Source organism: Lygodium microphyllum, chromosome 11, assembly GCF_053477565.2.
Source record: "Lygodium microphyllum isolate KBCC chromosome 11, Lygodium_microphyllum_v1.1.10, whole genome shotgun sequence".
Lineage (NCBI taxonomy): Eukaryota > Viridiplantae > Streptophyta > Polypodiopsida > Schizaeales > Lygodiaceae > Lygodium > Lygodium microphyllum.
The window spans coordinates 12319291-12391379 of record NC_141145.1 but is presented as its reverse complement, the minus strand read 5'-3'; positions in this window follow the sequence as shown (position 1 = coordinate 12391379).

Genomic DNA, 72089 nt, shown 5'->3' with positions numbered 1-72089 from the left:
ACTATCGATCGATGCCGGTGATGGCTTTAGGAAGAGAAAGAGGTAGAGGCTTTGGAGGGCCAAGCCAAGATCCAGTCATATGCTTGACTTGTGGCCACCCAGGCCACATTTCATCACACTGCCCAGAACGAGAACAAGCTAACAAGGACAAAGCGGATCTAGGATGCACAGAGTGTGGAATCACACATCTGTTTCCTGACTGTCCTAGGCGGAAGCCATCAACCAGCTCTACCAACATGCCATCGATGCCTTTGGGGCTTTTTGGAGTGGAAACCTTTGACAGTGAGGATACACCTATCCCACTACATGTTAGGACATGAGCTTAAACAAAATAGGCAGGCATCTCTTTGCCAGGGCCAAGTAACTTTGACGCAACCTTAATAGGAAAGAAAAGCCGGAGGAGACGGAAAAAGAGAACCGATGCAAAGATAACTCTTAAAACCGAGGAAGCAACTACGTTAGTAACGGGAAAGAGGGTCACAGACGCAAAGGCGGAGACCTCAGCTCCTAAGACAGCCGAGCTAGGGAGTGCCAAGGTAGGGGAATATCCCCATCCCAAACGGTAGCTTGAGGCTATAGCTAAGGTCAAGGAGTGGGTCAAGGTTGCCCAAAAGCACCTCAAGGATGCTGAACCCATATTAGAATATCCTATTGACGATTTCTCCAGCGTGAGCACACCAGTCTCACCTTCAAAACCACAAGCTGCAAGCATACCTTCACCACTGGGGGCAACTCAGCAAGGCCAAGGGGAAACTTGCCAGGGCAGACAGAACGCATGGCCTAGAAATGCTAGCCTCAAGGGAAGACAAGAGCCCAGTAGCCTCCTCACAACCTTGTTGTCTACTCCAGTAACTCTAAGCTTGGAAGACCTACCTAGGCAGAATCATTCCTTATGGCAAGAGTTAAAAGACTTGATGGAGGGACACACAAGACTTGCGGGTGCTGATCCGCAAGATCATGATGCGGTGACACAAATCCCAAGTCTAACTCTACACTCAACTCCTAAGTCTTTGCACATCAATGCTTTTTGGGAAGGCACTGAAATGCATGCAGTTTTACTCATCCTAGCCTTAGGAGACATGACGCGAAAAGGAATTGTAGACACAGGCGTAGGTGTTAGTGTACTAAACCATGCAGTCTTAGAGGCATGGGGAAACCCTCCTATAGAGACTGCCAGGTTTAACGTCTTAAAGAATTCGCCAGTAAAGATTGCCGGTGTGTAGTTTTCCGTAAACTTCATTTTCATGAAGGGAGTTGTTAACCCTCAAACGAACGAAGGTGGAAAATTCGAAAAAGCTAAAGCACAAGACAAAGACAAAGGCCAAGGCAAAGAGAAACGGAAGACAAAGACGCACAAGGAGAAGAGTCCTAAATAAGGGACAAAGGCACACAAGGAAGAGCGCAAGTCAAAACTTTTGTAAAAGAGCGCAAGCGCATCATGGTTTAATTCAAAGAGCGTCGGGCTCTCACCCTGCAATTTGTAAATGTAGATGGGCGGTGGAAAGGAATCTAGGAAGATAGAAAGATAATGGGAAAAAGGGCCTAGGCTATGGTCGGCCATGTAAAAAAGAGGAAAAGGGGATGACCGCCCAAAAGGGATTTAGGGTTTTGTATATAAAGTTGAAAAGTGAATGAGAAGCTCATTCCTGTGTGTGGCCAAAAGTAGCTCTCCTCTTCTTCTTCTTCTTCTTCTTCTTGCTTGCTTGAGCTTGTGCTTGAGAGAGGGAGTGTGAGAGTGTGAGGGAGTGAGTGTGTGAGGGTGAGGGACCGAGGAGGAGAAGCTCTCCATCTTCTCCTCTCTTCTTCTCTTCTCTTCTCTTCTCTTATCTTTCTCGTGGCAATGGAGCTTGGAGCGTGGAGCTTGAGGATGGAGCTTGCTTGAAGCTTGCACTTGGATCGTGGAGCTACCGGAGTGTGCAAGAGAGGAGGTAACTCGAACGGCACAGAGGTAAGCTCACTACACCCTAGATATGGATGGCGCATTGGTTATGTGAGAGGTAGCCATTAGTGCTCGGCTTGGAACGCTTGAAACAATAAGTGGTCTGTGGGTCTTGGTGGTTGAGTGAAAGCTCCCACCTTTTGCTTTCGTTTGCCGGGACCAACGGATTCAAGCCTTGAGCACTTGCGCACTTGAATTGAGCATCAAAGTAAGGGTTTCCCTGAACCGATGCTTGAGATAGGTAGGAAATGAGAGGGTTGAAGATGGTATTCGATCTCCTTGGTAAGTAGGTTTTTTGCTTTTTTGAGATTTGTGTGTGAAATGGAGTAGTGTAGGAATTTACCTTGTGATTTGTATGTATTAGAGTAGGAGAAAACAAGGAAAAACAAAAGAGACAAGCACCAGGGTTTACTGTTGCAAAACAGGGCAAAAATTATGCAAGAATTGGTAAAACGCTTGCTAGTGATGCCTAAGATCAGCATGTGAGTGATTGGGGGCACCAACACCATGCCTGGGAAGGGGTATAAGAGCCAAGAGGCCAAGGGAGAGCTCATTTGTGACTGTTCAGTTTGAGGGAGAGAGAGAGAGAGAGAGGGAGCCATTGCACGATCTGCCCCAATCTAGCCATTGACGAGCCTACCGTGCTAACCAGGTACAGAAAACCCTTTCCCTATCATCCTAGATAGGACCTGGAGGTTTGTGCTTGGAATGGTTGAGTAAATCACAAGAATCGAGCAAGATCGGCATCACGCTGTTCCCATCGCGCCGCATTCGGCCCATCCGAGTGGTTGCTTCTGGGCCAAGTCCCAGAATCGGCCCTCGGCCCCTTACCATTCGGCCACTCGGCCCGAAACCCTAGTCGGCCCTCGGACTGTCCGAGTCAACCCACTCGGCCATCCGAGTCAAGCTCTTCGCCACGTGGCACATTTGGCCCTCGGCCAGGCTCATCTGAGTTATCATGTCCAAACCTGTCATTCGGCCCGTCCGAATAAAAATTGCCCGAGTCAGATCTGGAGATTTGGCCCTTGACCCCGAGCCATTCGGCCCGTCCGAGTGACCCACTCGGACCCTGCAATTTGGACCAATTGGTCCAAGTGCAATTTTCTAACAAATCTGTTAGAAATTTGACCCGACCTGGCAACTATGCAGTGGCGTAACTTTTCAAAATCCTTTGGGTGCTCATAACTTGATTCTGGCACACGTAATTGGAAAAAACCGTAGCGACAGCCGCTTAGCAGCCAGAGGTAGGCAATTGCGAGACACAGAGACTTAGACGCAAACCGTTGCGTTGCAAAACTTGATTGGCCAAAAACGAACACTGCAACATATTAGAAAGCTGCTGAACCCACCAAGACGACCAGAAAATTGACCAACAAACCTATCAGGCCAAAACGACACGAGAGTGCATAAGACTCTTAGAAATTAGTTGCCGCACTCACCCTGAATTTTCACACTTGAAGTATACTTAAGGAAACTGAAAGCTTGATTGAGCACAAGCGCATAGGAAAGGACACACACATTGAGTGGCCATAAATTGAGAATTGTATTCGATGAAGGAACTCACTCAGATAAACCACTCAAGGATCCCCGCACCTCCCCCGAGTAGGTTGGGGAGAAAACGCGCGCCTTGACAGGTCCTCTAAAACAGGCCCTAGTGTAGTAATGGCTCTACACAAGCATGGATTCTCACTTGCAAAAGAGCAACCAAAAACCCGTACCCGAATAGAGACAAACAGAGACCCTATAACCTCAATGGGCCCATCTAGCCAACAAGGGCAAAAAGGCCACATTGCAAAAACACATACGTGTTGTATTCGGACTGCATCTAGTCAAAGCAGAAAGCAACAACATCAAGCTACAATAGCGAGAATGACTAGATATGACAGTCCTGATGAGAGATGTACCTTGAGTAGCACTGCACAGAAGACCCAAGACATTGGTGGAGAATCCACGTCTGGTCGTGCATGTGGGGACTCAAGGGCATGTGTCAGAAGGCTTAAATTTACAAGCCAAGACTCGGAAGAAGAAGACATAGTACCACCTGCTTATCTTAGGGTCAAGCTCACTGCGAAAAGAGAGCATACTATCGATGCTCTAATTGATAAAGGAGCATATTTTAATATCTTGACCTATGAATCATGGACCCTATGATGGGACCTCGAACGGGCCGGCACTAGCTCATGCACTAGCCACGGACCTCTATCATGCGCTCAACAACCCCACAACCTCGCGGCCAGGAGCGTTGATGACACATACATTATACATTGCCTTCCTAAACATCTTGCGTTTGTATCATATTTCGTAGTCCAACTCTAACCCAATTAACACTCCTCAGAGGGAGTCCTAGCACATTGCCAAATAGCACGAAATACAAATATAGGAGGTCCTCCCACGGCTGACTGCCGCTACCTCACTGCGACTCTCCTACATCTTGGGGATTGGCCCCTCAATGCGTCGCTAAACATATATAACACTTCGGACATAGTCCTCTCAAGGTACCAATTGATCGTATCCAGGAATGTACCATATCTCACTTTACTTTCCCCTTAGACCCAATGCCTAGCCTACAACTTGGACAACCTTACTCACTCAATGTTGGTCACAATCTAGAGAATACATGTGCTATGCATCTAGGAGGTGTTGTCTGATACCTTTTATCATTTTATGCTTCATGCAAATTTTGAATGTCCATGTGCCAAAACAAAGAAAAATTAGCATTGTGCACATGTGGAAAACATTTCTTTCAATGATTTTGACTATCGCTCGTATGCGGCGTTGCATGAACCTAGCACTGAGAAACCCTCGTGCTACTAGGTTCTTAATTTTTTAATTATCGACCAACCTAAATGGTATGCATAAAAACTAGAAAACTTTTCATCATTTCATTCAGCATTTAAACACCTTTTATACACTCTACCCCCTCACCCATTTAGGTTGTGCATTATTGATCAGTTTAGGGTTCATTTCCATGTTTTTTATTGTATGAAAAGCAATAAAAACTCACTAAAACATAAAGGTAGGGCTGAACTAAGGCTAATCCTCATACTTCAGACCCCCCATACATACATGAACATGGTTCTTATTTTTCCTTAATTTTCGGCACTCAAAATTCATTTTTTCCTTTTTTTTTTCATTTTTCCTATTTTTCTTGTATTTTTTGCAATATTAAATAACTGAAAATACAAAATGAGTTGTGGGTTGTGGACCTTAGGTTCATTTGCAGCAAAAACACAAATTTAGTTGGTGTATCTTACTATATTTTCCATTTATATATCAAAAACACAAATTCGGAGTGGTGACCTTTGGAGTATCTTGCCCGGTTTCTTGGCCATTTCCCCGTCCGGACTCCGAATTGAGCTCTGAAAAATCCTGGGCGTCCGGCTCGGCATCTTGCATTGGCCAATAGCTCTTGACAACCTATACGACAATTTGAAGAATTATGAAAAATCAAGAAGTGTTGCTCGGGTGCCTTTAAAGCACTTTGACTCTTAAAATCGTCCTAGATCGAGCCGCCATCTTCGACGTTTAATATTTTTCCCTTGATATTCATAATTTTTAGCTATTTTTAAGCGCTTTTGGGCATCAAAATTCCGCTCTCATTGGCGACCACGGGATAGGGCGACTCAGCCCGTCGAATCCCACAATATATCTGCACAAAACAACCAAAGGAAGCATCAAGCTGATACAAAATAGATACATACTAAACACATCACAATGCTTACTCTACCCCCTGATAGAACCAAGGCATGACATCCACAAGGAGTAGGCCTAGCATAATCTAATAAAGATCCGAAGCTAGTCACTAACCAACCGCTCCAACACGGCCAAACTAAAAAGAACTATCAAAGAGGTTGCCCTAAGTGGTGGTCTGAACTACCTACCTAACTAAGGACAACACAACTAGGAGCTCCTATTAGGGGAGGACTCCTATAGCCTGATCAAGAAGTATTTTCTTATAACACATGTCTTCTTTTAGGGTTTTTTTTTTTAAATTTGCATACTTGAGCATGTAAAAAGGAGGGAGCTGAGCATAGTGACCCAAGGAGAACATGGCATCGGCCTCAGGTCCTGTCTCGGTACCCAAGAACCTACTAAGCCCTCGCAAGGCGACACTTAATCCTTTTCTAACACTCACTTTTATTTTCGCTCCAACCTTCCTTAATTTCTTCTTTTCCAGCAAGATGCCACCCCTAGGAAGACAAGGCATCGGCCCCGAGTCTGACTCGTTCCCAGGAACCTACCAGGCCCCTACAAGGCGATGATCAACTGCTTATAAATTCTGCTTTCTTTTCTTCTCTATTTTTATAGGGGTTAGAATCCCTTTTTACACACCTTCATATATTTTTATTTTCCTTAAGATATTCAGGGTTTTTTTTTCTTTATCATCTTTATTTTTCTTCTTCGGCAGGCTTCTCTAACTACCTCACAACTAACAAGAACTCCTAGAACGGCTGCCTAGCAGGCTAGTAGAATAGGGTCACTAGAACTCCCTTCTAAAACAGGTCTTTTGATGTTTGACAATGTCTTTACAGGAGGCAATGACTACTCAATCCTCCCTCAAACATACTGAACCTAAACCTCGGGACTTCATGCCTTTGATGCTGGTCCCCAACAAGAAACGAAAAACCCCTTGACAAGTACACAAACACATATAGCATGAAAACCACAGTACTTATAAAGGAGAGATATCACCTGGATAGGGCCACAGAAAGCTTCCACGCAACAAAAGGCTCCTTCCAAGCTCTTCTTCGAACCTGTCTAGCACAAAACTAAAACAAGAAACCATTAACCGCACCTATACTAAACAGACAACTGGCCCTCTTGGCCTAATGAAATAAAGCACTTCACTAAAAAACTTAATCGGTCCTCTTGGCCTAAAAAAATAAAACAGTAAAACCTTGCAAAACGGCCCCTCTTGGCCTAACGAGATCAAACAAAATAGCACCTACACATCCTTCCCTGGAATAGCACAGATATACAATAATAGACTCCCTTCCAAGGAGGAAAAGCAGGCTCGTAGCCCTAAACTAAATGCATCAGGTTATGACCAATCCCTCCTGCATAGATAGCAAGAGGCGTACGTATAACATGTTGTCTAATTAACCTATGGGTCCAAGATAATAACGGTAGATTGGTCTCGGCTACTTTTTGCATCACCCATATCAACCATCATCTGCCATATATTGCATGCTCTGATAACATTCCCCACAAGCGACCGGGTCCTGTTTCATCATTGATAACAATATCCAAATTAGGTCCACAATTGAAGAAAATGTCTTCTTCATAAGCAAGATTTTCCAATGAATCCGCAAACTAATTCCAGTAACGTGGAATCAGCTGAAGCGACACTCTCTCAAACTCTTCAAGTAGGGTCATAGCAGCTCGATGATACATACAAAGAATGGGATTCCGCACTGTGTATGTCCCATCTAGCTGATTTAGGATCAACTGGGAATCCCCTTTTACTAAGAACCGACGAATACCACCTTGTTTGGCAATATGTAGTCCCATAATCAAGGCTTTATACTCCGCCATATTGTTAGTAAATCCTACCCCGAGATAAGCAGCTAACTTCATCGTAACTCTACGTCGGGGATCTCAGACTACTCCAACACTCCCTTTTTTATTAGGGCCCCTGGACGCTCCGTCAAAATATAATGTATATGTCCACAATGGTTTTACACAGTTGGCCATCACAAACTCCTCTATTCGTAATTATGGTAATCAAAGTTTAGCATGTTAAGAGGATGAATTGATGGCTCCATCCCACCTTCTTCATTGAACTCAACAGGGATACTTGTCAACAGTCGTAAGCAGTGAAAGTAGAAGACTTTAATCTCCCACACAAAGGTTTCGTCTTCTTGCTCAATCACTTTGTATCCTTTGCTCCACCAGATAAGTTTCCCGTGATGGTATCTCTACTCCAGATATGGGTGCTCCAAATAAGGGATTAACTGACCCATCAACCAACTTTAAGCTCTTTCGCAGGTCTCAAATCATCCCCAGCATGGACTTGCAATGCATTTTCTTTGTATTAGCATACTTAGAAATAATAAGGTTTAATCTTATTAAGATTAACCTTATTTTTAAACTCTACTCCCTGTAGATCAGCTAATAGGGCCGTAGACCTATTTTTCCCGAGCCTCACAATCTTGTAGGGGCCATCCCATTTAGGTTCCAGCTTCCCTGGAAATAGCTCCCTATGCGCATCATAATAGAGGACTAATTGCCATTTTTTAAAGGTATATTTCTTCGCCCTAAGGTCATGCAATTGCTTCATTCGACGTTTAGCTACCTCCTGGTGTAATAAGCTCTGCAACTTCAACTCATCTAGGTGGGCTATAGTCGTGAAACGTTCAAAAAGGGAATCCTTATCTCCCGAGGAATGGTTAATTGCAAACCATATGATCGGAAATTCGATTTCAAGGGGTAACACGCACTCTTCCCCATAAACCAATTTGAATGGAATATGGCTGGTAGCTCGCTTGAACGTGGTATTATACGCCCATACTGCCACATACAACTTCCTGTCCTAGTCTCGTTTCTTTTCAGAGACTATCTTAGACAAGATCCCCACAAGCTGTTTATTAGTACTTTCCACCTGCCCATTTGCTTGCGGATTATAAGGATTCAATTTATTATGCTTGATTTTCCAAGCCTCAGTCAAGCTTTTAATCACCTTATTCAGGAAATGGGTTCCACGGTCCGACATTAATTCCCTCAATGGACCAAAGCGGCAAATAATCTGCTCTAATAGGAAACTTGCAGTCTCTTTTGCATTGTCTTGCCTCGTCGCCCGCGCTTCTGACCATTTTGTAAAATAATCAGTGGCTACTATAATGTACCTCTTTTGGGTAGTAGACGATGGGGTAATGGGACCCACAAAATCAATGCCCCACTTCTCAAATGGAAGGATAGTCATGATAGGTGTAAGTGGGCGTTTCCTACTCTCTCTATTGTCATGTCTTTGACAGGTATCACATCTCTTTACATAAAAGAATCTTGGAAGATGGACAGCCACCAATATCCGGCTCTTAAAGCTTTCTACGTCGTCAATCGTCCAACAAAGTGTCCTCCACATGCAGAGTCATGACACTCCTCCAAGATAAAAGAAACCTTGTCAGACATCACACATCGGCGGTAGATATCATCAACACCCTGTCGATTTAGTGTCCCTGCAATTAAAGGAAACTTCAGTGCCTGTTATTTGATTTTCCTCTTTTCAACGTTTGAAAAACCAGCTCCCATCTCTCCTGTTGATAGATAGTGTGTAATAGCAGCATACCAAGATGGGATAGAAGCTGTATCAATTTTAAACATTTCCTCAATATCACTTCCTTAAGCCAAAGTCTCTTTCGGCTGCCCAAAATCCACAAGGCATTCCACAATACCCTGCAACCTTGGTGGGTTACTCTTAATCTCATAATCAAACTCCTGCAAAGTGATTAACCACTTTGCCAAACAATCAGGCGGCTGCAGCTTGCTCATAAGCAATCTAAGTCCTTCCGCCTTCGTATAGAACATTACCTTTTCATAGAGGATGTAGTGTCTGAATTTCTTAGTCCCAAAGACCATCGCAAGACACAACTTCTCCATGTAGGTATAATTGATCTCTGAAATGCCCAATTTTCGACTAGCAAAAGATATCGGATGATACCACTTTTCTTCCCAAATTTGGGCTAAACAGCAACTGATACTATGTATGGTGGCTGCTGAAAATATATAGAACACCTCGCCTCTTTTAGGTGCTTTTAAAATGGGTGCTTTTACTAGCTCATGTTTTACATCCTCAAAAGCTACCTTACAAGGGCCGCTCCACTTAAATGAATAGCTAAAGGATAATAAATTTGTTAATGGTAACGTTCTTTCTGCCAAGGCATTTATAAACCTCCGATAGTACCCTATCGACGATAGAAAGCTATGAACCTCTTTTGGAGTGTGTGGTGGACTCATAGCAACTATGACCTTGATCTTTTCAGGGTCAGTTGCTATCCCTATTGAACTGACCACATGGCCTAGCAATAGCCCATAAGGTACGCCAAAGGCACACTTCCATGGGTTAAGAGCAATACAAAATTGTCTGCAACGCTCAAAGCACTTTCTCAAAATAATCAACATTCTTTCCCTTACAGTGGCTACCCCCAGGTCATCAATAAATACTTTCAACTCATCTGGGGAGATGTCACCAAAGGTCTTGTCTGCTGTTCGTTGCCACGATCCAAGTGCATTGCATAAACCAAAGGCCATCACATGGTACGCAAAAGTACTAAAGTCAATAATAAAAGTTGTTTTCAACTTGTCCTCTTCTGCAATTGCCATCTGGTTATATCCTACAAAGTAATCCATGAATGAATATATTTCCCTACCCTCTAATTGATCCAAAATCTGGTCAATGAATGGCAACGGGTAGTAATCTTTAACTGTCTGCTTATTCAGCTCTCTAAAATCCACACATAATCGGATCTGCTTGTTCTTCTTCTTCCTGATAACAACAGGTGAACACCATTCTGTGTGTTGTATAGGGAAGATCAAACCAGCTTTCCTTAACTTCGGTAACTCCTCAAACAGCCTGTCGCTCAATTCAAAAGGCATACGCCTTACCTTCTGATGCACAGAACGACTGCCTTCTTTTACAGGGATAGTATGAATAGCCAGGCTGGGAGGAATACCTCTCAGCTCATCATAACTCTAAGCAAAGATATCGCGGAATTCTTGAATCAAGGACACATAGTCCTCCCTTTCTGCTGAACTAAGCATGGAACCTAATTTAATTGGCCACGAATCATTTAGCATGCCAAGGTCCAACTCAATCACATCCGCGTCTCTTATCCTATCTTGCGGCTCTATCGGCTCATTTAGAGTTATCTGATAGATATCCTCCGTAGTGGACCCCTCCTTAGATTCATCACTGGATGATGTCTCACTACCAGATGGATCGTCTGTTGTCTCTAATTCAGTAGCAGATAAAGGAGCTCTCTCACTTTGAGGAGACTCAGGATAAGCATCGACTATTACTTGATTAGCACCTTGACCTAGAACCACTCGATCGGCGAGTATATCGACTTGACAGTCTGTTCATAAGATCCAAGGCCTACCTAGCAAAACTCGATAGCTAGGGCGTCCTACGAATCTTATCACCCTAAAGTCCAAGAAACATTCTACACTTGTAGCTATAACAAGGGCCTTAGTAACACAACCTTCTGGTTGTCTTAAATTCTCATCAGCCATTCTCAGAAGGGTGGAGCTGTCTTTCTAGATGCCTAGACCCAACCTCTCCATCAATTCTAAAATCATGATATTGATAGGGGATCCAGTGTCTACAATGGCATGTTCCACTAATATTCCATCTACATAAGCTGGAACCCGAGGGCAATTCTTTTTAGCATGGTCAAACCAATCTTCCCCTACTCGTGCTATGCCCAAGGGTTATACAATATACCCGATATGCAAGATCTTCTTAAATTCCTTGCGTACTCCTGGAGATAATTTGATCAATTGCAAGAGGTTCAAATCTGGTTTAACTTCACAAAGAGAAGTCGCTAAATCGAAGTCATGATAAGTAGCCATAGCTCTCTTTTCTCGCCAAACCATCCTCTCTTTTAGTCTTTGGACCGGTTTTAGTGCTTCTTTCTTGGCTCTTGCCTTCTCTCTTGGCACTTTGTCCTCCTTCTGAGGGTCGCCTTTCTTGTCAACCGGCTTTAGCGGTCCCCCTTCTATGCTAGGACTCTCGACTTGCGTCCCCTTATCCCCTTGTTTAGGGTTTGCCTCAACCGGTTTTGTATTATCTTTGTCAACCCCTTTAGCCTTTTGGCCTCTTGTTAGAGCTTTAAGTTAGAGGTTTCACCATCATGGACTTATACAGCCTCAATAAGGCTGACTTCGTTGCCTTGTGGCAACTCTTCTATATTTGTTTTTCCCCTCTGTAATATTTGCCTAGGTGCATCATTCTGCTGCAAGTTATTTCCTTGCACTCTATGATTCACTGGGCCTAGTTGTTTACTCCCTTATTGGAGAGAACCAATCTTACTCCAACACATAGCTGCTAGATGGCCCGACTTCCCACAAATGTCACATTTCACATTTGGACAATCCCTGGGGAAGTGCTGTCCACCACACCATTTACAACTGAATCTAGAGGGTCCACCCTCTTCAAGGAGTCGACTCCCCATCAAATTTTGTTGCTTCTTCAAGAAATTAACGTCGATGGCTATTTGTCGATATTGTTCAGAAATCATATCGGTATAATGCTTCATCATGTCCTTAACTTCGCCAAGGACATTAGATGCACTCGACTCGTAGCCTCGATCGTCAACTCGACGTTCCGTTGGTCTAACAATCTGATTTGGCATTGGCTGTTGACCCACAGGAACAACATTCGAATTTGAAACTTGGCCTCCAACATTTGATGGAGCCAACTGACTTGCCATGGGCATAGTCATAGTGGGAGGAGCCGGTAATAAAGGTACATTCAAAACCATACTCCCTCTTCCAATAGGGTGAGTCATAGGCATCCCTTGACTTCCATTCGTCAATGCTGGATTGCCGCTAGGTACTAAACCCCCATTAACATTCATTCGAGAGGAGTAGGCCATTTGTAATTGTGCTTCTACTCCCTATGCCCGTGTAATAGCTGCCCGTCTATATCTGCTAAGGCCACACTGCTCAATCGTACTTGGATATTAAAATCCAACCCATGCAAAAAGTATTGCATTTGAGCAGTTGGTGGAATGGGAATATAAGTTTGCAACTTACGGAATACTTCCTTCAACTTCTTAGCATATGCTTTTACATTCTCGTGAGGATCTTGATGTGTTACATTCAAGACCCGCAACCAATATTGGCCACCTCTTTTAGGGGCATATTCTGCTCGGAAAGCTGCGTAGAATTGATCAATGGTGGTTATGGTTCCAGACTCTATACTCTGATACCATACCTCAGCCCTTCCTTTTAACGTCATATTGAAGAACATCATGAGATGTCCCTCGTCTTGGATGCGATAATTGAACATCAATCTCTGAAATTCACAAATGTGAAATTTTGCATCCTCTTCCGCTAACCCATTAAAAATGGGCAAGGGAACTCCTAAGGCTGGTAAATCCGGCGTCCCTGCAGGAATCGCAATAGGCTGTGCCATGGTGACAATCGGATTAGCAATAGGAGCTTGAAATGACGGATTCACACCCCCACTTGAAGTGGGTAAACTTGGTGGAGAAGAGGAAGAACTTATGCTTCCTCCTGCACCTAATGGAAGAGGTGGAGTAGTCAAATGACAAAGACCACCTCTTTGTATACGTACTGGACTACTCCTTTGAGGAGAATAACGACATACGATTCTCTAACCACCGTCTAGCCCTCTCAGCACGTTCGGCTTTCTGGATTTTGGCTTGACGGGGTCCTTGTCAGAGGACATAAACCAACTTCCTCTTGGTCCCTAGAAACCCTAGATCTAAAAACCACCACTTATAAGTGGCTCCCAGCAGACGCACCACTCATGGGACCTAGAACGGGCCGGCACTGGCTCATGCACTAGCCGGACCTCTATCATGCACTCAACAACCCCACGGCCTCACGGCCAGGAGCGTTGATGACACATACATCATACATTGCCTTCTTAAACATCTTGCGTTTGTATCGCGTTTCGTAGTCCAACTCTAACCCAATTAACACTCCTCAGAGGGAGTCCCAGCACATTGCCAAATAGCACGAAGTATAAACATAAGAGGTCCTCCCATGGCTAACTGCTGCTACCTCACTGCGACTCTCCTACATCTTGGGGATTGGCCCCTCGATGCATCGCTAAACATATATAACACTTCGGACATAGTCCTCTCAAGGTACCAATTGATCGTATCTAGGAATGTACCATACCTCACTTTACTTTCCCCTTAGACCCAACGCCTAGCCTATAACTTGGACAACCTTACTCACTCAACGTTGGTCACGATCTAGAGAATACAGGTGCTATGCATCCAGGAGGTATTGTCTGATACCTTTTATCATTTTATTCTTCATGCAAATTGTGAATGTCCATGTGCCAAAACAAAGAAAAATCAGCATTGTGCACATGTGGAAAACATTTCTTTCAATGTTTTTGACTATCGCTCATATGCGGCGTTGCATGAACCTAGCACCGAGAAACCCTCGTGCTACTAGGTTCTTAATTTTTTAATTATCGATTGAGAGCAGAGTTTTGATGCCGAGAAGTTATTAAAAATAGCTAAAAATTACAAATATCAAGGGAAAAATATTCAACGTCGAAGGTAGCGGCTCGATCTAGGACAATTTTAAGCGGCAAAGTGCTTTAAAGGAGCCCGAGCGACACTTGTTGATTTTTTCATAATTTTTTAGACTACCGTGCAGGTTGAAAAGAGTTACCGACCAATGCGGGATGCCAAGCCGGACACCCAAGATTTTTCAGAGCTCAATTCGGAGTCCGGACGGGGAAATGGCCACAAAGTGGGCAAGATTTGAAAAGGTGGACATGGGCCAAATGGTAAGTGATCTTTGGGGGGGGCCTTGGGCATTTTATGCCAAATGAAATCATGGCATCTTTTAGGAGGCATGAAATGTGAGAAAACGACACCTGTAGGAGCAGCGAAAATTGCACCATGGGATGGGAGGAGGTAATGTGCTGCCTGTGAACAACCATATGAATTGACTATGAGGCTTCATTCCCCTCTGCCTGTTGGTCATATCGCCATGCTTCGCTCCTCCAGTGACGGTTTCTATGAAGAACTTTGATTTCAGTATTTTTCTCTCCTCCCTCTCTCTCTTCTAAGGGCAGATTCATGTGGTGAAGAAGAAGAAGAAGGATGGATGACAGATGCTTGCCCAATGAAGACCGGATTGCTCTGTGGTTCAAGAGGAATGAAGATTGCTGATTCCGGACTTTCATGGAAATTAATAGCTGCTGGAAATCAGTCCCGAGACATGGCAAATAAAAACCCGTAACCCGCAAACCACGGTAATTTCATTTTTACAAAGGAAATTGATGGTTTATGCAATTTAGTTCATGAATATTTGTTCCCATGGGATGATTTTGCATTATGTTTTTGTTTGCTATGATTTTGATCATTTTATGCTCAGAAAATCACAAAATCATTCGTGTTATGACTGAAATTAATGGTGTAAAACGTGTAAAACACGTAAAATATAGGAAAATTGGGTGTTTTTGATATATAAATGGAAAATATAATAAGACACACCAACTAAATTTGTTTTTTTGCTACAAATGAACCTAAGGGCCACAGCCCACAACTCATTTTGAATTTTTAGTTATTTAATATTGCAAAAAATACAATAAAAATAAGAAAAAACCATTGAAAATAAGGGAAAAATGAATTTTGAGTGCCGAAAATTAAGGAAAAATAAGAACCATGTTTGTGGATGTATGGGGGGTTTGAAGTATGAGGTTTATCCTTAGTTCAGCCCTACCTTTATGTTCTAGTGAGTTTTTATGGCTTTTTATACAATAAAAATGTGGAAAATGAACCCTAAACCGATTAGTAATGCACAACCTAAACAGGTGAGGGGATAGAGTGTATAAAAGGTGTTTCAATGCTCAATGAAATGATGAGAAGCTTGCTGGTTTTTATGCATACCATTTAGGTTGGTTCATAATTAAAGATTAAGAACCTAGTAGCACGAGGGTTTCTCGGTGCTAGGTTCATGCAATGCCGCATACGAACGATAGTCAAATTCATTGAAAGAATGCTTTTGCACTAGCACAAATGCTGTTTTTCTTAATTTTTTGAGAACATGGACGTTCACAATTTGCATGAAGCATAAAATGATAAAAGGTATCAGACAATACCTCCTAGATGTATGGCAATTGCTTTTTAGAGGAACATGACCAAGGTTGAGTGAGAGACATGATATCCTAAGCTGTAGGCTAGGCAGTGGGTCCTAGGGGAAAGTAAAGTGAGGTATGGTACATTCCTGGATACGAATAATTGGTACCTTGAGTGGAAATATGTGCGATGTTGTGTTATATATGTTTAGCAACGCATTGAGGGGCCAATCCCCAAGGTGTAGGAGAGTCGCAGTGGGGTAGCGGCAGTCAACCGTGGGAGGACCTCCTATGTTTGTTTTGTCAAGATTATGGGAGAGAAGGAAGAAGTCTCACTTGAAGCTTTCTTGCTTGCAGAATGGGGGAATACACACAATGGTGGAGGCTGAAAATAGTTTTTCTCTTCTTAGTTGTGTAAGCCAAAAGAACTCTTGTACAAAGAAATAGAAGAACCCTATATATGGGTAAATCAAGCTTCCTACTATGCATTTGTACATAGTAGGGTCGTCCAGAAGCTCACCTGCATCTGTGCTCAGCTTCACATTCTGCTCCAAAGGAACTGAAATAGGCTTACAGCCTGTCATCCCATATTTGGACAGCATGTCCAATCCATACTGCCTCTGCAAGAGCTGTATCCCACTTGGTGATCTAATCACCTCAATGCCCAAGAAATAATGCAGCTCTCCCAAATCCTTCATCTCAAACTTCTACTTCAATAGCATTTTCACATGAAGGATATCTTCATCACTGTCACCTGTCATAATCAAATCATCAACATAAATGACAAGCAGCATAATACCTTTCTCTGTTTTTCTCACATAAAGTGAGAAATCTTCCTTGGAAATCTGAAAGCCAATAGTGACAAGATACTGTCCTATCTTGTCAGACCATGCTCTAGGTGCTTGCTTCAAGCCATACAAGGCTTTCTTCAACCTGCAAACAAACTCAGGATAAACAACATGCACATAACCTGGTGGCTGCTCCATATAGACCTCTTCTTGCAAATCACCATGCAAGAAGGCATTCTTTACATCCATCTGATGTAAAGACCATCCCTTTGATGCAGCCATAGCAATGAATGCTCTTACGGTTTCTATCCTTGCAACCGGACTAAATGTTTCTTCATAGTCAATGCCATATGTTTGTGTATACCCCTTGACTACTAATCTTGCCTTGTATCTGTTCACAGAACCATCTGCATTGTGCTTCACCTTATAAAACCACTTACAACCAATTGTATTTTTACCTTTAGGCAAAGGTACCAATTCCCATGTAGCATTTTCTTCCAAGGCATCCATTTCTTCATCCATGGCTTTCTCCCATTTTTCTTTTCCCATGGCTTGCTCAAAAGAAGTGGGTTCTGGTTCCTGTATCACTTTGACCATATATGCATAGTGAATGGCTGTAAATCCATCATATTTCAGCCTATCCACAGGATACCTAGCTCTCATAGACCTGCGCAAAGTAGGTTCACTCCCAGGTGCTCTCAAAACATCCCTGGTCTTCCTTACTCCACGTGTAACAATAGAAGGAATACCCAACTCATCATCAATGCTCTGTTCTGAGCCACTGGATTCACCATCCACATAAGAGTGACCTGCATTCACATCAAACATGGGCCGATCAACCTTCTCTTTTGCTTTTCGTGATACCTGCATACCACTATCTGCATTGCTTTGAGAAGATTCTCATGATCTCAATCTGCCTGTCCATGGCAAAGAATGTGAACCACTGCTAGAGGACGCTCCAGGTCCACTAATATTTTGTGCTAGAGTAACCAATAAAGATGCACTTCTCAGCTTTTGGATCCAACTTGGATCTCAACTCATCTGGCACATGTATATAGGAAATGCAACCAAAAATTTTCAAAGGAGAAATATCTGGTTTCCTACCAGTATACCTCTCCTCTGGAGTCATTCCATGTATTGCTGCAGTGGGAGTCCTGTTCATTATGTAGATTGCTGTAGCAACTGCTTCAGCCCAATAAAAATCTGGAAAGTCTTTTTCATTGAGCATGGCACGAGATACCTCTCCAATATGCCTATTTTTCCTTTCTGCAATTCCATTTTGTTGTGGGGTATGACTGCATGAATATTGCTGCTTTATGCCATGCTCCTGCAGAAACCTTGCAAACTCATTTGAGAGGTACTCTCCCCCTCCATCTGACCTTGGGCATTTTATTTGCAGGCTTGTTTCTTTTTCAACCATAGCTTTAAGGGTTTTGAAATGCCCAAAAACTTCACTTTTCTTTTTCATAAAATACACCCAAACTTTTCTGCTATAGTCATCAATAAAAGTGACAAAATAATGACAGCCTCCAAGAGATGCAGCTTTAGTAGTCCACACATCAGAGTGGATTAATTCCAATGGCTTCTCACTCTCTTGAACATGTCTAGGAAATGGTTTCCTTGCTTGTTTTCCAAACTGACTGGCTTCACATACCTTATGCATTTCTGCAACCTTGAATTTAGGCAAACCTGCAACAATATTTTGGGCCTACATTGATTTAAGTCGCTGTACATTAACATGACCAATGCGTTTATGCCAGATATCAATATCTGCAACTATACCAGTCCCATGTGCAAACATTGCTGCACTCAATTCAGACATGTCTGCATCCAATGTAAACATTCTGCCCTTCTTCTTTCCTTTTGCTATCAAGTGACCTTTATTTTTCATATCCTCAACAAAGCATCCATGAGGATTAAATCTGACCTGCAAGCCCTGCTCAACCATTTGACCAACAGAAACCAGATTCTTGGTGATATTCGGGACATGAAATACATCGGATAGGTATTTGTTTTTCCCATCCTGCATAGACAAAGGAATTTTTCCAATCTACACAATATGATGTGCAGTATCATCACCAATCTCCACAAATCCTGGTTTTTCCATTTTTCTTGCATCCTCCATCCATTCTACATGACCTGTCATGTGGTTTGATGCACCTGAGTCAACATACCATACATCATTGCTTTCTTCTGCACTTGTCACAGAATTGTTCATGTGCTGCACCATAAACAAGTGCTCATTTCTGTCATCACCCTGTCTACTAGAAGATGCATAGTTCCCTTGTTGCAGTTTTCCATTCATGATGTCATTCTGCTTTTTATAGTAGTCTTTAGCCATATGACCCATTTTACCACAGTAGTAGCATTCAACATTACTGTTTGCATTTTGGCCTCTTTGCCATCCACTACGACCTCTTTGGCTCCCCCTGCCTCTAGAGTTACCACGTCCTCCTCCATAGGACTCGTTTTCTTGAGTTTGCTGCATATTCTAATTTCTACCACGGCCTCCATATCGGCCTCCTCTACCTCTGCCTCTACCTCTTCCAGCATTTGAGTAGAAGACAACTTCTTTTGAAGTTCCTCCTGAAGAAGATGTACCACCATTTCTCTGCTCCTCAGAAATTACAAGAGCAATCAACTCCTAAAAATCAGGAAATCTTTCACGGACGGAAATGGATGTTCGGAACTGTGCATAATCCTTTCCTAGACCATTCAAGGTCACTGAGACTAAATCATCATCTTCCATTGGCGACCCAATGGAAGCAAGTGCATCTGCAATCTTCTTCACCTTCATGTGGTAGTCATTGATACTCATACTTTCTCTTTGCACATTGTGCAACTCTTGCTTCAGCTGCATTTTCTTGGCTTGCGTATTTGTGCTATACATTTTCGACAGAGTATCCCATGCCTCCTTTGGCGTACTTGCATCTTGAATATGCACAATCATAGAGTCTGAAATGCTGATAGACAGCTAGTACATAACTTTCCTGGCTCTCTCATGCCATGCTTTAAATGCCTATATTTGTTGTTGATTGGGAACATCAGGAAGAACTGGTTCCTCTTCATTTCCTGCAACAAATTCCCAATATCCTTTTCCCATAAGGAAATTTGTCATTCTAAACTTCCATGCTTGGAAGTTGTTCTTGTCAAGCTTTTCAGTGACAATCTGTGAGAGAGAATCAGACGCCATTACAGAACACTGTAAAAAATTCTGTCACTGCAAAGAACACAGCTTCAGCCTCACAAAGGCAAATCTGCAAAATTGATGAAAGTGGTATTTGACCACACAGCCACTTCTTAGTGACGATTTTGCATCAACAGGCAACAGGGATGATTCTATAACTCCCAATGTCTCTGCGCACAAGCATACGATGCAATTTCTACAGTAACTTTTCACCGACCTGTAGAATAGTGGCTGCACAGCATAAAACTGGGCCTTTTTCTGAGTGCTTGCAGAAAACTTCCGCCTCGAAAACAAGCCCCGAAATGGCCTCAAATAAAAAAACCAAGGTCGCCAAGGGCTAAAGCCCGTTCCCGCAGCATATACTGCCCTCTTGCTTCACCGCGAAGGGCGTCTCAACTTGAGACAATGCACTCCTATACTTTCCGGCTGTGCTACCTGCAGAGATCTGCTCCCAAAACAGAAAATGAAAGCAACACTGCTCCTCTTACCAGAACACCGCAAGCTTGGCTTGCTTTCTTGAGCTCCTTACCACGAACAAGGCTCTGATACCATGTCAAGATTATGGGAGAGAAGGAAGGAGTCTCACTTGAAGCTTTCTTGCTTGCACAATGGGGGAATACACACAATGGTGGAGACTGAAAATAGTTTTTCTCTTCTTAGTTGTGTAAGCCAAAAGAACTCTTGTACAAAGAAATAGAAGAACCCTATATATGGGTCTCAAAACCAAACTCAACTAACTAAGGTGGCATACTAACTGAGCCACGAACTAGAGTAGATAAGGATAGCTATCATGTAGCTATTATTCATGGGCGGTGTACCAATTGCGTCTGCAACTGACAAGTCGGTGACATAAATACATAACGGTCACCCTGGCGTATCACGAGTGGAGCTCGATATCTCAACATGTTTCATGCTATTTGGCAATGTGTAGGGACTCCCTGTGAGGAGTGTTAATTGGGTTAGAGTTGGACTACGAGACGTGATACAAACGCAAGATGTTTAGGAAGATGATGTATGTGCCATCCACGCTCCTGGCCGCGAGGCCGTGGGGTTGTTGAGTGCATGATAGAGGTCGGGCTAGTGCATGAGCCAGTGCCGACCCATTTTAGGTCCCATCAGTGGTGCGTCTGCCGGGAGCCAGTTATAAGTGGTGGTTTTTGGATTTAGGGTTTCTAGGGACCAAAAGAAAGTTGGTTTATGTCCTCTGACAAGGACTGTCAAGTCGAAATCCAAAAAGCCGAACGTGCTAAGAGGGCTAGAAGGCGGTTAGAGATCATAAGCCGTTATTCTCCTCAAAGGAGTAGTCCAGTACGTATATGAAGCAGTGGTCTTAGTCACTTAACTACTCCACCTATTCCATTAGGGGCAGGAGGAAGCATAAGTTCTTCCTCTTCTCCACCAAGTCTACCCACTTCAAGTGGGGGTGTGACTCCTACTGCTAATCCGATTGTCACCATGGCACAGCCTATTGCGATTCCTGCAGAGGGACGCTGGATTTACCAGCCTTAGGAGTTCCCTTGCCCATTTTTAATGGGTTAGGGGAAGAGGATGCATAATTTCACATTTATGAATTTTAGAGATTGATGTTCAATTATCGCATCCAAGACGAGGGACATCTCATGATGTTCTTCAATATGACGTTAAAAGGAAGGGCTATGGTATGGTATCATATCATAGAGTCTGGAACCATAACCACCATTGATGAATTCTATGTAGCTTTTCGAGTAGAATATGCCCCTGAAAGAGGTGGCCAATATTGGTTGCGGGTCTTGAATGTGACACGTCAAGATCCTCATGAGAATGTGAAAGCATATGCTAAAAAGTTGAAGGAAGTATTCCGTAAGTTGCAAACTTACATTCCCATTCCACCAACTGCCCAATTGCAATACTTTTTGCATGGGTTGGACTTTAATTTCCAAGTACAATTGAGCAGTGTGGCCTTAGCAGACATAGATACCGCTATTACGTGGGCAGAGGGAGTAGAAGCACGATTACAAACGGCCTACTCCTCTCGAATGAATGTTAATGGGGGTTTAGTACCTAGTGGCAATCCATCATTGACGAATGGAAGTCAAGGGATGCCCATGACTAATCCTGTTGGGAGAGGGAGTGTGGTTCAGAATGTATCTCTATTACCGGCTCCTCCCAGTGTGACTATGCCCATGGCAAGTCAATTGGCCCCATTAAATGTTGGAGGCCAAGTTTCAAATTCGAATGTTTTTCCTGTGGGTCAACAGCCAATGCCAAATCAGATTGTTAGGCCAATGGAATGATGAGTTGACGATCGAGGCTACGAGTCGAGTGCATATAATGTCCTTGGCGAAGTCAAGGACGTGATGAAGCATTATACCGATATGATTTCCGAACAGTATCGACAAATAGCCGTCGACGTTAATTTCTTAAAGAAGCAACAAAATTTGATAGCGAGTCGATGCCCTAAAGAGGGTGGACCCTCTAGATTTAGTTGTAAATGGTGTGGTGGACAACACTTCCCTAGGAATTGTCCAAATGTGAAATGTGACATTTGTGGGAAGTCAGGTCATCTAGCTGCTACCTGTTGGAGTAAGATTAGCTCTCTCCAACAAGGGAGTAAACAATCCGGCCCGGTGAATCATAGAGTGCAAGGAAATAACTTGCAGCAGAATGATGTACCTAGGCAAATATTGCAGAGGGGAAAAACAAATATAGAAGAGTTGCCATAAGGCAATGGAGTCAGCCTTATTAAGGCTGTACGAGTCAATGATGTTGAAACCTCTAACTTAAGAGTCATGACAAGAGGTCAAAAGGCTAAAGAGTTTGACAAAGATAATACAAAACCGGTTGAGGAAAACCCTAAACAAGGGGATAAGGGGACGCAAGTCCAGAGTCCTAGCATAGAAGGGGGACCGCTAAAGCCGGTTGACAAGAAAGGTGACCCTCAAAAGGAGGAGATGCCAAGAAAGAAGGCAAGAGCCAAGAAAGAAGCACCGAAACCGGTCCAAAGACCAAAAGAGAGGATGGTTTGGTGAGAAAAGAGAGCTATGGCTACTTATCATGAATTTGATTTAGCGAGTTCTCTTTGTGAAGTTAAACCAGATGTGAACCTCTTGCAATTGATCAAATTATCTCCAGGAGTACACAAGGAATTTAAGAAGATCCTGCGTATCGGGTATATTGTGGAACCTCTGGGCATAGCAGGAGTAGGGAAATATTGGTTTGACCATGCTGAAAAGAACTGCCCTAGGGTTCCAGCTTATGTGGATAGAATATTAGTAGAACATGCTATTGTAGATACTCGATCCTCCGTTGTCAAAGAGTTTACTGTTCATGATATAAATCATGGGATTCTTATGAACACAGAAGAGTTTCACTGGAAGTTATATGAGATATTTGCATACAAAATTCAGGCATTGTTATCCAATAACCACCTTAGTTATACAAGTTCTTTTGTATTTAGCATATAATTTTCAGTTATACCATGTACATTTATGAAAAATAAGTCTATGGGAACCTACAACTTGGACATCTGGAAGTAATTGACAATCTGCAAGATAAATCACATTAATTCAAGTACAAGAATATTTTTCAGAACCCAAGATTGATGCCAAAAACTGTCAAAAGTCCACTAGGTTCACATGGGACCAGAAGTCACTGACTTAAGTGACTAGCTAGTGACCTGGGCTGGTCAAAAAGTGACCAGGGACTAAGCAGGAAGCAGCCTGCATTTTTCGGCACAAAATACGGGCTGCACTGTGTGAGGCAAACTGGAGAGAGCTGGAGCTATGGTGCATGAAATGGAGCATGCAAACTGAAGATTAACAGGCCCAACTACTGAAGATGAAAACATGGTGAGAGCTCCACTTCTCTGCCTCTTTGGTTTGATGAAAATGCATGCTAAAACAGTCTATAAACGAGGAAAATCTGAGAGAAGAGTATTCAGCGTGCTCTTATGCATGACTTCTCTCATCTTGTTTACCTTATTTTTGGTCCAATGAAGCCCGACTTGTACCCAAGTACTTGAGTGACTTTGGGGCAAGCAAAGGGTGAGGATATTGAAGACTTATGGACTGTTATGGGCTATAATAAATAGGGAAACCCACTGTTATGATCCATTTTTATGAGCAAACATGGATTTTTTATGGTTGTAATGGAGGGAAATGACCTCTTTTCTTCAGGACATTGTTCATAGATGATCAAAAGTACTTCTTCTTGAGTTTATGCACTCATTTTGAACTTGATTATGGGCTGGAATTTTCTGTTTTAAAATAGGGATGAAGCTAAAATTATACTTTTTCAATTCATTTCATGTATCTTTGGCCCAAATCTTGGATGCATTTGAATCTATCAACAATATACTTGTTCCAAAGGGTTGAAATCCATCTATGTACATGAAATAAATGCCATTAGAGCTTGCATTTGACATTCATAAATGAATTGAGAATCTGAAAATATCTTTTATGATATGATGTATGCATCCTGAGGCATTTGATGTAATCAAGTTAGTCTTATTCCTTCTGTTCATGTATGCTAAGTACATAGTGAGAAGGCTTGAACTCTTCTTCCGTAATTAAATCATTTCTAAATCCTGGATCTTATTAATCCCCAATCCATTTTTCCTTTGTGAATCTTGAATCCTAAACTCTTCTTCTGCACTAAAAGCCCTGGTGGTAGACCTTCAACTCTTAACACGACGACAGTGATGAACCCGACGTGAAGGTCCGCTGTGGAAGAAGAAGTCCAATGGGAGAATCATCAAGTTCGGGAGGAGATGCTTTGCAAGAGTTGGTTCGTCTAATGCAAAAAAGCCAACAACAATAGCTGCAATTTCAGCAGCAGTTGCAATTGCAACAACAACGGAGACAAGAAGAAGAGCGGATTGATGCTGTTGCCATTAAGGCCTTAGAAGCAGTTGGGCATGAGCTCAAGCAATTTAATGGGCAAAATGTGTCCTCTTTTATCCGCCTCTACACCGACAAGATGGTCTTCTTTGGAGTTCCTCAACATGCCTAGAGCCGTTACTTTGCCCGCCTGGCTGTGCATGGTCTCTAGGACCGAATTCATGGTCTTTCCCCAAAAGATGCTGGATGGACTGTGTTCAAAAAGGCTCTTCGAGAAGAATTTTTCGTTGAAGATTCTGGCCTTATGACAAAAAAAATCTTCACCGAATGGGTCGAAAGGCCCAATAAGGGTCTAACTGCTACTTCTCTTCATCGAGAGTTTGAAAGCAAATTTGCCCAACTAGATCTCGAGGACCAAGAAGGTATGGAAAGTCAAAAGATTGAATTATTTTTAAAAGTTGCAGATTCTTCTCTTTAGGAGAAATTGACTGACCCACTTGAAGACCCTGACTCTGAGTCGAGATTGAAGACTGCTTGGAGTGATGTCACTAAAGCAGTTAATATGATTGCTCGAAGAGAGCGATTGTGCCTAAGATGGGGATCAACGCCTGTAACAACTGATTCTATGAAGGAGCCTGTTCTAGTTTCTCGACCTCCTGTCTCTATGGTGGCCAAGCAATCAAGAAATTCTGCTGTTCTTGCTCCAAAGAAGGATGTCATGGACGAGTTAATTAAAAGCATGTGGGATCTCCATCTTAATTTAACAGAAATTAATTCTAAAGTAGAAAGGCTTGATGTTAAAATAGAAGAAAGGGTTGGTCAACCGCCCAAAGACCTGCACGACAAGGCTTCAAAGACGCTGGATTTGGTGTGATAGCCTTCAGCATGACAAGAGGGAGTGCAGTGTATTCCGTGAAGCTGAAGCACAAAAATTAGTATTTTGGAAGGATGGTAAAATTCATGCAACTAAAACCGAGTCTTCCTCTTGAGCCAAACTTTGGCAACGGCGGCATGAAGAAAAGATTGGAGGATTTGGCAACAAGAACGGCCTTTGCAATTGTTGATGCTGCAACTTATGGGTTGTAAATTGAGACAACTAATGAAATTGTTAAAACATATAAAACTAATGCAAAATCTAAAGTGTGGACGTAGGCCTTGGAACGCATGGAGTAAGGCAAGGCAACTAAGGATGATTTAACCACTGCCAGCCAATGTATTCGAGGAAGAACCGGATGGTCCAAGCTTTTGGATTCATTTTCAGCTTTTGCCTGGTTAGCTGAAATTAATAATCAAGAAGCCATGATAGAAGAAAAGAGAAGAAGAGAAGAAGATGTTGCCGATCCTTCCTCTTCAGGACCGACTAAACGCATAAGAAGAAGCAAACCAGACCAATAGAAGGCTGCTAAAAATCCGCCACCACTAGATTTTGACATGGGAGAAGCTCCTCAAGCAAAGAAAACAGAAGGAAAAAGAAAAAGCAAACATCCTAGTTACAAGTTGCAGTCTAACATAGAGACCGCAACGGATCTTAAACGGATCCTAGAAGAAAGGATTCTTGGAAGCAGAATTGAAAACGAGGATTTCATGATGTAATAATTGATGTAATTAAAAGAAAAAGACAATATGTTGGTGAGGAAACTGAAGAATCTATACATGCTTTTTTGCAAGTACTTCATGTGTATTTGCAAGATGAAGAAAAGCTGAAAACCCAAGGGATTCGACTGGAGGCAATCAAAGAATTGATTGCAGCCATAGAAGCCAAAGAAGAAGACATTTATGAAGCAGAAGCTGAAGAAGCCATAATGGTGGAAACTTCTCAATCTAAAGTGCAGCCCATGCATAAGAAAGAGACTCTTCTTCACAACATGCAAGAAGAAAGTGAAACTCACTTTATTCCAAGTAGTCACTATTCTCGTATCCATTGAGCAAGGGCGACTACTAAAACTGTTGTTAAAATCGGTGAGAAAGAAACTCCATGCATTGCCCTTATAGACCATGGTTCAGAAATTAATGTTATGTCAAGAAGTCTCTATGAGAATGGTGGATGGCCCATTGATGTGGACCCAGGGTGGCACATGAAGGCATCCAATAACTCTTCTGGCGATCTTTATGCAGCATGTCCTTATGTATAAGTTACTATTGGTAATGTAAAAGATGAATTTCATTTCTTTGTTCAAGATTCCTGCAGTTATCCAATCATTCTTGGACAACCATTTATTTTCGAGTCTTGTTTAGAGACAAAGGCTCTTGATGATGGTTCATCATATGCTCGGATAAGAAGTAAGGATAATGATAAAGCTGTTCAATTCCTAATTGTTTGTGTTAATCACTATTGGAATAGGGATCGATTAAGAGATTATCCTGTTCCTCCTAATGCCCGAGAATTTAAGGGTTTTCGGGTAGCGCTACTATAAGTGGAGGCTATGGCAGTGCATCATGTCACAAAAAATTGCCTCCACATATGAAGGAGGCAAGGCCAAAAGTTGATTTGCAGGTTTTTTCAGCCAATGGTGTGGGCTGCTATAAATAGTCTTTAGCCATGAACAGGGCTGAAAGAAAGTATTTGAGTCATATGGAGCAAGAGCTGAAGCAAATTGATGTTTTACCTAAAGATGAAGAAATTTCAAGACTATTTTATGGGCTGAATTATAATGATACAATGGTTGAAATTTATACAGCATTCATACAGAAAATCAAGTTGAAAATCAGTCCATATAGGTATGTACATTGGATATGTATGACATAATTCAAGAATTTGCAGATTATGAAGCTTTTGGACAGCCAAACAAGGATGAAGCAAGAGTAGAAACAAAGTATAAAATAGTTGATAAGAAGGTCAAGCTGGTAGCTACTCCTCTACCACCTGAAAGAGAAGGATTGGCAGAAAGGGCTTCCAAACAACCAAGCCTTTGTGATCTTCATGGAAATTTGGTGACAACTCTTTTCTCTTGCCAGTTGAAAAGCAAATCTTCATGGAGATGTTAAAGAACCATGGTAAAGCTTTTTCATTTCAGCCACATGAAATTGGTTGTGTGGATCCAAGCATTGTGGCACCAATGGTAATTTTTACAATCCCACATGTGCCTTGGAATCTTAAACCAATTCCAGTTACAAGGGCTCATTTGCCTAAATTATTGGATCTTTTAAATGAAAATATAAAAATGCGAATATTGGAGCCATCTTCAGATCCATATTCCAACCGATGGTTTACCGTACCTAAGAAGAATGGATATTTACGATTCATTCAAGATTTGCAAAATGTCAATAAAGTCACTATAAGAAATGTTGGATTAGGACCAATTGTGGATGAGTTCGCCGAAGCATTTGCAGGAAGGGCAATCTATTCCATGGGAGACTTATATTCAAGCTACGACCAATTTCAGCTTGCTTTGGAAAGCCGCGACATTACTACAATGAAGACGCCTCTTGGCCTAGTATGCATGTGTACTCTACCTCAAGGGGCTACGAATTCAGTAGCTCACATGATGAATGCTATGCATAAAGTATTAAGGGATTATATTCCTCAATTGACTCTTCCTTTTCTTGATGATGTTCCAATCAAAGGATGTGAAGTTCATGAGAAAAATGAAGAACTCAATGAACTTGGATGTCAAAAGTTTGTTTTTGATCATATTAATGATTGTGCTCAGATCTTGTCTAAATTATAAGAAGTTTATCTTACTCTTTCAGGAGCTAAATCTGTTTTTGGAGTTGAAGAAGTCCTTGTGGTCGGTCATATGTGTGGTCCATATGGCCGAAAGCCTTCTCCATCTAAAATAAATGCAATAAGCAAAATGCAAGAAGAATGTACAAATGTTTCAGAAGTGAGAAGATTTCTTAGTATATGTGTCTTCTACCTTATTTGGATACCACATTTTTCCCATGTTGCTGAAAGTCTTTATCAACTTCTAAGAAAGGGCCAAAGGTTTCTATGGACAAAAGAACACACTCAGGCTATTCGAAAACTCAAGAAAATGCTGACTTCAGCTCCCACTTTAAAGAGGGCTAACTATTCTAATGGACAACCCATTATACTCACAGTGGACACAAGTCCTATTGGAATAGGATGGGCAGTTGGTCAAGACGACCTTGAAGGAAATAGATATGTAATCCGCTTTGGAGAAAAGGTTCTTAATGAACGACAAAGAAGGTATGCTCAAATTAAAAGAGAGCTTTGGGGAGTAGTAACTGCATTAAAATGCGACAGGGAGTACTTCATGGGCACGCGTGTTATAGTTGAGACAGATTGCCTTCCACTCTTGGGCATGATAGCCAACTGTTCCACTCTTGACATAGCCATGCTAAGATGGATAGCCTATATTAAATCCTTCAATCCTGATTTGAAACATATTGCAGGTAGAGATAATCCAGTTGCTGACATGCTTTCACGTGCCAGATATATGCATGAAGAAGAAATGATGGATGAAGAAGAATCAGAGTTAATAAATGAAGCTGTTAATGCAAGTACAACAAAAATTACAGTAAGAACAACAGGTTCAGCTATTAAAACAACTTTTACATCAGCAAGGAAGGATGAATCAACCAAAGAAGGACAATGGACAGCCAGTAAATAGCATATTTCATGTTTTGTTATGGTTTGTTCACACTTTAAAGAAGAATATTATGCAGATGATTGGCTAAAAATTGGCCAATTTTTTAGCACTATGACAAAGAAGGAAGAATGGACTAATGAAGAGTTCAAGAGAATTAAGAGAAAAGCCTATGGTTTCTTTCTTAAAGATGGCTACCTTTGGAGGCATGCAAAAAAGAAAAGAAGGGCGCCTGTTCGTGTCTTAGGTGACAAAAAGACACAAAGACAGGTCATGCAAGAATTCCATGAAAGCCTATTGGCTGGTCATAGAGGCATATGGGGCACTTTTGCCAAAATAAAAGAGAAATTTTGGTGGCAAAACATGTATAAAGACATTGAGCATTTTGTTGAGTCTTGTCATGTTTGTCAAATATATTCTATGGTAAAGCATAGAGATGGGCTTCAGCCTACCTATCCTTTATCCATTCACTATAGATGGGTTGTTGATTTAGTAACCATGCCTACAAGAATTTGGAACATGAGATATCTAGTACTTGCTAGAGAAGATCTCACAAATCAAGTGGAAGGAAAGGCCTTGACAACAAAGTCCACTCATGCTGTTTGTAGATTTTTACTTGAAGAAGTATTTTGCAGGTATGGATATGTTGCTAAAGTAACTGCTAATAGAGGAGAATTGGATGCCGATGAAGCTCGCCATTTCTTTGCTCAATTGGGAATTAAGCTATCTCTTACTTCAGCCTACAATCCTGAAGGAAATGGTAAGAGTGAAAGAGGCCATCAACCAATTCTTAAAGCTTTAGCAAAATCATGCAAAGGAAAGTTGAGGGAATGGCCTAAAATGCTACCATTCGCATTATGGGCTGATAGAACAACCCATAGTGCAGTGACATGATATATGCCAGCTAAACTCATGTATGGACAGCCACCTGTTATGCCTATTGAGGAATCCATTGTCACATGGAGTATCTTGCCTTGGGATGAAGGCATGAATAGGGAAGAATTGCTATCTTTACGCATAAGGCAACTTGAAAGAAGGCCAGAAGATGTTAAAATAGCCATTGAAAGGCTAAAAACAGCAAGATTAAAGAATAAGAAGAGGTTTGACAAGCACTATCGACTCCGTCCAAGAGCTATTCAAGAGAATGACTGGGTTCTTGTTTATGATAGCAGCCTGGACAATCAACATAGTGCTCATAGGAAGTTAGCCAAGCGATGGTTTGGAGCATATGTTATAAAAGTAGTACATCATAATGCTACTTACTCTTTGGCTACAATGGATGGGACCATGATAAAGACTCCAATAGCTGGGAAATGAAACAAACTCTTCAAACAAAGAGAATCTTCAACTTATGAACTTGATGACTTAGATATAAGCCCTCTACTTGAAGACATGTAGGAAGAAAAAGACTTAGGGAATGAAGATGAAGAGGAAGACCCTCCTTGACCTATAATCTTATGAAATGGCGCATGCTGGAGGATGTGCAGGTTAGGAGGGGGTGAATGTCAAAGAGTTTACTGTTCATGATATAAATCATGGGATTCTTATGAACACAGAAGAGTTTCACTGGAAGTTATATAAGATATTTGCATACAAAATTCAGACATTGTTATCCAATAACCACCTTAGTTATACAAGTTCTTTTGTATTTAGCATATAATTTTCAGTTATACCATGTATATTCATGGAAAATAAGTCTATGGGAACCTACAACTTGGACATCTGGAAGTAATTGACAATCTGCAAGATAAATCACATTAATTCAAGTACAAAAATATGGTCAGAACCCAAGATTGATGCCAAAAACTGTCAAAAGTCCACTAGGTCCACATGGGACCAGAAGTAACTGACTTAAGTGACCAACAAGTGACCTAGGCTGGTCAAAAAGTGACTAGGGACTGAGCAAGAAGCAGCCCGCGTTTTTCAGCACAAAATGTGAACTGCACTGTGTGAGGCAAACTGGAGAGAGCTAAAGCTATGGTGCATGAAATGGAGCATGCAAACTGAAGATTAACAGGCCCAACTACTGAAGATGAAAACATGGTGAGAGCTCCACTTCTCTGCCTCTTTGGTTTGACGAAAATGCATGCTGAAACAGTCTATAAAAGAGGGAAATCTGAGAGAAGAGTATTCAGCGTGCTCTTATGCATGACTTCTCTCATCTTGTTTACCTTATTCTTGGTCCAATAAAGCCCGAAGTACTTGTACCCAAGTACTTGAGTGACTTTGGGGCAAGCAAAGGGTGAGGATATTGAAGACTTATCGACTATTATGGGCTGTAATAACCAGTCATAAACAGGGCAGTCCACTGTTATGATCCATTTTTATGAGCAAACATGGATTTTTTATGGTTGTAATGGAGGGAAATGACCTCTTTTCTTCAGGACATTGTTCATAGATGATCAAAAGTACTTCTCTTGAGTTTATGCACTCATTTTGAACTTGATTATGGGCTGGAATTCTCTGTTTTAAAACAGGGCTGAAGCTAAAATTATACTTTTTCAATTCATTTCACGTATCTTTGGCCCAAATCTTGGATACATTTGAATCTATCAACAATATACTTGTTCCAAAGGGTTGAAATCCATTTATGTACATGAAATAAATGCCATTAGAGCTTGCATTTGACGTTCATAAATGAATTGAGAATCTGAAAATATCTTTTATGATATGATGTATGTATCTTGAGGCATTTGATGTAATCAAGTTAGTCTTATTCCTTCTGTTCATGTATGCTAAGTAGATATTGAGAAGGCTTGAACTCTTCTTCCGTACTTAAATCATTTCTAAATCCGGGATCTTATTAATCCCCAATCCATTTTTCCTTTTTGAATCTTGAATCCTAAACTCTTTTTCTGCACTAAAAGCCCTGGTGGTAGACCTTCAACTCTTAACGCGACGACACCGTCAACATCATGAGTTCAGAATTGATGGAGAGGTTGGGTCTAGGCATACAGAAAGACAGCTCCACCCTTTTGAGAATGGCTGATGATAGTCTAAGACAACCAGAAGGTTGTGTTATTAAGGTCCATGTTACAGTTGCAAGTGTAGAATGTTTCTTGGACTTTAGGGTGATCAGATTTGTAGGACATCCTAGCTATCGAGTTTTGCTAGGTAGGCCTTGGATCTTACAAACAAACTGTCAAGTTGATATACCCGCCGGTCGAGTGGCTCTAGGTAGAGGTGCTAATCAAGTAATAGTCGATGCTTATCCTGAGTCTCCTCAAAGTGAGAGAGCTCATTTATCCTCCGCTAAATTAGAGACAGCAGATGATCCATCTGGTAGTGAGACATCATCTAGTGATGAATCTAAATAGGGGTCCACTACAGAGGATATCTATCAGATAACCTTAAATGAGCCAATAGAACTACAAGATAGGATAAGAGATGCGGATGTAATTGAGTTGGACCTTGGCACGCCAAATAATTTGCGGCCAATTAAATTAGGTTCCATGCTCAGTTCAACAGAAAGGGAGGACTATGTGTCCTTGATTCAAGAATTCTGCGATATCTTTGCTTGGAGTTATGATGAACTGAGAGGCATTCCTCCCAGCCTGGCTGTTCATACTATTCATGTAAAAGAAGGTAGTCCTCTTGTGCGTCAGAAAGTAAGGCGTATACCTTTTGAATTGAGGGACGGGCTGTTTGAGGAGTTACAAAAGTTAAGAAAAGCTGGTTTAATCTTCCTTGTACAACACACAAAATGGTGTTCACCAATTGTTATAAGGAAGAAGAAAAATAACCAGATCCGATTATGTGTGGATTTTAGAGAGCTGAATAAGCAGATAGTTAAGGATTACTACCCGTTGCCGTTTATTGACCAGATTTTGGATCAATTAGTGGATAGGGAAATATATTCATTCATGGATTGCTTTGCAGGATACAACCAGATGGCAATTGCACAGGAGGACAAGTTGAAAACAACTTTCATTATTGTCTTCGGTACTTTTGTGTACCATGTGATGGCCTTTGGTTTGTGCAATGCACCTGGATCGTGGCAACGAACAGCAAACAAGACCTTTGGTGACATCTCCCCAGATGAGCTGAAAGTATTTATTGATGACTTGGGGGCAGCCACTGTAAGGGAAAGGATGTTGATTATTTTGAGAAAATGCTTTGAGCGCTGCAGACAATTTTGTATCGCTCTTAACCCACGGAAGTGTGTCTTTGGAGTACCTTATGGGCTATTACTAGGCCATGTGTTCAGTTCAGTAGGGATAGCAATTGACCCTGAAAAGATCAAGGTTATAGTCGCTATGAGTTTGCCACGTACTCCAAAAGAAGTTCATAGATTTCTGTCGTTGATAGGGTACTATCGGAGGTTTATAAATGCCCTGGCAGAAAGAACATTGCCATTAACGAACTTATTATCCTATAACTGTCTATTTGCATGGAGTGATGCTTGCAAAATATCATTTGAGGATGTGAAACAGGAGCTAGTAAAAGCACCCGTTCTAAAAGTACCTAAAAGAGGTGAGGTGTTCTACATATTTTCAGCCGCCACCATGCATAGTATCAGCTGATGTTGTTTAGCCCAAATCTGGGAGGAAAAGTGGTATCACCCGATAGCTTTTGCTAGTCGGAAATTGGGCATTTCAGAGATCAATTATACCTACATGGAGAAGTTGTGTCTTGCGATGGTCTTTGGGACTAAGAAATTCAGGCACTACATCCTCTATGAAAAGGTAGTATTCTATAAGAAGGCGGAAGGGCTTAGATTGCTTATGAACAAGCTGCAACCGCCTGATCATTTGGCAAAGTGGTTAATCACTTTGCAGGAGTTCAATTATGAGATTAAGAGTAAGCCACCGAGGTTGCAGGGTATTGTGGAATGCCTTGTGGATTTCGGGGAGCCGAAAGAGACTTTGACTGAAGGAAGCGATATTGAGGAAATGTTTAAAATTGATACAGCTTCTATCCCATCTTGGTATGCTGCTATTACGCATTATTTATCAATAGGAGAGACGGAAGCTGGTTTGTCAAAGTCTAAAAAGAGGAAAATCAAACAACAAGCTTTGAAGTTTTCCTTGATTGCAGGGACGCTATATCGGCAGGGTGTTGATGATATCTATCGCCGATGTGTGATGCCTGACGAGGTTCCTTTTATCTTGGAGGAGTGTCATGAATCTGCATCTGGAGGGCACTTTGCAGGACGGTTGACGGCACAGAAAGTGTTACGAGCTGGATATTGGTGGTCGTCTATCTTCCAAGATTCTTTTGAGTATGTAAAGAGATGTGATACCTATCAGAGGCATGACAGTAGAGAAAATATGAAATACCCACTTACTCCTATTATGGCTATTCTTCCATTTGAGAAGTAGGGCATTGATTTTATGGGTCCTATTACCCCATCGTCTGCTACCCAGAAGAGGTATATTATAGTAGCCACTGATTATTTCACAAAATGGTCAGAAGCACGGGCAACGAGGCAGGGCAATGCAAAAGAGACTGCAAGTTTCCTTTTAGAGCAGATTATCTACCGCTTTGGTCCACCGAGGGAATTAGTGTCGCACAGTGGAACCCATTTTCTAAATAAGGTGATCAAAAGCTTGACTGAGGCTTGGAAAATCAAGCACAATAAAACGACTCCTTATAATCCGCAAGCAAATGGACAAGTTGAAAGTACTAATAAACAGCTTGTGGGTATCTTGTCTAAGATAGTCTCTGAGAAGAAACGAGACTGGGACAGGAAATTGTATGTGGCAGTATGGGCGTATAATATCATGTTCAAGCGAGCTATCGGCCATACTCCATTCAAATTGGTTTATGGGGAAGAGTGTGTGTTACCCCTCGAGATCAAATTGCCGACCATACGGTTTCAATTAACCATTCTTTGGGGGATAAGGATTCTCTTTTTGAATGTTTCACGACTATAGCCCACCTGGATGAGCTGAAGTTGCAGAGCTTGTTACGCCAGGAGGTAGCTAAGCGTCGAATGAAGCAATTGCATAACCTTAGAGCGAAGAAATATACCTTTAAAAAAGGGCAGTTAGTCCTCTATTACGATGCGCATAGGGAGCTGTTTCCAGGGAATTTGGAACCTAAATGGGATGGCCCCTACAAGATTGTCAGGTTAGGGAAGAATAGATCTACGGCCCTATTAGCTAATCTACAGGGAGTAGAGTTTAAAAATAAGGTTAATCTTAATAAGATTAAATCTTATTATTTCTAATTCTGCTAATACAAAGAAAATGCATTGCAGGTCCATGCTAGGAATGATTTGAGACCTGCAGAAGAGCTTAAAAGTTGGTTGATGGGTAAGTTAATCCCTTATTTGGAGCACCCATATCTGGAGCAAAGATACCATCAGGGGAAACTCATCTGGTGGAGCAAAGGATATAAAGTGATTGAGCAAGAAGATGGAATCTTTTTGTGGAAAATCAAAGTCTTCTGCCATCACTGTTTATGACTGTTGACGAGTATCCCTATTGAGTTCAATGAAGAAGGTGGGATGGAGCCGTCAGTTCATCCTCTCAACATGCTAAACTTTGATTATCATAATTACGAATAGAGGAGTTCGTGATGGCCGGATGTGTAAACCCATTATGGACTTATACATTATATTTTGATGGAGCATCCAGGGGCCCTAATAAAAAAGAGAGTGTTGGAGTAGTAATCTGAGACCCCCGACGAAGAGTTACGATGAAGTTAGCTGCTTATCTCGGGGTAGGATTTACTAACAATATGGCAGAGTATAAAGCCTTGATTATGGGACTGCATATTGCCAGACAAGGTGGTATTCGTCGGTTGTTAGTAAAAGGGGATTCCCAGTTGATCCTGAATCAGCTAGATGGGACATACACAGTGCAGAATCCCATTCTTTGTATGTATCATCGAACTGCTATGACCCTACTTGAGGAGTTTGAGAGAGTGTCTTTTCAGCTGATTCCATGTTAGTGGAATCAGTTTGCAGACTCATTGGCAAATCTTGTCTATGAGGAAGACCTCCTCTTTAATTGTGGTCCTAGTCTGGATATTATTATCAATGATGAAATAGGACCCGGTCGCTTGTGGGGTATGTTATCAGAACATGCAATATATGGTTGACGATGGTTGATATGGGTGATGCAAAGAGTAGCCGAGACCAATCTACCATTATTATCTTGGACCCATAGGTTAATTCGACAGCATGTTATGTGTACGCCTCTTGCTATCTATGCAAGAGGAATGGGTCATAACCTTATGCATTTAGTTTAGGGTGGCGAGCTTGTTTTTCCTCCTTGGAAGGAGTCCACTATTGTATATCTGGATTCTTCCAGGGAGGGATGTGTAGGTGCTATTTTGTTTTATCTCGTTAGACCAAGAGGGCCTATTTTGCAAGGTTTTACTATTTTATTTCGTTAGGCCAAGAGGGCCAGTTGTCTGTTTAGTGCAGGTACGGTTAATGGTTTCTTGTTTTCGTTCTGTGCTAGATAGGTTCAAAGAAGAGCTTGGAAGGAGCCTTTTGTTGCATGGATGCTTCTCGTGGCCCTATCCAGGTGATATCCCTCCTTTATGAGTATTGTGGTTTTTATGATATATGTGTCTGTCTACTTAAGGGGGATTTTTCTTTTCTTATTGGGGACCAGCGTTCAAGGTATGAAGTCCCAATATTTAGGGTAAGTATGTCTGAGGGGAGGTCTGAGTAGTCATTGCCTCCTGTAAAGACATTGTCAAGCATCAAAAGACCTGTTTTAAACGGAAGTGCTAGTGACCCTATTATGCTAGCCTGCTAGATAGCCGTTCTAGGAGTTCATATTAGTTGTGAGGCCGTTAGAGAAGCATGCCAAAAACAAATGATAATGATCAGAAGAAAGAAAAGAAACCCTGAATATCTTAAAGACAATAAATATATACAAAGGTGTGTAAAAAGGGGTTCTAACCCCTATCAAAAAAATGAAAAGAAAAGAAAGAAAAATGTATAAGCAGTTGATTATCGCCTTGCAAAGGCCTGGTAGGTTCCTGGGGACGAGTCAGACCAGGGGCCGATGCCTTGTCTTCCTAGGGGTGGCATCTTGCTGGAAAAGAAGAAATTAAGGAAGGTTGGAGCGAAAATAAAAGTGAGCGTTAAAAAAGGATTAAGTGTCGCCTTGCAAGGGCTTGGTAGGTTCTTGGGTACTGAGACAGGTCCAGAGGCCGATGCCCTGTTCTCCGTGGGTCACTATGCTCAGCTCCCTCCTTTTTACATGCCCAAGTATGTCAATTTAAAAAAAAAACCCTCAAAGAAGAAATGTGTTAAAAGAAAATACTTCTTGATCAGGCTATAGGAGTCATCGCCTAGTAGGAGCTCCTAGTTGTGTTGTCCTTAGTCAGGTAGGTAGTTCAAACCACCACTTAGGGCAACCTCGTTGATAATTCTTTTTAGTTTGGCCATGTTGGAGCAGTTGGTTAGTGACTAGCTTCGGACCTTTTATCAGATTATGCTAGGCCTACTCCTTGTGGATGTCATGCCTTGGTTCTTTCAGGGGGTAGGGTGAGCATTGTGTTGTGTTTAATATGTATCTATTTTGTATCAGCTTGATGCTTCCTTTGGTTGTTTTGTGTAGATCTATTGTGGGATTCGACGGGCTGAGTCGCCCTATCCCGTGGTTGCCAATGAGAGCAGAGTTTTGATGCCGAGAAGTGCTTAAAAATAGCTAAAAATTATGAATATCAAGGGAAAAATATTCAATGTCAAAGGCAGCGGCTCGATCTACGACAATTTTAAGCGACAACGTGCTTTAAAGGCGCCCGAGCGACACTTGTTGATTTTTCATAATTTTTCAGACTACCGTGCGGGTTGACAAGAGTCTTTGGCCAATGCGGGATGCCAAGTCGGATGCCCAGGATTTTTTAGAGCTCAATTCGGAGTCCGAACGGGGAAATGGCCACAAAGTGGGCAATATTTGAAAAGGTAGACATGAGTTGGGCCAAATGGTAAGTGACCTTTGGGGGGGGCCTTGGGCATTTTATGCCAAATGAAATCATGGCATCTTTTAGGAGGCATGAAACGTGAGAAAACGACGCCTATAGGAGCGCCGAAAATTGCGCCATGGGATGGGAGGAGGCAACTTGCTGCCTGTGAACAACCATATGAATTGACTATGAGGCTTCATTCCCCTCTGCCTGCTGGTAATATCGCCGTGCTTCACTCCTCCAATGGCGGTCTCTATGAAGAACTCTGATTTTAGTCTTTCTCTCTCCTCCCTCCCTCTCTTCCAAGGGCAGATTCATGTGGTGAAGAAGAAGAAGAAGAATGTATGACAGATGCTTGTCCAATGAAGACCGGATTGCTCCGTGATTCAAGAGGAATGAAGATTGCTGATTCCAGACTGTCATGGGCATTAATGGCTACTGGAAATTAGTCCCGAGACATGGCAAACAAAAACCCACAACACGCAAAGCACGGTAATTTCATTTTTACAAAGGAAATTAATGGTTTATGCAATTTACTTCATGAATTTTTGTTTCCATGGGATGATTATGCATTATGTTGTTGTTTGCTATGATTTTGATCAGTTTATGCTCAGAAAATCAGAAAATCATAAGTGTTGACTGAAATTAATGGTGTAAAACTCGTAAAACACGCGAAATATGGGAAAATTGGGTGTTTTTGATATATAAATGGAAAATATAATAAGAGACACCAACTAAATTTGTGTTTTTGCTACAAATGAACGTAAGGGCCACAGCCCACAACTCATTTTGAATTTTCAGTTATTTAATATTGCAAAAAATACAAGAAAAATAGGAAAAAATAATTGAAAATAGGGGACAAATGGATTTTGAGTGTCGAAAATTAAGGAAAAATAAGAACCATGTTTGTGGATGTATGGGGGGTTTGAAGTATGAGGTTTAGCCTTAGTTCAGCCCTACCTTTATGTTCTAGTGAGTTTTTATGGCTTTTTATACAATAAAAATGTGAAAAATGAACCCTAAACCGATCAATAATGCACAACGTAAATAGGTGAGGGGATAGAGTGTATAAAAGGTGTTTAAATGCTCAATGAAATGATGAGAAGCTTGCTGGTTTTTATGCATACCATTTAGGTTGGTTCATAATTAAAGATTAAGAACCTAGTAGCACGAGGGTTTCTCGGTGCTAGGTTCATGCAATGCCGCATACAAGTGATAGTCAAATTCATTGAAAGAATGCTTTTGCACTAGCACAAATGTTGATTTTCTTAATTGTTTGAGAACATGGACATTCACAATTTACATGAAACATAAAGTGATAAAAGGTATCAGACAATACCTCCTAGATGCATGGCAATTGCTTTCTAGAGAAACATGACCAACGTTGAGTGAGAGACAGGATATCCTAAGCTGTAGGCTAGGCGGTGGGTCCTAGGGGAAAGTAAAGTGAGGTATGGTACATTCCTAGATATGAATAATTGGTACCTTGAGTGGAAATATGTGCGATGTTGTGTTATATATGTTTAGCGACGCATCGAGGGGCCAATCCCCAAGGTGTAGGAGAGTCGCAGTGGGGTAGCGGCAGTTAACCGTGGGAGGACCTCCTATGTTTGTTTCGTGCTATTTGGCAATGTGTAGGGACTCCCTCTAAGGAATGTTAATTGGGTTAGATTTGGACTACGAGACGTGATACAAACGCAAGATGTTTAGGAAGATGATGTATGTGTCATCCACGCTCTTGGCCGGGAAGCCGTGGGGTTGTTGAGCGCATGATAGAGGTCCGGCTAATGCATGAGCCAGTGCGGGCCATTAATGCTCATGACAGTTCGGAATCAGCAATCTACCCTCCTCTTGCATCACAGAGCAATCCCATCTCGGTTGGACAAATCCTTCTTCTTCCCACATGAATCTGCCTCTAGAAGAGAGAGAGAGAGGAGAGAGAAAGACTGAAATCAGAGATCTTCATAGAGACCACCATTGCGCGAGCGAAGCACAGTGAAATGACCAACAGACAGAGGGGAAGCAAGGGCCAATGTCAATTGTAGTGGTTGTGTGCAGGCTGCATCCTCCATGATCAAGAAATGGGGCGCAAATTTCGGCGCCATCCTGCCCACGTTTTTCTCTTCTCTCTCTCTCCACGATTTGTTGCTAACTCAAATGTTGGCATAAAATGCCCCCTAGCCCCCAAAGGTCACCACTCCTTTGGCCAAACTTTTGTCCACCTCTTCGTATCTTGCCCGATTTCTTGGCCATTTCCCTATCCGAACTCCGAATTGAGCTCTAAAAAATCCTGGGCGTTCGGCTCGGCATCTTGCATTGGCCAGTAGCTCTTGACAACCTGCATGACAGTTTGAAGAATTATGAAAAATTAACAAGTGTCGCTCGGGCACCTTTAAAGCACTTTGACGCTTAAAATCGTCCTAGATCAAGCCGCCGCCTTCGACGTTGAATATTTTTCCCTTGATATTCGTAATTTTTAGCTATTTTTAAGCACTTCTCGGCATCAAAATTCTGCTCTCACCCTACTAGGCCAACCAAAGCTCACACTGACTAGTTCAACTCTTAGCCCTTATGGGGGACATCCACAAGCACTCATAGGGAAGTGCAAAATCCTTGGGACAATTGAAATGGAAATCTTGCCTATCCTATTTCATGTTCCTCCAAAAAGTGCTAGCTGTAGGAAAGAAACCCTCCTAGGAAGACCCTTCAAAAGGGTGACCAAGTGTGAGGCTGACTATGTAGCATGGAGGATACACCTGACACTACCGGGTGTGAGAATAGTCACGACCTTTGGCAAGGGTGACCTCATCGAACCTCGAGGGAAAGGCAAGCAGGGTGCTGACATGATAGTCAAGCCTACTGACGAGAGCGGGGACTTGTTGGAAGAGTTAATACAAGCGCAGGTCGAACAACGAGAACCAGTGAGTGAGGCCATGCGTGAAACAAGAAGGTTAGGAGACAATGCCAAGGACGGGCTTTGGACTTACAAATATCGTAGAAGACCCCAAAAGAAGCCCAAGCCTTATAGACAAAGGCATCGACGGAGAGTCAATACAACGCCGCGATGGATATCCAAAGCGTTGCTACTGGCTCAAGGGTATTATGCAGGTAACCGATGGATTTGGGTACCAAAATCCCCTGCTAAATCGCCTCCATTAGCGGAAGGCCAGAGTGCATCAAAAGCAATGAAGCACAGGAGGAAATCTAAGAGAAACTCTAGGTCTCGAGGCAACAAACGAGATATGATTGTTCAAAAGAAAGAGCCTCAGCCTAGCATGCTAAATAGACAGATGTCACATGTAGCCATTGAGCATGCACAAAAATCATTAGTGCCCATGAGCCTTTGATTTCCCAAGGGGAAAACAAGCATCATAGGCACAACATTGCTCATGGCAAGGATGCTCGCTCAACAAAGCAAATGGCACAATCGTCTAATAGCCTTGAACAAATCATTCAGCTAGTGCCAAGTCCACCCAAGATTCCTAGATCTCCTACACCTCTTTTTCCAAATGGACACATGAAGCACAACAATGGTCGTCAATGGCGGCTGTTCACTCCCAATCTCTATCTCCATCGAGGCTTTCAAATATCCAAGAGGAGGGACATGACGCCATCTGTAGCTCTCGACCCAAGGATATGGCTGAGCAACCTAATGTGACTAGATCAACTCATGCTCAATCTACACAGATGAGTGCTCAAAGGGCAACAAAAGACACGACAACTTCCGATCACCCCAGGGACTTGACACCGCAATTCACCAAGGGTAGCTAGCCCACTAAACTCACGGCTACTACTTCCAACCCAGGATCACATCAGTCACAACCCTTGGCCGTGACAATGACCCTTGCAGAACATGTCCTTAGCAGTTTACCTGTGGAGGTGTCGCAACCAACTTCATTGACAACTCCAGCACTTCCAAAGTGCCTAAAGCCTAGGCTGGAGGAGTTAAACTCAAGACAGTTGGCTGAAGAACTAGACTCTTTGAAAAGGGAGGTGGTTGTGCTCTCACAACCTAGTGAGGCTATTCAACAAGCCACGGCCATGTCCCATAAGGACACACTAGAGAAAGAGAATGCTGAGGCCCAACCAAGCACATCAACGGTTGACCTAGCCCAGGGTCCTGAGTCATTGAGAGATGCACCTTCACTGACCAGGAAAAAGAGGAGAAAACAACAAAGACAACAGCAATCACAGATGGTTATGGACCCCAAGAGCATTGAGACCAAGAGCAATGGAGAGCTGGGGAATAAAGCATCAAGTCCATCCACCAATGTACCCATTGATGTCTCTCCTAATAGCGGTGAAACCTCGTCACATCTGTGTGCTCTGAAAAATCAAAGCAGCCATTGCCATCAATAGTTGCTTTCAGCACACAATCCGCTAACAATAAAACTCATGTCGATCAATCAAGAGTGGATGCAATGTCGTCACAAGAGGGTGACAAATCTATGCCAGTCACATCTAAGAAGAACCATGAAAAAATAGTAGCAAAACCTTAGGAAAAATGCATTGAAAAATCAAAGCAGCCGTTGCCATCAACAGTTGCTTTCAGCACACACTCCACTGACAATAAAACTCATGTCGATCAATCAAGAGTGGATGCAATGTCGTCACAAGAGGGTGACAAATCTATGCCAGTCACATCTAAGAAGAACCATGACAAAACAGTAGCAAAACCTCAGGAAAAATGCACAATCCCTGAGAGCATAAGCAATCTTAGCGTTGACCAATCTTGCTCATCTAGGCCTGAACCCCCAGCTAGGCTAAAGCCTGGACAAATTCCTAGAACCTTGCATGAGATGGCAACCGAGCAAGCCCTCGTTGAACATAGAAGTGTCGTAGAATGCTTATCTGAGTTGGATGTTAAGCTCAAGGTGTTCCCACGAGTCTACATGCTTGCGGACGTGGGCACAATCCCCAAGGAGCAGCTTGGAGATTATTTGCCCTTCCCTCTATCCTGGGAGGAGCAAGAACATCTTAACGAGCACTACGACAGGCTTCTGCATGGACGCATGCGACTCATCGCTGACGAGGAAGCCGACGAATTGCGCTTAACTGTCACGTTCAATGAAGTGCTCTGCCGACCAAATCTTGTAGACATAGAGCAACTAAAGCGACTAACAAAGGGCCGAAGTCAATTTGAACAGTGTTGGTGTGAAAACCGCGTTGCAATGGTTGAACTAGGGGCTCGGATCATGACAGTCTCTGAGGAGCGATTGGCCAAATGGCAGTCTCAAAGAGACCCAACCTATGTGGCACTAACTTCCCTTCGAGTGCTAATTGGCATTTGGTGTATGGACTTAGCTGGAACTAGCCTAGAGAGCTCCTTAATTGATAAGGTTCTCATTGAGGAGGAGTTACACATTGCCAATAGACTCGGACAAAGTTCCATGCTGCTCGATGTGGCAAAATATCTATCGGTACTAAGTAAGCTACCACGAGCATTGGATGCGTGTGCCACACTCCAGTACAACCTTGAGTTCTACAATTGGTTCTTATCCTCGTGAAGTGACATGGATCCATAAATATGTATATAAATAAACACTGACGTTTGTGTCACCATGTATAAACAACATCAACACACACAAGAAATGATAGTCAAACGTAGGGAGAAGAGTTGGGTCGAACAGGCTAAACTTCTCAAATCCTCCTCTCATCACGCATTTAAAAGCTGTGTGACCATCCCCATCTCAAAGTGAAGGGCGTGCAACCCACATTACCACCCTAGGGAGCCTTGACCAACAACTCTGATGGTGTAGACAGGGTATAGTCCCTTCCTATACACCTTCTTCCCTTTCTAGTCTACCCTTCTGAGGAGGAGCCCTACCTAAATCCGTGACCACCATCCGACGTAACTCGGCGTGAACCAAGATCTGCTAATGGCAAGAGGCTAAATATACATCACGGGGGCCATTCCTCTATAACAATCACTGCATGCACTATCCCTCCCCTTCTCGTCTTATGCGCTTGACGACCCAACATAATCCCTTACATATAAATGATCTTATCATGAAACGAATCCTAATCCTTCATTCGCATCTTACAGGTCCCCCTACGAGGAAAGCATGGAGAGCCAAAAACAACTAGCTTGCAAGGACGCTCTCCGCAGCCGACGGGAACGTGCGGCACGTGCCCCTCCACCGGTGCGCTACGTGCCCACCCTCAAAAGATATGCCAAGAAGTGAGGCCCTAAACGACACTGTCCCGGACGAAGGCCAAAGAATCCCCGGGCCAAGAGTGTTGCAACTCAAAGAAATGCACAGCATGTGGCAACGCCAGTTGCACAGACCCTCAACGCACACTCGGGCACCAGGTGCTCACAAAGTGACAAAGTAGCCAGGGATAGGGCAGAATTTAATAAATCGTTTAAAGACATTCTAAAAATGATAGCGGCCCGAGACTACACCATTCATGTCCCGGTCGACATGTTCCCCGCCCAGCCTCACGAGAGCCCTGCACTAGCACCGCCCTAGTCGTCTAACCAATCGGACTCACCCCACCGCGTACTTATCGACTGAATCCCTATAATGTACAAGTAGCTCGACAAGTCTGTCAAGATTGTGGGAGAGAAGGAAGGAGTCTCACTTGTAGCTTTCTTGCTTGCACAATGGGGGAATACGCACAAGGGTGGAGGCTGAAAATAGTTTTTCTCTTCTTAGTTGTGTAAGCCAAAAAGAATTCAAGTACAAAGAAATAGAAGAACCCTATATATGGGTCTCAAACCAAACTCAACTAACTAAGGTGGCATACTAACTGAGCCACGAACTAGAGTAGATAACGATAGCTATCATGTAGCTATTATTCATGGGCGGTGTACCAACCGCATCTGCCTGACAAGCCGGTGACATAAATGCACAACGGTCACCCTGGCATATCACGAGTGGAGCTCAATATCTCAACACTCCCCCTCGAGCTCAATCCCAATTCCTACACACCAAGTAGGTCTCTGAACTTGCGGAGCTTCTCTGCGCCCAATGCCTTCATGAATATGTCAGCTACCTGATCCTCTGTGCTGACATAAACTAGATCAATAAGACCTAGTAAAACCCTCTCCCGCACATAGTGATACTGCACCTCAATGTGCTTTGTTCTAGCATGATAGACTGGGTTATTTGCCAAGTATATACTACTCATGTTGTCACAATAAATGACAACTGGCCCATCTGTGGACTGATACATATCATAAATTAGCTTATGCAACCAAGCTACCTCACATGCAGCCATTGCTGCACCCCTGTACTCAGCCTCTGTGCTCGACAAGGAAACTGTAGGCTGTTTCTTGCTACTCCAAGTGACTGCAGCACTTCCAAAAGAGAACACGTACCCACTGGTAGATTGTCTATCAGAAATACTACCAGCCCAATCAGCATCAGTGTATCCATGCAACTGTATCTGAACCCCAGTCTCATAAAATAGTCCATACTGCAATGTGGGCTTCACATACCTGAGTATGCGTCTAGCCACATCCAAATGCGATTTCCTTGGAGCCTGCATAAACTGACTTACCAATCCAATAGCATAGCTCAAATCTGGCTTGGTAATAGTCATATAAATCAAACTTCCTACTATGCATCTATACATAGTAGGGTCTTCCAGAAGCTCACCTACATCTACGCTCAGCTTCACATTCTACTCCAAAGGAACTGAAATAGGCTTACAGCCTGTCATCCCATATTTGGACAGCATGTCCAATCCATACTACCTCTGCAAGAGTTGTATCCCACTTGGTGATCTAATCACCTCAATGCCCAAGAAATAACGCAGCTCTCGCAAATCCTTCATCTCAAACTTTTGCTTCAATAGCATTTTCACATGAAGGATATCTTCATCACTGTCACCTGTCATAATCAAATCATCAACATAAATGACAAGTAGCATAATACCTTTCTCTGTTTTTCTCACATAAAGTGAGAAATCTGCCTTGGAAATCTGAAAGACAATAGTGACAAGATACTGTCCTATCTTGTCAGACCATGCTCTAAGTGCTTGCTTCAAGCCATACAAGGCTTTCTTCAACCTGTAAACAAACTCAGGATGAACATCATGCACATAACCTGGTGGCTGCTCCATATAGACCTCTTCTTGCAAATCACCATGCAAGAAGGCATTCTTTACATCCATCTGATGTAAAGACCATCCCTTTGATGCAGCCATAGCAATGACTATTCTTACGGTTTCCATCCTTGCAATCGGACTGAATGTTTCTTCGTAGTCAATGCCATATGTTTGTGCATACCCCTTGACTACTAATCTTGCCTTGTATTTGTTCATAGAACCATCTGCATTGTGCTTCACCTTATAAACCCACTTATAGCCAATTGCATTTTTACCTTTAGGCAAAGATACCAATTCCCATGTAGCATTTGCTTCCAAGGCATCCATTTCTTCATCCATGGCTTTCTCCCATTTTTCTTTTCCCATGGCTTGCTCAAAAGAAGTGGGTTCTGGTTCCTGTATCACTTTGACCATATATGCATAGTGAATGGCTGTAAATCTATCATATTTCAGCCTATCCACAGGATACCTAGCTCTAGTAGACATGCGCAAAGTAGGTTCACTCCCAGGTGCTCTCAAAACATCCTTGGTCTTCCTTACTCCAAGTGTAACAATAGAAGGAATACCCAACTCATCATCAATGCTCTGTTTTGAGCCACTGGATTCACCATCCACATAAGAGTGACCTGCATTCACATCAAACATGGGCTGATCTACCTTCTTTTTTCCTTTTTGTGAAACCTGCATACCACTAGCCGCATTGTTTTGAGAAGATTCTCCTGATCTCATTCTGCCTGTCCATGGCGAAGAATATGAACCACTGCTAGAGGACACTCCAAGTCCACTAATATTTTGTGATTGTTGCTGTGAATTCTGTGCAGCATTACCATTTTGTGAATCTACATCATCAATCACATTTACTGGTTTATACCAGCTACTCATCTCATAAAAAACAACATCTCTACTCACTGTAAACTTACGAATAGAAGGATTATAGCATCTATACCCTTTCTGCTGCTGCAGAGAGTAACCAATAAAGATGCACTTCTCAGCTTTTGGATCCAACTTAGATCTGAACTCATCTGGCACATGAACATAGGCAATGCAACCAAAAATCTTCAAATGAGAAATATCTGGTTTCCTACCAGTATACCTCTCCTCTGGAGTCATCCCATGTATTGCTGCAGTGGGAGTCATGTTCATTATGTAGGCTGCTGTAGCAACTGCTTTAGCCCAGTAAAAATCTGGCAAGTCTTTTTCGCTGAGCATGGCACGAGATACCTCTCCAATATGCATGTTTTTCCTTTCTACAATTCTATTTTGTTGTGGGGTATGACTACATGAATATTGCTGCTTTATGCCATGCTCCTGCAAGAACCTTGCAAACTCATTTGAGAGGTACTCTCCCCCTCCATCTGACCTTAGGCATTTTATTTGCAGACTTGTTTCTTTTTCAACCATAGCTTTAAGAGTCTTGAAATGCCCAAAAACTTCACTTTTCTTTTTCATAAAATACACCCAAACTTTTCTGCTATAGTCATCTATAAAAGTGACAAAATAATGACAGCCTCCAAGAGATGCAGCTTTAGTAGTCCACACATCAGAATGGATTAATTCCAATGGTTTCTCACTCTCTTGAACATGTCTAGGAAATAGTTTCCTTGCATGTTTTCCAAATTGGCAGGCTTCACATACCTTATGCATTTCTACAACCTTGAATTTAGGCAATCCTGCAACAATATTTTGGGCTTGCATTGATTTAAGTCGTTGTACATTAATATGACCAATGCGTTTATGCCAGATATCAATATCTGCAACTACACTGGTTCCATGTATAAACATTGCTGCACTCAATTCAGACATGTTTGCATCCAATGTAAACATTCTTCCCTTCTTATTTCCTTTTGCTATCAAGTGACCTTTATTTTTCATATCCTCAACAAAGCATCCATGAGGATTAAATCTGACCTGCAAGCCCTGCTCAACCATTTGACCTACAGAAACCAGATTCTTGGTGATATTCGGGACATGAAATACATCGGACAGGTATTTCTTTTTCCCATCCTGCATAGACAAATGAATTTTTTCAATCTGCACAATAGGATGTGCAGTATCATCACTAGTCTCCACAAATCCTGGTTTTTCCATTTTCCTTGCATCCTCCATCCATTCTGCATGACCTGTCATGTGGTTTGATGCACCTGAGTCAACATACCACACTTCGTTGCTTTCTTCTGCACTTGTCACAGAATTGTTCATGTGTTGCACCATAAACAAATGCTCATTTCTGTCATCACCCTGTGTTCTAGAAGATGCATAATTTCCTTATTGCAGTTTTCCATTCATGATGTCATTCTGCTTTTTATAGCAGTCTTTAGCCATATGTCCCATTTTACCATAGTAGTAGCATTAAACATTACTGTTTGCATTTTGGCCTCTTTTCCATCCACCATGACTTCTTTGGCTCCCCCTGTCTCTAGAGTTACCACGTCCTCCTCCATAGGACTAGTTTTCTTGAGTTTGCTGCATATTCTAATTTCTACCACGGCCTCCAAATCGGCCTCCTCTACCTGTGCCTCTACCTCTGCCAACATTTGAGTAGAAGAGAGCTGCTTTTGAAGTCCCTCCTGAAGAAGATGCACCACCATTTCTCTGCTCCTCAAAAATCAGAAGAGCAATCAACTCCTCAAAATCAGGAAATCTTTCACGGACGAAAATGGATGTTCGAAACTGTGCATAATCCTTTCCTAGACCATTCAAGGTCACTGAGACTAAATTATCATCTTCCACTGGAGACCCAATGGAAGCAAGTGCATCTGCAATCTTCTTCACCTTCATGTGGTAGTCATTGATGCTCATACTTTCTCTTTGCACATTGTGCAACTCTTGCTTGAGCTGCATTTTCCTGGCTTGCGTATTTGTGCTATACATTTTTGACAAAGTATCCCATGCCTCCTTTGGCGTACTTGCATCTTGAATATGCACAATCATAGAGTCTGAAATGCTGATAGACAGCCAGTACATAACTTTCCTGGCTCTCTCATGCCATGCTTTAAATGCCTGCATTTGCTGTTGATTGGGAATATCAAGAGGAACTGGTTCTTCTTCATTTCCTGCAACAAATTCCCAATATCCTTTTCCCATAAGGAAATTCGTCATTCTAAACTTCCATGCTTGGAAGTTGTTCTTGTCAAGCTTTTCAGTGACAATCTGTGAAAGTGAATTAGACGCCATTACAAAACACTGCAAAAAATTCTGTCACTGCAAAGAACATAACTTCAACCTCACAAGGGCAAATCTGCAAAACTGACGAATGTGGTATTTGACCACACAGTCACTTCCTAGTGACGATTTTGTATCAATAGGCAACAAGGATGATTCTGTAACTCCCAATGTCTCTGCGCACAGGCATACGATGCAATTTCTATAGTAACTTTTCACCGACCTGTAGAATAGTGGCTGCACAGCATAAAATTGGGCATTATCCTGAGTGCATGCAAAAAACTTCTGCCTCCAAAACAGGCCCCGAAATGGCCTTAAATTAAAAAAAACAGGGTCACCAATGGCTAAAGCCCTCTCCCACAACATATACTGCCCTCTTGCTTCACCGCGAAGGGCGTCTCAACCTAAGATAATGCACTCTTGCAATTTTCGGCTGTGCTACTTGCAGAGATCTGCTCCCAAAAAAGAAAATGAAAGCAACACTGCTCCTCTTACCAGAACACCGCGAGCTTGGCTTGCTTTCTTGAGCTCCTTACCACAAACAAGGCTTTGATACCATGTCAAGATTGTGGGAGAGAAGGAAGGAGTCTCACTTGTAGCTTTCTTGCTTGCACAATGGGGGAATACGCACAAGGGTGGAGGCTGAAAACAGTTTTCCTCTTCTTAGTTGTGTAAGCCAAAAAGAAGTCAAGTACAAAGAAATAGAAGAACCCTATATATGGGTCTCAAACCAAACTCAACTAACTAAGGTGGCATATTAACTGAGCCACGAACTAGAGTAGATAAGGATAGCTGTCATGTAGCTATTATTCATGGGCGGTGTATCAACCGCATCTGCTTGACAAGTTGGTGACATAAATACACAATAGTCACCCTGGCATATCACGCGTGGAGCTCGATATCTCAACAAAGTCAACATGCCAGAACATTTTGTTTTTGATGAGTAAAGGAACATCCCCACTTGTACACATTTCCGTTACTTATCGTTAATATATGCGACCTTAACAAGAAATGAAATAGGCATCCCAATGGACATCATAGAATTCTGAAAAAATATGTCTTATCATGATTGCATTTGTTCGATGCACTTAACACAAGCGAGCATATACTCTCACGAAGTGACAAGTGGATGCAGGATAATACAGGTCCTTGTGCGAAATTGCTCAGTGCCCGATCATCGCAAGACCATTGACCCCACGAAGAGCCGCGACAAAGCCATGCTGCCGAAAGCAAAAATCACCCTTGCCGACCAACCACATTGCATGGCCCAACTCACATTCATGGGCCACGCCCCCTTTCTGGGTCAAGCTCTATAGTTGGCTCATGACAATCGTTACCTCAATTGTACCAACATCGTGTGTGTTGCAAGGAGGTGTGCAATATCTCAAGTGTATCTCCCCATCTCAACAGCTGCTTCTCTAACAACGAGGCTAGGGCACAATCATCACTCTAATGTCCATTTCCTGAGCCTTCGAAGCTTGACATTTTTCAACCCATTGAAAGGCTAATAGCCTCAACGTATTGTAATGGTTGTACTCAGGCAAAAAAAAAAAGGGACCAAAAAGATAAGAAGCACCCACGATCACATCACCGTACCTAGGGGTCCTCAAATTAGGTACATCCAGTGACCTTGATCAACTGGCTCCGCTGTCCTTAGTCCCCTAGCCCTTTGGCATCACCCACAATTGTTCAGGGCACATCAAGGGCAGGACATACCTAGGCAGCTTGTCTCGCCTATGGTTAGACATGTCCCCTTGACCCACTTGCACAATTCTTTCTTGCACTCTGCCTTAGTACCATTGCAATTAGTGGTAGTAAGCACCGCACAATTGGCCATGAAAAGTGCACCGTCCTCATCAAGCAAGTCCAATAGCTTCTAGCTACCAAAAGTGCGGTGTCCCTGTATTCAATTACGCTACGTCGTGCAGTCACAATGCAAAGGATGTCTCATATACCTTCACGTGTACTTCTCAACATGGACAACTTTGCTTCAGCCACACATCGTTACGAGAAACTAGCCCATGGTCTTCTAACTATGTAATATCTAAGTACGCATGAGCACTTACATAATATCTGCACCGAAGTATATACACAGTTTGGGTCCTCCAGTGCAGGACAATACTCTCAGCTTGCTTAGAGTTTGACTTGTCTCCCAAACTAATTGCACTATGTCTTGTGCATAATAGAGAAGACTAGCACTACCCCTTAGGGAGAGACCACCCGAGAGGTTTTCAACTTGTAGGTATTGAAGCCTCCAACGATATTTCAATCATTCTTTAGTGACACCAAACTCTGAATGCTTATCCCTTACCATCCGACAACCCGCAAAGAATCATCATGTGCAGAGTCCCCAACAAACCTACACTTGTGCTGACCATCAATGCCATCCCCAACCCAGAACAACCCTACCACCAACTCCAACAACCCTTCCACTAGCCACCTTGGCCACCAATAGGCCCCCAAGACCTTCTACCACACCACCACCAACACTCCTCCACGGAAACCACAGGCGTCCTTGTCACCCACGTCTTCAATGCATGCTACAGCTTGCTACCTACGAGGCGGAGTGCCATGAGACTGGCACTCGTCTAGGAGGGGGGTAATGCTAACCCTCAGACGAACGAAGGTGGAAAATTTGGAAAAGCTAAAGAAGAAGACAAAGACAAAGGCCAAGGCAAAGAGAAACGGAAGACAAAGACACACAAGGAGAAGAGTCCTAAATAAGGGAGAAAGGCACATAAGGAAGATTGCAAGTCAAAACTTTTGTAAAAGAGTGCAAGCGCATCATGGTTTAATTCAAAGAGCATTGGGCTCTCACCCGTGCAATTTGTAAATGTAGATGGGTGGTGGAAAGGACTCTAGGAAGATAGAAGGACAATGGGAAAAAGGGCCTCTAGGCTATGGCCGACCATGTAAAAAAGAGGAAAAGGGGATGACCGCCCAAAAGGGATTTAGGGTTTTGTATATAAAGTTGAAAAGTGAATAAGAAGCTCATTCTTGTGTGTGGCCAAAAGTAGCTCTCCTCTTCTTCTTATTCTTCTTGTTCTTGCTTACTTGAGCTTGTGCTTGAGAGAGGGAGTATGAGAGTGTGAGGGAGTGAGTGTGTGAGGGTGAGGGACCGAGGAGGAGAATTTCTCCATCTTCTCCTCTCTTCTTCTCTTCTCTTCTCTTGTCTTGTCTTGCTCGCGGCAATGGAGCTTGGAGTGCGGAGCTTGAGGATGAAGCTTTCTTGAAGCTTGCACTTGGATTGTGGAGCTACCAGAGTGTGCGGGAGAGGAGGTAACTCGAATGGCATGGAGGTAAGCTCACTAAACCCATAGATATGGATGGCGCGTTGGTTATGTGAGAGGTAGCCATTAGTGCTCGGCTTGGAACGGTCGAAACAATAAGTGGTCCGTGGGTCTTGGCGGTTGAGTGAGAGCTCCCATAGGAGTAGATTACGACATACTATTAGGCCGACCTTGGATGAGGAATGCACGTGTCATTGAGGACTGAGGCAATGGTTTTATTTTCCTAGGGAACAGAACTAGTGCAGTAAGGGTAGAGATGGACACTTGGAAGACGACCCCTGTTGACCTAGATGCCATCTCAGCTATGCTCAAAGACGATACTCAAACGACCAAACCCTATGGATCACTCACTAAATATATTCCTTGCCCTGAGGATGAGAGGGATTGGATGCACGCTTTGGTAACCATTGACCTACCATTCTCAGATGAGGAAGAACTATATCGGCAGGCTACTAAATCCGAAACCATGCCAATTGAGGAGCCAAATGTGCCACTCTACATAATGGCAGGAAGCTCACTCAACCCAAGAGAAGCAGCCTCATTCCATATCCCCAACAACAAACTAGAGCTTCATGAAATTGTAGAGTATGTGACCAATAAACTGGAAGGCAACTTGGTTGCTAACTTAAAATCTCTACGTGATCTATTAGCTAAGCCAGAATGGAAATGGACCAAGGTCCACGACCTGAATTTTTTATATAACTGGGCTTTAGTTATACTGATGACAAGGAGACTAGAGAGGAAAGCTTAGGTGATGATGAGCAGTCAGAAGGATAGGACTCTGATGACGAGGAGTATGAGGACTGTCGCTCTACAAGAGAGGAGAGTGAAGAAGAGATAGATACAATAGAGTACGACACGGAAGGAAAAGCGATAGAACAAATTAGGGCAGACTCGAGGCCTAGGAGAGGAAGGACCAGCCAGAACGAAAAAGGAGTCATGCGAATGGAGTGTGACAGATCCTGGCTAGAACACATAGGAGCCGTGGATTACGAGCAAGCCGGAGTGGCAGACCATGGGTAAATACCATTGCTCAAGAAAAATGCACCTACTGAACTACGACCCCCTGGGGAAACACCTTCCTCAAGTGAGGGATGCGAGTTTAACTCAGAGTCGGAAGTCAGCACTGAGAGTGATCTCGAGATACCACAACCTTCTAAAGTCAAACGCACCAAGGGAGACTTGCCAGTCCACCTAAGGCGTAGGAGGCTAAAGGAGGAGGCCAGGAAGCAAGAAAAGGACTCAAAGTGGTGATTCTACTAGGTGCGAAAAGACAAGGCCAAACTAGTGAACCGATCGAGGGACCCACCAAAGTCAAGGAAGTTAACTTGGCTGGGGAAGGTGAAAAGCCAAGACCTATATTCATTGTAGATGACTTGATGGAGGATAAGGAGACCAAACTTGTTGCACTCTTGCAAGAGTACATTGACGTATTTGCCTGGACATTGGATGAACTTAAGGGAGTTGACCCTAGGGTTGTGACTCATAATATCCCAATGGCCCCTAATGCAGTGCCAACGAAACAACAACCTTACCCCATGAATCCCAAACACACCCATGCAGTAAAAGAGGAGATTGATAAACTCATGAGGGCAGGATTCATATATGAGATCGAGCACACGGACTGGGTATCACCTATCTTGATTGTCATGAAGAAAAATGGAAAAATCCGAGTGTGTGTGAACTACAAGAAAGTGAATGTCGCTACAAAGAGGGATAACTATCCTTTACCTTACATCGAGCACATGCTTGAGAGGGTAGCAGGTAAAGAAGCCTATAGTTTTTTGGATGGTTTCTCAGGCTATAATCAAGTGCAAGTGCACCTCGACGACAGGCACAAGACTGCCTTTGCCACGGAATGGGGTGTATTCGCCTACATTGTCATGCCTTTTTGGGCTGATGAACGCACCTGCGACTTTTCAACGCCTAATGTGCACTATCTTTAAGGACATGCTTAGGCGCAAACTGGAAGTGTTTGTAGACGACTTATGCATACACTCTAGTTGGGCCGAACACTTAGAGAAATTGAGAGCTATCTTTGAAAGGTGTAGGTTGTACAACCTCTCGTTGAACCCCTTAAAGTGCCAGTTCTGGGTGAAACATGGATGCATCTTAGGGCACGTACGTAGTGTCAAGGAACGGCATTGCCACTGACTTTTCTAAAGTCAGAGTCATTGTTGACTTACCGCCACTCGATAACTACAAGGGAGTTCAGTGCTTCTTAGGACACACTGGATATTATCAACGCTTTGTACTAAATTACGCACTAATTGCTAGACCATTGTACAAGCTATTTATAGTGTTCGAGTGGACTGAGGAATGCCAACGCGCATATGAGGAGTTGAAAAGGACTCTTACAACTGTACTAGTCTTACGAGCCCCAAACTGGAACATAACATTTCATGTACACATAGACGCCTCTAAATTCGCTATTGGAGCCGTGTTATGCCAGCCTGGTGAACATAACTTAGATTACCCAGTGAGTTTTGCCAATAGGCAGCTCACAGAGACCGAGATGAACTATTCCATGACAGAAAGGGAGGGGTTGGCTATGGTATTTGAGGTAAAGAAATTTAGGCATTACCTGTTGGCCACTCCCTTTGTCTTCTTTGTTGACCATCAAGCCTTGTTATATCTTGTGAACAAGCCTTGCGCTATGGGACACATAGCTAGATGGTTACTCCTTCTACTGGAGTTTGACTTCTCTATGGTTGTATGCAAAGGAAAGCAACATTACATGGCTGACCACATGTCCCGCATACCCACAGGAGAAGCTGCTAGACAAGGCATACCTGACGATTTACCGGATGCTCATCTCTTTAACCTGTCTAGCGAGAGAGAATTGTTTAACACTGATCTAACACCGTATTGGGCCGATGACATAGTGAAAGTGCTAGAGAGCGGAAGACCTGAGAGACCCATTGAGAAGGCTAGGCTGAGAAGGCTTATCCTGAAAATTCAGCCATACCAACTGATAACCGGCCAACTCTACAGGTTGGGAGAGGACGGTTTATTGTGCAGATGAATATGTGAGCATGAGATGCACGATGCATTGAAAGAAGCACATGGCTGAATCGCGGGAGGACACTTTAGCGAGGACACAACAGCCCGAAAGGTGCTACAATCCCAACTATGGTGGCCCACCCTTTTCTGCGATGTAGCTAAATTCGTAAAGCACTGCGATGAGTGCCAAAGGACCAAAGTGCCTGTGCAAAAAGACAAGATGGAGTTGACCCTTGTCGTATCCCGACAACCCTTTGAAAAATGGGGCATCAATTTTATTGGAACTATCAGTCTTGCGACACAATATTCCCAAGCTTGCTACATCATAGTGGCAACCGATTATCTAACGAAGTGGGCAGAGGCACGAGCCACAAGGAAGAATGATGCTAGAACCACTGCAAAGTTCTTGTGGGAGCAGGTCATTTCACGGTTTGGCTGTCCAATCGAACTTGTAAGCGACCAAGGCATGCACTTCATTAATGAGGTGATTTCCCACCTGATCTCTACCTTCCTAATAATTCATCGGAAGTCCTCTCCCTATTACCCTCAGGCTAATGGCCAAGCCGAATCCACGAATAAAATCTTAGTCAACGTGCTTACAAAAGTAGTGTCTTCCTCAAGAAGTGACTGGGACAACAAGCTAATGGCGGCCTTGTGGGCCTATTGCATAGCTTATAAAATGGCTGTAGGACAGATGCCTTTTAGGCTGACGTACGGAACTGAAGCCACTTTACCCTTAGAATTCTTCATCCCTAGCTTAAGGATAGCAATCCAGGAGCATTGGGAGGGAAGAGAGGCTTGGACCAATCGCTTGGTGGAGTTAGAGCGCCTAATGGAGACTCGACTCCTCGCCACTCACTCTCTGATTTGTGAGAAGGCTCGACGAAAGATGTGGTTTGACAAGCATGTCAAACAGCGAGACTTTGAACAAGGGGACCTTGTTCTGTTATACTCTGTAAAAGGACATAAATAGAAGATGAAGTTTCGGGGGCTAGGGCCTTTCAAAGTACGCATGATTAGTAGAATAGGAAATGTTGAGTTAGAGACATTTGAAGGCTAAAAAATAGGCTTTTTTAATGGCAGCCGCATGAAGAAGTACTATCCTCCTTCCCATCCATTACATGAGCCACCCATGCTAGAACCCCCAATGAACGTCTACATGGCTACTATAACCGACCTTACAGATCAGGACGAAGAAGCAGTGGCACCGGCATATCTACAAATCACAGTCACAGTAGGAGCAACGTATTCTTTCGATGCCTTGATTGATGAAGGTGCCGACTACAACATCTTGACGCATGACCATTGGACACGCATTGGTCAACCAAAACTACAGCCCACTAATGCCAAACTCACCCCGTTTGGGGGTAATGCTTATTCACTCCTAGGAAAGTGCAAGGTAGTCATTTCTATTGAGTCTGAAAGTTTACTATCCTTCTTCCATGTGTTGTCTAACACTAAAGGAGCCGGTAATATGTCACTATTAGGTCGTACTTTCAAGAAGCAAACAAACTGTAATGTGGATTAGAACCTAAATCGCATTCATCTTGCTATAGGCAATGTGTGTATAGTGACGACTTTCAGCAAGGGATGTCCTATCTCCTCCACCATTACGAAGCCACCGGTAGAAACCCCTACGACCATGCTTTAGCCCAAGTCTAAACAAAAGAAAATTAAGGCCTCATGCCAGGCTCTCGACCCTAGGCCCAAACCCACCAAGAGTGCTCACGAGGCCAAGGAGTCCAAGCTTATATGGGTGCCAAAATGGCAAAGACCACATCCGGGTAGACCACCCAAACGTGATTCTAAAGGCCAAAATAATCAGCCATCATGGCCTAAGAGGCAGTCTAGACGCTATTGATGTAGACACACAACCATGCCGCAATGGATCCCCAAAGATCTCTTGCGAGCATAAGGATACTACGAGGGCAACCCCTAGATTTGGGTGCCTAAAAATGGCAAGTTTAAAAGCTCATCTACAAGCAATCTCACCCCAGTGAGGGAGGCTTGCACACATGGTGCCCAGGGCATAGTCAGCAAACCATTGCTCGTTGTGGCTAGTAAGCCCCAGCTCATCTATCGACCAAAGCAAACGCCACAAGCCTTAGACTTACCTAGTCCAGAGAACTTAACTACCTCCATGACTGCTCACTCAGAACCCAGCACAACTCCCATGCCCCCAAAGCTTCCTACAGCACCTCAAAGTGCTTCGGAGTGCAAAGCCACACCTGTGACACCAATGGTGGAGTCACCACTATCCAGTCCATTTGCACCATTCCCACCAGCACGTCTTAAACCTTCCTACACGGTATGACCTTTCCTTTCCTTGGCTAAAGACCTCGCCGTGACTTCTAGGGATGACTTAGTAACCTGCATCAAGATGTTGGACAAAACTTTCACTACATTCACTAGAAGTTATGAGAGGCTAGACCTAGGTCTTCTTGACAAAACACTTGCTTTGGATGTTCGTGCATTACCATGCACTTGGGAAGAATACGAACTTATGACCAATGAATTCCCCAAAATTGCTGTTGAACTGATAGCAAATGACGAAATCTCAAAGGAGCAAGCTGCCCTCACAAGACTAATCACTTCATATCATAAGCCTCCTCGTTCTGTTCTTGAGCACGAGTTGCAAGAGCCCACGTAGATGGCTTGATCGCCTTCCATGTTCTTGCAGCAGTGGTTTGCTCTGAGAATCCAATGGGAGAAAAAAGGTTGCCGGATAATGACCAATGCTGAGCAATGCAGGGCAGTTAAAACCATCGAATATGACCCTACTTATGTGGCACCTATCTCATTTAGGGTTTTGGCCATCACCCGCAACTAGCATTTAGACAACCGTGTGCTCGCTCACCCTTACATTGATCAATTCCTTACGGAAGAGGAATTACATGTTGCAAGCCGCCTTAATGCTAGAGATCTCTTTCACGATGTCTTGACCTACATCTCCCAAGTCTCCATCCAACCATATGCTCTTGATTGCCATGCCCAACTCGAATACAATTCAAGCTTCTATGATTGGTTATTGGCTAAGTAAGTCAATCCATGAAAAACAACATTTGCCTCGTACTTCCTGTGCTAATCCTAGGAAGGATTCCTTGAAAGATCCAAGACGGGGGGGGGGGGGGGGGGGGATAAATGTGAGCAAGAGCAGAGTAAAATGAGAGTCATGTTGTCTAGCAGAATGTTATGATTAATTGAGTTTCAATGGAAGATACTACAAAGGAAAAATAATAGCAATTTCTGTTGTGAGCCTGTCTCTAAAATTCAAGCCTCTAAGCAAGTATACCAATTTTTGACACATGCATTTTTCTCTCAAAATTGAGTTTTGTTAGAAATAAGCCAATTTTTAAGCATTAATGTTGGCATGGTGTGTTGACAGGTAACAACCATGGTAGGACAAGACAAAGGGGACAAACTTCCATTTTTTGAAGAAGAGATGACCAAGTACGGCATCAGCATCGAGACACGAGGATTCAGTTAATTCACCTTCAAGCACACACTGAACCTGGATGAGGCCATCTTGGAGGAACTTGCAGTCAAAGAATTGGTGGAAAGATGCCACCTCCACAAGTATGTGGAAAAGTGGGGCAGGCCGTGGATTACGGCATGTGTGCTGAATTTCTGAGAAACTTTGACAAAGGCAGGAACTGTGGCACTGTCACAGTGAGGACAGGGGAGCTGAAAAGAAGAGTTGAAGTGCCCCTCAATGCGGCAATCATAGAGAAGTCCTTGGGGCTCGTACCCAAGAAAGAGAGGCGGCAGAGAAGGGATGTTTACGCCATGCTGGGGGTAAAGAAAGAAGAGGTGCACACAGTGGATGGAATCAGCTTGGCTGACATCCCGGATCCAGCAGTGAAGGTGCAAGCGAAGATGATCCACACACTCTTCTTGGGCCAAAGGTACAATGCATTGATGAACAGGATCGGGGTCCCGTTGTTTGAAAGCATAGCAGCAACAGGAGTCCTTAAGGAGGTAGACTGGAATGGGTTCATGCAGAAAACCATTCAAAGCTCAGCTGCCCTTCTCACTCCAGTGGAAGCACCAACAGGAGGAGAATCCCCTGCCTCAACAACACCCTCCACAAGGAAGAAACCTGCCTCAAAGGCGGCCACAATTAGATACGGTGGTGTTTTGACAGCCATCATAGATGAAGCAATGAAGGATGCTGGAGTCATGGAAGAGCAAGCTGCACATCAAAGCCCACCTCACCACGAAGGAGAAGAATCAAGTGAAAGAACGATAAGTGACAAGGGAGAACAAGAGGTGCCGCCTACACAAGCAAGCAAACCAGAAGGACAAAAGAAAGGGGGCACGCGATAGAAGGAAAGGAAAGAGGAATTAAGAAAAGAAGAACAAGCTGAAATCAAGAGGGCTCAAAGAGAGTCTAGGAGGGCTAAGGAATAAAGGAGGAAAGAGGAGAAAGAGCTTGCAAAGATAAGAGAAGAATCAAAGAAGGCAGAAGAGGACAGGAAAAGAAGGGCAAAAGAAGAAGCTGAAGAGCAGAGACTAAAGGAGCTGGCCGAGTTGGTAGAGGCTACACAAAGATCTATGGAAGAGACCCACGGGGGTGGAGAGCTCGAACCTATGAGCCCCTGTCATAAAGCCGAAGCTAATTCAAGTGTGGAAACAGCTCTAGTGGGCTGTAGGCAAGGGCAAGTCCCTACTACATCCACTGCCTTCCTCTTTTGTGCCTGCGACGATTAAAACCACGACTACAACCACCACACAACCCACACTTCCCCTTGACACGGCACAGCTAATGAACATGATCCAAATGCTAGTGAGCAAAGTGGCCAAGATCGTGCCAGGAATCGGATTGAAAAGGCACGCTATCACCGTAGATGCAGAGTCATAGCAAGACCCTAAAAGACAAAGGCTCGAGGCATCAATCGCCACACCCCATACTCCCATGCCTGCCGATACTGACTATGACGCATATGTGGTTGAGCTACTGGCATAACTAGACAAGGCAAAGGAAGAAAAGAAAGTGGCCTTGATGGAGCTAGAAAAAGAAAAAGAAACGTCAGCTGCTCTTAGGCTAGAAGTCTCAAGGCAAGGAGCCAAACGACGAAGAGAAATGAAGGCCCTACAGGACCAGCTAGTAGCAAAAGCAAAGGAAGCCCAAGACAATGAAAGCTGCCTTAGACAAAGGATGGAAGATGAAGAGCAGAACCTGGTGGCAGAGCAAAGGAGTCTAAAGCTACTAGTACAGCAATACAATGATCTACAGCAAAAGGTCGCTCAAGTGGAAACGCTAAGACAAGAGGTTCAGGAAGGCGAAGCCAATACACCACAAGAACATACCATGGAGCTCCTTTTGTGGCAGGAGCTAGAAGAACAAAATAGATTAATAAGTGAAATCGAGTTTCTGAAGAGTGAAGGGCTAGGAGTCTGAGCAGTAGAAGCAAAATGGCTACAAGATGAAGCGCAAAGATTACAAGATGCATTGGAGACCTCCCAGGAAGATGTAGAGGCCCTCATGGACATGGCTTTCAATAAAAAAAGACTATTTCTTGCTGAGATCCAAAGCCAAGAGCAGCTCATGCAGGAAAAATCAGAAGTACTGGCCGAGGTGCAACAAAGGCTCAGCATTGTAGATCAAGCCAAAGGGATTTCTAAAGAGCAGCTGGCTCAGAAGTTAAGAGAAAGGAACTAGTTGTGGTTTTTAACAAATGAGCAGCAACAGGTAGTGACCACCCTGGAGAGCCAACTGGAGGAAGAGAGAAAAAGGATGGAAGAAAGAGCTATGGATTAGGAAAGGAATAATTTTGACAAGGTGAGAGACTTGACCGAACACTTGGCAGTGGCAAAATGCGAAAGGATGCTTGCAGAAGCCAAGGTTGAAGCTGCTGAAATAACTACTAAAACACAGCGGCAAGCCTTCCTCAACATGGTACTCCATGTCACACAAGCTGAGGGCGATGATCCAGTGGAAAAGGTGAAATGAAAGTTGGAGCTGACCACCCAAGCTCTAAGATATGGTCTTTAAGAGCGAGAGCTCGCAACGAGTACAGGGATCACTAAGGAGCAACAATTACACTACTTACGCTGTACGGGCCTTTCCACTGCTGAGCTCAAGGAGTAGGTTTTGAGGAGCATGAATAGCCACCACCACCACCGCTAGTCATCCCATCTATGGTTGAGCGACATGTCGAAGAGGGTCCAGATTTCTAGCAAGGTGATGAAAAAGAGCAACAAAGAATGCTGAGTTCGCCTCATCCCGATCTCCCATAGGAAGAACTTGCAGATGCCCATCTGCCTCAGCGTATAGTTGCAGCAAGGAGGAGAAGACAAGAATTAGCTGAGGAGGCCCAACTCCGAGCACACACAATTCCAAGACAACTTCCTAAAGAGCCCATGCCATTGAGAGGTGATGCACGTCCAGTAGACTGGCCCCAGGAGTTGGTTATCTGGCATCAGCGAGAGTTCTAGAAAAGGCCGTTTGAGCTTTCATTTGCTTTCCCACGCTCTCTAGACCGGGCCCTGCCTCTAGGAGTCTTAGCCAAGATCAAGGATCTGGCTAATGAACTTGCAAATAGGTGGATTGAAGAGAGGAGCCTGATAATAACTAGGTGGCGACAAGAACCACAGGATTACTGGGAAGATAAGGTCAATCTGGTTCCCAAAACCATCCAAGGCTATGAGGCACAGTCGAAATGGCAAAGAAGGATTTGGGACACCAATTTTGATGCATGGACCGCCTTTTGCAGCTCACTCCCCGAAGAGCGCAATGATCCTATCTACATGCCCTATCCCTGTAGGCATGGAGTGGACCATGATAGAGACTTGCATGGGGATTACGACTTCCCAAAAATATATAATGTAAATGCTAGGAGCCTTGAGCAATGCTTAGTGTTTAGGTTAGAAGATATACTTCCTTCTATAAATCGTTTCCTTTTGCAGACTTCTCTTCTTGCCTAGATCCAACATTTTTGACCACTTGTAATTACCTCTGACTTATCAAATTCCTGCTACTCCAAAAACCCACAGCCAAGGAAGCCCATCTCCCCCCACTCTTCTTTGATATCAACCTAGGAATAGATAGTAGAGCTATGACTAGGTTAATGATGTGGGCTAATCTCCTTCCTTCCTTCTGTCTAGAGCTCTTAGAAAATATGAGTGACACCCGCTTCACAAGGTGTAATCACCCTTTCTTGTCAACCACTCCTCTGAGAGCCAATGCCGATATTAAAGAATACCTACAAATTCGCGCATTCTTATCTCAATGCCTGCGATCGCCCCGTGATTAAATGGGTGTGATATGCCTTGACAATTGTACTCCCTCTCTCATTCTCAAAAAAGAAAAAAAAAAGGAAAGAAAAAAGGAAAAGAAAGCAATGAGAGAAAAAGCCACAAGGAAACAAAGACAAGGTGACTGGAGAGAAAGACAAGAGCAAAAAATAGCGAAGCTGAAAGATGAATCTACTACTAAGCAAGTTAACAAGGAGAACACTTCACATGTGCTTGCAGTCTCCCTTCATTGTTATTGTGCACCACACTCACTGCATCTAGGGTTCTCCCTAACCCCTTCCCTACTTCACACTTAGGGCACATCAAGGGCAGGACTTTCAGACCTGTCACCCTAAGTTTTGCACCGCACCTCCAACGACGCATGAACTGGGTCCTTAAGTGTGGGACATTACCAAGGGCTTGCCCAAGGTTAGACCCATCTCCCAGTTCCACTAGCACGGGCACCATGCACTACACACTGAGACAGACACACCCTCTAGGAAGTGCACAACTTTTCTTGCAGGTTATGTTCGTGTTTCAAGAACTAGCTGCTTGGCTGAAAAAGATCATCCGCTACATCCTTCAATGACAAGGAATTTTTCCATGAGTCGAACATGACTCCATTACTACAACTTCAGGAGCTTCGTTGCGAAGGTTTAAATGGCTCAATAGATTTCATGTTGCCAATCATTCGCCTACTGATGGGCTGCCATGACTGAACCAAATCAAGCAAAAGGAAAACCCAGTGATGGATTTGCCATTGGCTTAAATTTTGGAACCTTATCTTCCAAAGATGCATGCCTACCGCCTCAAGATCTACGGATCGCTTATTGATTCCACAAGCTGAAGATTTTCAATGCAAGGTTCAAGATCTTCAGCTCAACACTGAAGATCTTGAAATCAAACCTAAAGATCTTGAAATCAAAGCTGAAGATCTTCAAATCAAAGACAAGGATCCTCAGGATAACAAGATCTTCAAAACAAAGACAAAGATCTTCCATGCGAAGACAAAGCAAACCTTTGTCAAGACAGAGTTCAGGGGGGCTTCTCCACGATAAATCCCTCCAATACCATTCTCCTAAGGGATTGCTTATTGATCAAGAATTTCTATTGACCAAATGATAACCGGCTACCTATTTTCCACCATCCAATTGGAACATCTATCAGCCATCATAGAATGGGAGCCACAACTGTGTATGAGATCCCGAGCATTTTCATGAAGTCTAAAGCACGCCGGAATCTCTCCTGATCATCGTCATCAAACTCCATCACCTCTCATTCACAAGCATGAGTGTCATCTACCCACCAGTTCCACCTAGCAACAGCATCATCTATCTCACTACTTCCCACCACAGTGCCATGGGACTGGCACTTGGCTAGGAGGGGGGTAATGTTTACCACAACACACAGGAGCGGGAAATGGAAAAAAGAAAATAGCAAAAGGCGTAGGACAAAAGGAAGAAAAAGATGCCTTAACCAGTAACTAGACCCTGAAAAAATTAAAAGCACGGGCATGACCTTCAGGAAGCCTTAGAGTCGCCCAAGGAGAGTAAAAGAGTAAAAAGCACACCATTAAGTGTGAAAGCACTCTCGAATCCTTGTAGAAGAGCACCAGGCTCACTCCTATGCAAATTGTATGCATTAGTTGGGAATAGGATAGATTAGAACGGTGGGAAATGAGAAATGGACCTAGGCTAATGGCCAGCCATGTAAAAAAGGGGATGACCACCCATGAAAAGTAGGGCATCTATGTAAAGTTCAAAAAGTGAATGACAAGATCATTCTTGTGTGTGGCCAAAGCTTCTTCTTCTTCTTCTCTTGTTTCTTGCCTTCTTGCTTGTGCTAGAGAGAGGGATTGAGAGAGTGTGAGGGAGTGATTGTGTGAGAGTGAGGGATCTTGGAGAAGAAGCTCTCCATCTTCTCTCTTCATCTTCCCCTCCTCTCTTCTCTTCTCTTGTCTCGCACGTGGCTATGGAGGATGAAACTCATGGGAGAGGGATTGAGGTTGCTTGAGCTTGCCTCAAGGATCGTGGAGCTACCGGTGTGCAAGAAAGAGAAGGGTACTCGATTGAGCATCAAGGTAAGCTCACTACACCCGTAAGATAGGCACTGCGCGTCGGCTATGTGAGAGGTAGCCATGGCCACTCGGTTTGAAACACTTGAGCAATAAGTGGTCCGTAGGTCTCGGGGTAGAGCTTGTAGCTCCCCTTCACCTAAGTAGATGGATCATAACACATAGGTCTTTCTATCTTGTGCATAGCCAATAAAAACACTTTTTATAAATTTTGGATCTAATTTCCTCCTCTTTTATCAAGTATAGGTACGTAAGAAATGCAACCAAATACGTTGAAGTGGCTGATATCGGGCTTGTGACCATATAACTTCTCATAGAGTATCAAATCATGAATTCCAGCTTTAGATGTTCTATTTAGAACATAAACAACATTGAGAATTCCTTTAATCCAATAAGAATTTTGCAAGTTTTTTCTTTAATTATTACCTTGGCAACTTCCATAAGTACATGATTCTTTCTCTCTGCCACACCATTTTGTTGTGGTGTCTAACTACATGTGAGCTTACTTTTTATGCCATATTCTGCCAAATACATGTGAAACTCTCTAGAGACATATTCTCCACCTCCATTAGATCTTAGACATGAGATATAACATTGAAACTCATTTTCAATATGTGTCTTAAAATCCTTGAATACATCAAGTACCTTATCCTTGTGCTTCAGGATATACAACCATGTATACCTATTGAAATCATCAATAAATGACACATAATACCTAGTACCACCAAAAGATGCATTATGGCATGACCCCATACATCTGAATGTATCAATTGCAAAGATCTCAAACTATTTCTAACATGTCTCATGAATGGAAACCTTTCTTGTTTCCCAAACTAACAAGTAGAGTAGACATGTTTAATATCAGTATACTTGAACTTTGGCAAGCTAAGTACAACCTCTTTTTTTTTTGCATATTTTTTAGCCTCTGAATATTTACATGACCAATGCATTTGTGCTAGATTTCTACATCTCTAATTACTCCATTATCATGGGGAAACATGGCTACTTTTAACTCAGGTATAGATACATCCAAAGTAAACATATTCTGCCATCTCTTTTTCCTTTAGCAATCAATTTGCAGCCATTTCTATATTTCTCAATAAAGTAACCATCACTGTTGAATCTAACTTGTAGATTCTATTTTAGCATCTCTCTAATCAACAATAAATTCTTAATAATAGAAGGCACATATAGTACATCATATAGACTCTTCTTTGTGCCATTAGGTATTATTAACAAAACCACACCTATATGTTGAATATCATGTTGTGTGTCATCACTAGTGCATACATATCCATGGGAATCTACTGTCATCTCATCAAACCACTCACCATATGCGAAGTCATATGATTGGATGGTCCTAATTCTATATACTATTTTTCATCCTTACCTTGCTTAGATGTATTCTTACGAGCATGTTGCATAGCAAAAAACCTATATCTCTAATCATCCTAATGAGTACCATTGGAAGATGTATAATTTCCACAATATCTTCCTTTTGTTTTCATATTATCTTACTTTTTATGATGGCAGTCCTTTGCTATATGTCCATATCTTCCACAATAATGACAGTCTTTATCTTTGTTAGACTACTCATGTGATTGCTAAGAGCCACCTCTGTCTCTGGGTCCAATATGGCAACTTGTAGAAGACTGAGAGCTATCGAATTCCGTTTGGATGTGACTCCGCGTGTACAATTTTCAGCTTGTACCAGCTTTGGGCATTCATACATGTTGGAGGTCGTCCAAGAAAACCTTTCCTGAGTTCATGACCCTCTGGCAAGGAAGCAGTGTGTCCTTATTATACCATCTTCTTCATGGTTTGTGACCTTTGAGAGTCTAACTGTGGCCCCCACAATGGACATGGATGATAATCTGAGGTAGCGAGACCTCTCCCAACACCTCTATCCAATGAATACAAACTTGAAAGAGCTATGATAGATATTACCAACGAGAATGGAAGCCTATTCACCTGAGCACTCTCCGAATCCTGGAAAGTCATCCATGGTCCACATGAGAATGGATCAAATATTGGTGGACCGTCGACCATCGCGCTTTCTCATATCTTGCACGGTGACCTCCTTCTCCCACAAAATCTTAAGATCATCGACTAATGGACGAAGATGTACGTCCATATTTTTGACTTTGTAGCGGCCGGGGATGAGTAAGCTAAGGATGAGATGTCCTTTCTTCGTAGAAAGCCATGGATGAATATTGTAGTTGACAAGGGCTATAGGCCACACACTGTAAGAAGTTTAGCGCAAACCAAATGGGTTCATGCCATCCATTGCAAGACCGAGCTGAAGGTTCCTTGGCTCTCGGGCAAAGCCTGGGAAGGTAGAGTCAATGTGGCTCCATGCACGTGAATCCGCTAATATTCGTTGAACTCCATTTGTGGACCTATTCTGCGCATGCCACGTTGTCAAGCTCGCCATGCTGGACGTATGAAACATGTGGTTTATGTGGGGGATAAGCGGAAAGTGTCTAAGAACTTTTTGAGGGATGGTTTGTCCTTGCAAGTCTTATCTATATCTGTGAGAACCACTTTGGACATGTCTCCATAGTCTCGTATTCTCCTCGAAATAGTATGCAATCATTGATACATGCATGGATGTTGTTGTAGTCCATGCCAAGCTTTTGTAAAACATGTCGTGTATCATCACGAGACTTAGGTATGGTATTTGCAAGTGGTAATATATGATACTTTAGTAACTTGAAAAAAATCATAAAACACCTTGAAAAAGAACAAATGTTTTTAATGATAGTTCGGAAAAGAAATCAGCGACGTGTACGTACAAGGCACATGATCAACTCGGTCACACTCGCATCACTCCACTCATATTTTGCTTGCACACTTAGGAGTGCAAGTAGTGTCTTTAGGCTAGATACTCGGCACCCATCATATAATGGTATGGATGCTTCCTCTCTAAGCGGATCAAAAGTCTCGACATCCATGGGAATCAATGCATCGATCATTGCTTCCATCTCATGCTCCAAGATTGTAGGTAAGTCTCGAAGGCTGTATGTCTCCTCTGGTATTGACGGTATAGATTAGGAAGTACCTTCCAAGTGGTGGACTGGCTCCCATCTATCGTACACCCACGAACTCTTCTAATCGGCCACAAAGGGTGCACTCCTCCTTGGGATGAGACGTCACCTCCCTGGATAGAAAACTTTCCAACCACACCTAATTCTTTTGTATATGGTATTCAATTAGCTTGCGAGTACAATGAATGATTGATATTAACTTTTCTTACCATTTGCTGAAAGTCCAAGATCACCAGATCAATGATCTCAGATTGAAACTCATCGAAGCGTCATACATGTTCTATAGACAATCAATATTTTTGTCTAATTGCCAGCTTACATTGAGAGCAAGGACGTGGGACATGTTGATTAAGATACGCCTCGCGATCTTGAACATCAAGACCTTCATCATTTTCCATTTTGTCTACATTACAACAAACAATTTGTTTTTGTTATCATTCTTTTTTTCTTTCTTAAATTTTTTGAGAAGGGATTTCTTTTCTTGTAACTTAGCAAAAATTAACGTATGTAAAGTCTCCACCCACCCACCCACAAATTAACGTATGTCGGAGTGTTTTCCTTCTCGTGGTGTTACACCAGACCTCACCGAACCTTGCTACCACTCTCTCTTTGTTTTTTATCCATTCATTATCTCCTCTCCTTCCATCTCTCTCTCTTTTTCTCTTTCTTTATTATCCTATATATTTATTTCCTCTCTCTCGTTCCTTTTTTCTCTTTCTCTTCCTCCCCCTCTCTCATTTTCTTTTACAAAACATATATCTCTCTCTCTACAACAACAACAACAACAACAACTACTACTACTACCACTACCACTACCACCACCACCACCACCACCACTACTACAAAAAACAAGAAAAAAAAACTACTATTTCTACCACTACTACAACAACAACAACAAATAAGAAAACTAGACAACAATAAACAAGAAAACAAAAAAAAACTATTACTACAACAATAACAACAAAGAATAAAACCACTACTACTACTACAACCACAACTACGACTACGACCACGACCATGACCACGACCATGACCACGACCACGACCACGACCATCACTATGATGACGACCACGACTACAACTATGACTACGACCACGACCACGACCACGACTACCACTATCACTACCACTACCACTATAATAAACAAGAAAAGAAGAAAAAACTACTACTACTACTACTACTACTACTACTACTACTACAACAAATAAGAAAACTAAAAACAATAAATAAGAAAAGAAAAGAAAAACCTACTACTACTACTACTACAACGAACAAGAAAACAACAACCTCTCCATCCTTCTCTCTCTCCCTCCCTCTCTCTCTCCCTCTCTTTCTCTCTTTCCCTATTATATTTAATGTTTTCTCCCTCTCTCTCTCGTTCTTTATTTCCTTTTTTCTCTTCCTCTCCCGCTCTCATTTCTTCTCCCTCCCTCACCCTCACCCTCTCTTCTTCTCTTTTCCTATTATGTTTAATGTTTTTTCTCTCTTTCTCTCCCTCTCTCTTTCTGTATTATGTTTAATGTTTTCCTCCCTTTCCTCTCCCTCCCTCTCCCTCTCTTTCCCTATTATGTTTAATGTTTTTTCTCTTATCTCCTCTCCCTCTCTCATTTCCTCTCCCTCCCTCACCCTCACCCTCTCTTTCTCTCATTTCCTCTCCCTCCATCACCCTCTCCCTCTCTTTCTCTCTTTCCCTATTATGTTTAATGTTTTTTCTCTCCTCTCCCTCTCCCTCTCCCATTTCCTCTCCCTCCCTCTCCCTCTCCCTCTCCCTCTCTCATTTCCTCTCCCTTCCTCACCCTCACTCTCTCTTTCTCTCTTTCCCTATTATGTTTAATGTTTTTTCTCTCTTCCTCTCCCTCTCTCATTTTCTTTTCTCTCTTCCTCTCCCTCCCTCATTTCCTCTTCCTTCCTCTCCCTCTCCCTCTCCCTCTCCCTCTCTTTCTCCCTTTCCCTATTATGTTTAATGTTTTTTCTCTCTTCCTCTCCCTCTCTCATTTCCTCTCCCTCCCTCTCCCTCTCTTTCTCTCTTTCCCTATTATGTTTAATGTTTCCCCCTCTTTCCTCTCGCTCCGTCTATTATGTTTAATGTTTCCCTCTCTTTCCTCTCCCTCCCTCTTCCTCTCCCTCTCTTAGTTCCTCTCCCTCCCTCTCCTCTCCCTCTCTCATTTCCTCTCCATCCCTCTCCCTCTCCCTCTCCCTCTCTCATTTCCTCTCCATCCCTCTCCCTCTCCCTCTCTTTCTCTCTCATTTCCTCTCCCTTTCTCAATACACATGAATTTTAATAAAAACATGGAAAAGATAGAGAAAACACAAAAAAAGCTAGAATGAGCAATGCACTCACCGTAAAGGCTCGAAGAAGGGTTCAGCGGCTCCTCTTTACGACGACGGCTCCTCTTCGCCCTTCGTACACTTCCTCCTCTTCTTCGCGAATGGCGGTGGCAGCGGTGAGAAGCTTTCATTCTCCCTCTTTCTCTGTTTCTCTCCCTCTCGCTCTTAAATGCAAGATATTTACTCTCTCTTTTGCTCTCCCTTTCGCTCTCTCTTTCGTGTATGCACGCAAAATAACGCGCTCTGGTTTCGGCCTGAGTTTTGTTTGTTTGAGTATTGTCACTATTAGCATCGCAAATGCAATGCTAATAGTGACATAAATAGTGATGCCGCTATTTTGCATCGTAAAGCGCCATCGCTATACCTCCATATCCTTGTAGTGTTGTTTGAAACTTAAAGGGACTAGTAGCGTGAGGAAGCTAAGAGTGTGTTAGCCCTAAGCAAAACAAAGCACTCATGTAGAAAATGAAATCATGAAAAGAATTATCTTCGCATTTTCATGTTGTTCATTTTCAATGAACATTTGTTTGAGCATGATTGTCATATTCACCCTTGCATTGATGCACCTCATTGTATCGAATCCTAGATGCATAGAACTTGTTTGTATGGGTGATGATCCGTGGAGCCCCGAGAGGAACACCAAGGAAAAGGGAATTCTCTTGCAAGAAAATCTATCTTGTAACATCAACAAGCTTGTTTATCATGTTTCATATGATCACAATGAAGAAAAGAACACCAGGCACAACAAATCTTCATGCAGCATCATGTAGATCTCCCACGGATTTGATAGAATCAACCATATTCTTCAATATCTTCAAAAAATCCATCAATAGAACAAAGAAAGCAAAGAAGTACACCATCTTTGAATGGAAATACATCACATAGTATTCATCTTCAATATCTTCATTGTCTTCTCTCTCAATCTCTCATATACAATCACTCTATTTCAGTAGAATTGGCTATCTCTAACTCTCTCTCTCTCACTCCATCAATAATACATCATGTCCTCACTACAATCTCTCAAAAATCACTCTCAATAATCACCCCTAGGTCATGGATACCCCTCCCAAGAGGTATGTCTGATATGAAGAGTCACCAGAGCCACTACAGTGTCTCTTCACAGCTCACTACTATCGCTTCACTCTAGTCTTCTCTTGAGTCTTCAGCAACTACTTCTTCCACTTCTTTTAGCTCTTTTACACTTGTATTCACCTCTTTCCAAGGCTAGAAAACTTTCCCCAAAGTCACACATACATTCCACAGAACACTTACAGAAGCATACAGAACAGTCTACAGAACAGTACCAGAACAGCTACAGTACAGAACAGAACAGAAACAGAACAGAAGCAGAAGCTCTACAGAAGACCTACAGAAGGTTACAGAAGGTCGTCAAAACCTCATAACTCACTCTCAACCCATTTCAAACTCTCACAAACCATTCAATAAGCTTTCACAAGATCTCAATCTTCATCAATCAATACTCCATCCCTCCTTACAGAAGACAATCAGAACAAAACAGACCAAAACAGAGCAAAACAGAAGGTATACAGAACCATTCAGAACCTATCAGAACATTACAGAACCACCAACAAACATCATGATCTTCCAAAACACAATCAATATCATCTAAAACACTCTCAAACCACTTCCAAATCAACCAATCATCCCATAAAATCAACCATTCAGCTCTCAAAAACAACAAAAATCAGCCAAAAAACAAGTCATTTCAACACTCAACATATCCCCACACTTAATAAGGAAGCGTCCTCGCGACCCAGGAAAAAGGGAATACAAGTTCAGTTGAAAAGCTCCACTTTGATCTTCAATATCTTTTCACAAAGAAGCCATCCACCACAACCCCAACTTATAACCTGTTTCTGATATAAAAATACAAAGAAAGGAAAACTCTTTATACATTAACACCTCTTATCAAACTAAAAAATCACCAC